Raw genomic sequence first — 72,089 nt, forward strand, 5'->3', positions numbered from 1 at the left:
CCTCTAGCTCTAGGCCTGTAGGCCTGAAAGGGGTGAAATGCTCCTTAGCTCTGTCAGAATACCTACATAAACCATACCAATGTGTCTAATATGTCAAAGCCAATAGGCAATAGACAGGTTAAAGTCAAGAATAAAGGCATATTAAGCAGCTATCCTCTTCTAGGTCTGGAAAAAGGCTTAAAAGGGCCAACACAGGCTAAGAATACCTATACTAGATGCGAGCAAGATTAATGATCTATATCACTGTTAAATAAAGCCAAAAACTCTGCCATAACATTCCACCCTTAGATCCTTATCTTGCGAGCATCAATAAACAACAACAACCATCTAAACAAACATCAACATAATCTATCCAACATAGGCTAAGAATACCTATCCTAGATGTGAGCAAGATTAAGATCTATATCACTGCTAAATAGAGCCCAAAACTCTGCCATCCACCCTTAGATCCTTATCTTGCGAACATCTTATAAACAATAACATCCAGATAAACAAACATCAACACAATCTATCAACAAATCAAAACCTAAAAAAAAACTCCCTAAAAACAATGACAACTCAAGGAAATTCCACCTGAAACTCAATGGTAGGGAATACAAACCTAACAACCAACTGAAAACAAATCAAAGCACCCTTGACTTGAATGCTGAAACATATCTGAGATTGGATCTGATAACAACAGAAACTAACCAAAGCATCCTCAAACTAAATGTGCCTCAACTTCTAATGATAACTGGTGAAATCTAGTGATGTAGGGACTTATGTGTTGAATGAAAACAGCAAGGGGCCTAAATGGGGCCTACTTCGGACAACTTAAGCCTAAATGAGGCCTACCTACTATTGTCAACTTAAGAACTAAATGTGTTTCAACTCCTAATGAGAAAACAAGAAAGGGCCTAAATGAGCCTTACCTACTATAGGCAACTTAAGCTAATGATGACTCATGAAACTATTGGTGTAGGGGCTTGTTTGTGGGATGAAAATAACAATGGGCCAAAATGAGGCCTACCTACTGACATTTGTCAATTTAAAGTGAAATCTGAGAAGTAGACATGACAAACTGTGTCAAGGTTTGGGCAAACATCAATACATAATCATACTAAAAGACACACCACCCAGAACAATTCAAAGTTTAAGGTAACCACCCTTTGATCAATCAAGGTGAAAATGTAAGAACAGTAAAAAAACAACCCCATTTCTACAAGATAGCTGGTGTAACATCAAGCTTAGAACAACAAAACAACCATTTTAAATCACACGGTGGAACACATGTGTGCACCACCATTCAAAAACTGTTTTGAAGAAAACAGAAAAACTATAATAGGTGACATGTTTTTTTGCTTTAAAAGTGGGGCCTGCTTGTCCAAGGGATTATGCAACGAAATACATGTATAATTCTGTCCCAAATAAAACATGTTTGTGTTTTTTTTTTTTTAAAGTGGGGCCTGCTCGTAGTGATGTCAACAAAAAATGCAGGCCAAGGAATTATGTAACTCAGTCCAAATTCTTCAGTGTAGGCCACCACCCTGCATCTTCGGTATCCGGACACTTCCTCCGATGCGGCCATCCATCACCCTTCCGGTCTGGTCTGGTCTGGTTCCATCATCCAAAAATAATAAACTAAAATAAAAACATGAAAGTAAGAAACTAAAACAAGAAAGGAAGTGGGAGGGGGAATCGACCCACACACAACCACAACCACAACCCAGCAATCCTAGGAACAAGAAAACAAGTATCATTAATCTTGCAAAATAAAATTTTCCATTTAAAAAGCACCCCGGGTGCCTTTCATTATTGAAAAGAAAATATCCTAATTAATTAAAAACATTCAAAATTTAACTTTTAATAACATTTTGCAGGGCCTAACATACCCTAATCCTCTCTAAGCCAGCCCCTCCCTTCAGAGCAGGAGCCAGGCTACAGTATGAAAAAATTTGGATTACCGCCAAATGATGAGCTCACAGCATCAGCAGGGCACTGCAAGCCTCCCATTTCCCTGGTCAGAGAAGCCCGCCCAGGCCCACTACGACAAACTAACTCCAAGGGAAGAGCCAGGTCACCCCGCCCTTAAATAAACAAGCCGTTCGCGGAAGAAAATTGGATTGTAGCCAATCATAACGAACAGGGACGTGATCGAAACCTGCAGAATGAAGGAAAAAAAAACTCGTCTGCACAAACCAGCTGGTCTGCCAAGGTCGACAAACAAATTCCTTTGCCTGTTCTCAGGCCTGATTGTGCTAACCAACGAAAGCTAGCATTTTAAAAAAAAACAATTCTGTTACAGTGTACTACTAATTAAAAGCTCCAGTTTCTAAAAAGACTTTTGTCTAACTAATTCAGCTAAAGGCAAGACATTTAAAATATGGGCACTTATTTAGAAAGGGGCAACTAACTTTTGCACACAAGATTATACATTCTGAATTTGAAAAAAAACGAATTAACATGATCCATTGTCAGCTGCTGAATGAGAAATAATTTGTAAAACAACATAAAATGCAGATACATTTCAACATTGTATTTAATTTAACCAGGGGCATTATATCATTTTACATTACAGTGTAATTTAACATGCAAGCCATTCAAGCCAGCCTAATAAAAGGGCCACATTCATACACTAATAAACAACGTATTATTTTCTAACTGAATTGGTTCACTTAATAAAAAAGATTTTGCTGACACATTTATAAAAGCATACATTTTAATTTACATTTGGGAAAATAATAATGTTACATTTTAACATTTTTTTTTCAAAGGCACATGGTTGCCTTACACTAATTAAAAGCACATGTTACCATGCACTGTCGGGCAAGATTGATTATTCTCAACCTGTGATCATTGCAACCAGCACATTCCTATCTAGATGGAAACCCCTCAAAGAAATAATTAATGAAAACAGCCCGTAGCATGCATTCCAACGGGCCATCTTTTTAACATTTCACTCATTTTAAAAGAACACAGCTCTCTCCGTAATCCGACTGGTTGATTTATAACCACATCAGTTCCAAGGCAAACCCACACAAAAATTCGTAGACGCATTTCAAAAAGAATGTGAAATGAACAAAACCCTTTGCAAAGCACAAGATGGTACCTTTCCGTCAAGAAACTGACAAAGCACATAGGCAGACCAAGGAATCAAAAAAAAAGTCAAAATCAAACCATCAAATAATCCTTAAAATAATCCACTGACTTTTATAGTCAGGTCAAATAACCATGCATGTTGACAGCATGTAAAAAATAAAGACTGCCATCTCAACTCAAGATATTAACCCTTTGGCAGCTCAAGCAGAATCATTCCCCAACGTCTGCAGATACATGGGAAAATCATGAGCACATTTCTTCACGTTCACAAATAACACGTACACATATTTTCAAAAACGTTATCCCCAAGCACCCGAGAGAGATCCAGCTCTCTCCTGCCAAACGTAATGATAACATTCCCTGTCCAAGCCATGACCACATGGCGCTATTCACAAGCCATATTTACAAGACAAGCTTTTCACAAACAACATTTCCAAGGCGCAATGCACAAGGAACACAACAGATCAACATGAGAACATGCACCTCACAAGCCACAATAATATGGCGCTATTCACAAGCCATATTTACAAGGAGCTATATTCAAAGAACTTCACAAATCATATTACAATGAACACATTTCACATTGCACAGCATAAGCAAATGCAGCAAGCAATTGAATGGGCAATTTAAAAGCATTTTTTACACACATTTATACAACTGGACCATCACATAGATGTAACTGGCTTCCTCATGTAATGCCATCCTTCAACTCTGACAGTTTAAACACCAAGATGAAAACCATTCCTTCCACCCTGAATAAGCCAAATGCCATGATGTAATACAATCTCCTCACGCTGCAACTGTTCAAGCCCATAGGTCTAACAGGCTACATAAACTGCAACATTACGCCAGATGGAACCAGCCTTCAGGGCACTCCCTCAGAACACATGGGAAACTCTCTAAGCACATGGCCAGATCACACAGGTTTCGTAAACTGTTCGTAGACGCCAGATGTTATGGCCGGATTTTCTGAGTAGGTGGGATAAGCCCCTAGGGGCCCCTATGACCCAGCCAAAACGTACTCACCTTCCCTCCTCAGGACCAACTATCCAGGCACCTGGTACCTACCTGAGGATGGGGAACTCGCAATATACAAGCTCATATTATTAAAAACACCACTAAATCTATAGGGATACTAAGAATACTCACTGATTACTAGGGATATCCATACCCTACACCACACTTATTCACATCAGTTGGTCTCGCGGCCATCCCGACCCAGACCGTTCTACCCTAGGGCAGATATGACACACAATCCGGTGCGTCTACACACGGGCCTGCAGAACCCAATGCTCTCTTCTCCAAATTGTTTGCAATCCTGCAAAACTACACACTAGTTCGACCTCCTAGTGTTCTCATTTACTCAAGCCACAATCCAGTGGGTATACACACTGATCTTCTACTCAGTGCTCTCATTAACGCCGCATATCAACGACGACCACATTCCTATGAACACCTATACATATATATATATTGGGAAGTTTCTTCACTAAGGGTCTGCTACTACAATAATATTATGGGATGGTGTACTAACTTAGTCCCTTGGTTGCAAGTCTCCTCTCTCCCTCACTGTTACTTACCTGATCAGGGGTAGCATCTGTTCAAACAGTAATACCTACCAGGAAAGGTTACCCTCACTGTATGGGGATAAAGATATACACACTATGTGATTGAGTTATTTCTTGATTTAAGCGCTCCTACTCCCTTTTGATCCATCAGTGGCTCAACAGTAACTGGCTTGAAGCCAGGATAACTTTATCATAAAAGAACTCATGCACACTAATTCACTAATTAATGGGGTCATTTATTATTAGTACAATATAAACCTTTACACAGAACTGACAAAGACTATAGGTAGAACACACCGCTGAAAGAGAAGGATTAAACATAACAGGAACACTCCGCTGAAAGGGAAAAGATTAGACATAAAGTGTAAGTGTAACTAATTCAGACTACCTCACCTATTAGAAGGAAGATTTCTTTCTCTGCCTCTGGTGGGATTAGGGCTCTCTCTCTGCCTCTGGTGGGATTAGGGCTCTCTCTGTCTCTCCCTCCTTCACCACATCACCACGCCTCTGGTTCAGTTGCTCCAGCTGACAGCCTTCTTTGATGCTCTCTGCACTGCTTTCTCTCTCCTCATCTTCAGCAATCGTCTGCCTTCTTTCTCCATTCAAGAACTGCACTCTATTCTGCAGCTCCAGCAGACATTCTCTCTCTCTCTGCAAGCTGTTCTGAGCTCCAAGCTGTTCTGAGCTCCCAGCTGTTCTGTGCTCCAAGCTGTTCTGAGCACCACGCTGAACTGCACACCATGCTGAGCTGCACTCCAAACTGAACTGACCACTCCTCCTCTCCTGTAGCTCACTAATATGGATTCCTCTCCCCTCATGGAAATTTCCACCGGAGGGCTGTCTCCTACCGAATTCCTGTGCCAGCTCCCAGGCTTCCACGCAACCGCAGTGGCCATCTGCTTGTTACGTCTGGGCCCAAGAGAAAAACACATTTCTCGGATAAGAAGCAGTCCTAACTGGATTCTCCTCTAGCACACAACAGCCTTAACTATAAACATTGCCTTTACCCTAAAAAGCCTCTCAGCTTCATCAAGATGGAGTCCCTCTAGCTCTAGGCCTGTAGGCCTGAAAGGGGTGAAATGCTCCTTAGCTCTGTCAGAATACCTACATAAACCATACCAATGTGTCTAATATGTCAAAGCCAATAGGCAATAGACAGGTTAAAGTCAAGAATAAAGGCATATTAAGCAGCTATCCTCCTCTAGGTCTGGAAAAAGGCTTAAAAGGGCCAACACAGGCTAAGAATACCTATACTAGATGCGAGCAAGATTAATGATCTATATCACTGCTAAATAAAGCCAAAAACTCTGCCATAACAGGTGGACAGACACCACATGATACGGTGGGCCAAAACATTAGGAGGGTGCCCAACAGCAGCAACTGCTGGTCCTGACACAGCCAACAGCAGGACCAACAACTGTCTTACAGCAGTCAAACAAACGGGCCAGGAGTGCAACACCTGCCGTAGGATCTTTGTCTGAATCCCGGATTCTCAAGGAGTTGTGCAAAATACACAGTAGGATGTATGACAATGAACAGGAGCAGGTCAGCCTCGGTGAGAAAATGTTTACAATGCAGAAGGTCAAGGAGAGGATTTGTGCACAGATTTAAGACTCTCACGCTAGACATTCCCTTTTCCTGTTATTAACATGTTGGTTGATTTTTTTGTTGTTATTAGGCATAGTTGATGTTAGTTCGGGTTTGGAATAATTAAGTGTAAGCTAAACAGTTTGTAGTAGCTAGTAGTTTTTAAGTTTGTTATTTCATGGTAATTTTTTTAAGTGGTGGGGGTTGACGTTTAGTGTTTAAAAACAACTGGAAAAAAACCCTGAAAATGTAACAAAACAAAAATACCCCAAAATATATATTTGTTTTGGACTAAATGTGTAGATAGTAAATGAACAGGATGTTGTTTATGTTTGTATTGTACTTAGCTATGTGTATTAAGGGGGGAGGTTAGATGTTTAACTTGGTGTGTGAATAGTACTTAGAATAGGTTTAGATAAGTTAAGATAGTTAGGCTAGTGTTAAGGTTAGTTGGTGTGGTGTAGGTAGTTTAGATAGTTTAACTTTTTCTACTTTACTGGTTCATCATCTTTTCATATTTAAGAGTTGGTACCATTGAGTACGTTGAGTTGAGTACATGATGTAGCAATTGACCTGTGGTCTTTGAAGGTATATGGTGTTTTAGGAGTATATGAAAAACACACCGTTATACTTAGTGGCACTCGTTATTTATTTAAAGCTGCCCTCACCCACAATTTGTGGCATGCTTTATCATCAGGCTTGCTAATCAACACCCCGCGCAGACCAAAGCCTGGGGTGGACCAAAAAAGACAATACAAACATAACATGTTAGGGATCAAAAAATAGAAAAATTGGTCCTGGACCTAGAGTTTAAAACTGGCTCAGGAATATCTGCCAATATGCTTTATTCCTGGACTTCCTGGTCAGGATTAAAATAAATATAGGATGATGGTGACAGGGATTATTAGTAGCCCTACATCCCTCCTAACTGCATGTATGTTAACATGTTTCAGACGGTTTTATATAGCCCCATGTGGGTCTTTTCGGCTTTCATCAGGACCTACGATCCCTTTTATACCCCTACTTTCCTACCTTTCTTTAGTAGGTTGAGGATAGACCTACACAGTGTACAGGAGAGAAGTACAGGGACAGCTGTCTCACCTTGACGAATATGTGACTACAGGGATCCACCATCACTCTTTGCCTTTTAGAGCTTCAAAAACAGTGAAACTCTGTATTACCACAGCATGTATAAACAACCAGAGACAATATTGAGTCTATCCTCTATCTCTTGAGTGTGAGTAGTGAGGTTATCATATTATGATGAACACGTTGTCATGTTCACTGAGCAACATATATATGTGGATGAGAGAAACAGTGTCTCACATGCCTCACACATCCCATTTATAGGTGGTAAATATTTTTGTAATTAGAAACAGATTATCACTGTGTCATTCAAGTAACTGCAGCTTGATGTTACACTCTGACATTCCATTGGGAAAAAATACATTTCTCATCATACCATTGCTATAGATGTACTTGGTGTAGAGGCAGACCCATAGAGAGCATGCAAAATGTACTTTTGTTCACTCTTCTTGAAGTGCCAAGAAGTGGGCTAGGGCTTTACACTTCCACCATGGGAAATGTAGTCCTTTGAGCAAAAACATACAATACTAATAGTGGTTTGGAAATAATTGGTGTATAAGAGCAATTTTTATTCAAGATTAAAGGTCCCTCACAATACATTTTGGGAGTGCAATCGTTTTTGGCCAACACTAACAGTGATTGAATGCTTAGATGAGCAGACAGAGTCCATTAAGGAGACATGTCATGCAACATGTGAAAGTGAGGAGTTACAAATTGCCATTAGGGAAGGTAGGCTTCTTCAAAAGTCCACAAGTGGATAGGACTAGCAGGTACACAAACAAAAATGGTACAGTACTGGATGACGAAGGAGGTGGCATGAGGATAGACACAGGACCACTAGGAAACTGGCTAAGAGACATAGACAAATTTAACCTGCCAGTTTGCCGACAGAAACTGGGGAACCCTACATTTTCCTCCTCTGATGAATGTTTTGCCTCCCTGGCAATTGGTGGTGTTTGCATGGGAGGCATCTGAGGCACACACACATCAGAGGCAGAAGATGTGGGTCCCCTGTCCCCTCCAACATTTGTCTGTGACAGTAAGGCAGTCCCAAATCCCTGGCAGGGTCTTGTGGCCAACAAGGCAGCAATGTTGCTAATGGGGGCACTCATTATTGTCATGTAGGAGTCAAACTTGCACTGCACGGATTCCATGATGGCCTCCAGCTGCGTGGCAACTTCACTGGTGCATGATGTAGAGGGCTGTTGTTGGCCCCAGTGCATCATGACAGCAGCGATCTCAATTAGGAACTCATAAAGCCCATGGAGACAAGAGTATGTGTCTGTATTAGCCATTGTTATACCCTTATTTGGGACCAGACACCTATGGGTTCCTTCTAGGGTAGCCACTATGGTCTCCATCCCCACACATACCTCATCAACCATTTGCTTCTGGACTCCTTCCACTCACCACTGAAATTAAACTTGCGGGCCTCAGAGTCCTCAGCAGGGACTGTACAGCTAGATGGGACTTGTCCTGTGGGTAACAGTTCCTCTGGAGACCCTGCAGCATTGTCTACAGGGACTCCTGGAAAACTTTAATTCACTTCATGTCTGGCAATCAGGGTTTTTTTTAGGGGAAATTTTCCACAGCGCGACCATGATCTGAAGATATCGGAGCGCTTTATGTGAGAACCAGTTGTGTTACAGAAGGACACATTCATTTTGATAGGCACTGAGAGACTAAATGATTTTCCCAGTATCACAGGATGTTGAGCTTCCCTGCCAAGACTCGAACCCAGTTTCCTAGCTTCGAGGACGACCGCTCTAGCCATTAGGCTAAACACTTTACCGGGTCAGCATTACTTGAAGTCTCGGAAACAATCAAAATTACATTAGATTCTAGTAAAAAAAACAGTGTTTATATTGCTGGATCTCTCACCAGCATTGATTAGAATCTAGCATACCATATCTCCGCAGCTGATCCAGAATATAGGGATTTCACACCAAACCTTAGCCTGGATGAAATCATTTTTGACTAATGGAAGACAAACAGTGGCCCTTGACAATTATTGTCATCAGAAAGAGCAGTTACTATCTTTGTTGATTATAGAGAAGACCGAGGATACGAGCATATCCAAGATAGGATCATTGATGTCAAATGCTTTTTCATCCACCACTGTGCTGCCACAATCGAGGTTGGGTACCCATATCATATTCTTGTCCCAAACAGGACCTCATGTGGAGGACGACCTCCCAGGGAGCTTCTTGGCATGTTAATTAGTGCCCTCTGGACCCTGAATAGGTGATTGACCCAACTACCACTCGGGCCTAATACCCTTGCTGTTAAGGATTGCTTTAAGACACAGATTTTCCTCTCTACAATCAAATTTCCCTCAGGATGATATGGATAGGCATCCACCTCTGAGTCCGAGGCCGCACGTTGCTGTGGCTTGGCAGATTTGTGTGCTTCAAACGTGAGGTAAGGCAGCAATTTATCTGTGCGCCCCATGTTAACAGAGAGCAGGGTTTAGGTGGGTGAGTCTCCCCCACAGTCCAGACCCCAAGGCCCACCAGCCGCGGCCAGCAGATCCGAGAGGCAGCAGCTCCCCATGTCGAGTTGTGCCCATTGACTCACGCCCAGCCCCCTAGGTCTATCAAAGAAGAGGGAGCCGTGGTATACCAGGCTCAAGCAGACATGCAAAGACTGCTGACACCGAGGCTCCACAGCAATGTAGGGTGTCAGTCCCCACCAATGCTGTCAAAATAGCGTTGATATGATATGAATGGGACAGGCCCAAGGAGCCACTGAAATCTGGTCCCGTTGGAACTAGGGAGCCAGCAGATATCATAGTTCTCGCTGGCCGCCTCAGGGGGATTTGTAGCTGGTTGTCACTAGCAGCACAGATGGGTCCTAGAAGTACAAAGGTGGATGGCTGTAACGGGGTTCAGAGGGACTGCACCAGGGTCTTAGTCAGCCTCCTCGCTGGATCACTACCCACTCACAGGGCCTCACACATAGACCGCAGCTCGTGGAGCGTGGCCCAACTCACCGGCCCACACCCGCCACTGCAGCTAAAGGCCAGGAGCCCAGCCACACTCCACTCCCCGCAGCCCAATGTTGGCGCTGTCTATCCTTCTCAGCGTGGGGCCCACAGCTGCTGGATAACATCTTGCACCGGGCCAGTGTCTGCACCGATATGTGCTGTGGAGGTGGGCCGCAACACCGCGGTCCCCGGGAAACTCAAACAAGGGGTCGGCACCACTCCGGCAGACCAGGGCACATTGCACTGTTCAGCCCCAAACTCCAGTGGCTGTATGGGATTGGATGATGAGGCTCCTCATGGTCGACCCTGGCCGATGAAACCAGGGCGATATGAAGGTGACCCCATGCACAGGACGACTCTGGGGATCTGTCGTCGCTCACCTCTCATGGCAGGATCCACTCCAGCAGGTCCGCCTACTATCAAGCATAGTTCCGCACAGGAAGGCGAGGCAGCGGGGACCACATCAGTTAGGACGCGGCGGCCGCCATGTTGCTGCACTTCAGTCTCTGCTAGGGAGGGGATTTTCAGCTCCTGTGATGGCTTTTAGAGCGATATAGCTTACTTCACCCACTGCATGATGTGTTCGCTCTGCAGGTCAGGTAGCAGCGAGCTCCGATGCAATGATTGTGGGTGGATATTGAACGGATTAGATCTCAGCCGGGCGGAGCAGCACTAAAGTGCGGCCATCTTGCCTGGTGCCCTCTAGCGATTGTAATAATCGTGTTTTTAATATTTATTATTCTTTTAATAGTATTTTGTAGCATTGCTATAGTAATAAAATGAAACATTGTCACATATAACTGTGTTCATTATCTTAGTCTGTGCATGGTTGAGGTGTGAATAGGAGAGTGTCTACTGCATAAGGGAATTTAAGTGTCACATGGGGGACACCACTCTGACTTTTTTGTATTTACCCTTTCCCGCACGTCTGTATGGTTATCACTCACATTTTGTGAATAGCAATTTTCAATAACACAGTGGTATTCAAGTTGATCTAAGATCTCCCTGACTTGTTTTTTCGCATCATATTTTATAGGGTGCTGTCTCTGTGGAGTTGGAGACGTTTTTACTGGTATTACATTATGAGGTGACTCAGCATCCCTTCCTACATGATTGCAGTAAAATGTAGGAGCTAGTGCTACCGCCCACTCCTGTGCGTATGAATTTTTTAGTGATACTGGAACGAGGCCGGAGAATGCTTGTAAAATTACTGTTTCTCCCTTTGGGCAGTCCATAACAAACTCAGGCGGCCAACCTTTCTCTGCCATAAGGATGTTATATCCAAAGGACAGGTTCTCCCAAAAGAGACCATTAACTTTCGTGGGTATGTCCCCCTCCATGTGGACTGTTATTTTGTATAACTGGTGTGGTACACTAACCCTAGTATCAACTTTCTCCACCGTGATATGTTTGTTCACCGCTGCCATCACCAGAAATTCCATCAGGTTTTGGTGAGCTATTGTCACTTCTGCTGCACTGTCTAGCATCGTCAGAGCCCATTCTCCATTTAGAAGTTGAGTTCTCAGCAGCCTGGCCATTTCTTCTTTTCAGGCCAGCTACTTTCTTCTTTTTAAATTGAGGTTTTGATTTTGGTTTATCTTCCTTTTTGATATTATACTCTGAAGTGCGATGCATGTCTCTTGGCTTGACTCGCTCTTCTGATCTGTGTTCTGACCTTCCCTCTCTGAGTTTTTTGATGAATCTTAAAAGGAACAAGAACAAGAGGAATTTGTATCAGCATCCTGATACCTGTCAGGTTTTTTAATGTTATCCAGGTTTCTAATGTTATACCTCCTGTTGAAGGGTTCCTGTTGAGGAGACCTACCCCGTGATTGTGATGCATTCGCCTTATTTTTTGTTGTTTATTGTCCCATTTCTTTTTAGAAAAATCTAGTGCTTGCTTAGCATTATCCATTTCAGGATTATCCATTACTTGTGGTTTCATAGGTCTAGCTCCCAAATTATCTCTACCTAATTCAGCGTATGTGTCTTTGATAATTTTTGTTAAATACTGCTCCTGTTGTGCAGGAGTGCATTTCCTCAGGTGTTGGCATTTAGCCACTGCTGCTGCCTCCCCTTTAATGTTTGCTAACATAATTGTAGCGACCTGGGAAAAATTGCCTATTATTTTCATCCCTAAGTTTACAGAAGGTTCTGTTCCATACTCATTCTGTATTTGCCTTAATACTTCTGGTATCACTTCTATTGAAGGGGTGCCATAAGTCCTGGTATAGATGGCAGCGAAGACTGTTCCCCAAGTGTTACAATCATCTATCGGTGTAGCTATCCCCATTGGCAAGGAAATTGTCAGTATTCTTTGTTTTTCTTGTGGGCCTGTGTGTAGAAACAGTGGGCATTCTTCCCATAACTGTGTTCAGAGTTTGTGGGGTAATTTTAGTTGTGGTCCCTTGTAGTTGACCTGTGAGTGTTCTCATAACAAATTGTGTAAGATTTCTGTGAAGTTTTATCATTTGTTTGTGAAGTGGATGTAAGTCTGCTATTGGCAATGTATGAATTTCTGTATGCAGTGTGTAAGCAGCCAGAACCAGCCAAGTTGCTCTATCTGAGCTGAGCGGACCGAGTCTCACTTTTTCTGTGGCATGTGGGAGGGTGCCTTTAAACCAGTTTATATGATCCTGGTACGTTAACCGAACCTCTACGTCCTTGCAGGGTCTGTATTCTTCTGCTATTTCATCTGGAGTGTGAGAATGAAATATATTTGCATCTGCAGGTGGAAATTTGACACACAAATAGAATACCTCTGTACTGTATACCTCGTTTGCTTCAATCACAAAGGTAATAGTCCCCCCAATGCTGAGACTCCAAAGTCTGCTAATTTTAAAGTAAGCGCATTTCGGACATTTTCTGAAATGTTTATTGCACCTTCCTGCTCTCCGTCCCCCACTGCATTTGCATGTAATGCTGCTGTAGCAATAGCTTCGACAGACATTGTTAAAAATAGTTTGCAGGAAAATAAGATAAGGTTTTATGCACAATGTATGGAACGATTATCTTTCAAGCTTGAATATACCCACAGACAATGCAGAGGATATACCTACTCAGCTGTGGCAGATTTTTCTCTTCCCACTTCAGACATCTCTGGGAAAATGTGAGTAGGGGTCTTCTGAGAAAAGCACGATGGAACAACTCAGATTTGACCATTAAATAAGAACCAAACCAACGTTGCTGTCACCATGTTGTGTTGTTCCTATAAATCTATATAGGATCTGCCCATTTAGACAATATATACTAAGGTAATTGGTGTCCAGACTGATTCCAGACACCACTAGAGGATATGTTAGTCTGTAGACCAGCTAGCCCACAGTGCCACTATGAGCCCCTCTTTCCAAGGAGCGAGTAGTTTCTGGCAACTATCAAACATGACAACCCTGACCCTTCAGGGATCATGGAAATAGTACAGTACTTTTCGTTCAGTCACTCATGCTCACTTTTTCTCAGAGAGATACACAGAAAAAACATGGGGACTTTTTCAATAAGTATTTATTGAACCAGCATCACTCTAGTATAAAATATGTGTGCTGCAACAACCATAAGACAGAAACAGATATAAACGATTACATGCACAAATAGAGTATATAAAAGGTAGAATTCTACGATGGTGCTAAAACAGTGAATGTACGCACGGATATGGATACATGGCAGTAATCGTGAATACTCCTACGATGCAAATTCTAACTAGATTTACCTAAGTATACCTAGAATGTATGTAGGTGTATGGCCAAAAATCCCCTTAGGAAAAAGCCAACTCCGATACCTAATGTGAGAAAATGAAGGACCCCATCTTGGTCTCGAGATGGGCACCCCACGGGGGATGTCACACCACAGTATGTTGGAGTGTTTGCGTTCAGGGACCTCAGCGTCTCGTTTCCGCGTGTCAACATGGGAGCTTCCCCTCTGTTTTGCCCAGTGAAGAGATATGCTTATATACCTGGAAAGGTATGCTCAGATGTTCTACCTAGATATGTCCTTGTACTGTGGGCGTGTCGGCCAAGGATGACGATAGGGGTGACCCTTGTACAGAGTTACTATGCAGATGAAGGAAATCCTGCTGTGATACTGAGAATCCTCATGTATTAGGCTAGTTTTCGGAGAAAACCACACAACATTTATTCAGCACCTAACTAGGTAAAAGGTCAGCGCCAGAACCATTATGCAGAGCAAGGTAGGACAAATATGGGTCAAGGGTCGCTCAACTACCTAGTCCTATATTGGGGTTCATAAACTGGGGTTGGAAAAGTGGGTGTATGGTTTAGGGGTGGAGGCTCGTCTTAGGGCTCAGAGTGGGGGTCCGGGGTAGTTTTCAGGACGGGGGCCATGTTTTAGGGCTCAGGGCAGGGGGAAGGGGCAGTTTTCAGGGATAGGACCGTTTTTTTAGGGCTCAAGGCAGGAGTGCTGGGGTTGGGGTCATTTTTTGGGGCTAGGGGGATGGGCTTTAGGGCTCAGGGTAGGGGGTTTGGGTAGTTAATAGGGCTGGGACTTGTAGATTACAATGTAGAAGTGCTGAATTTTAGGGCTCAGGGCAGAGAGGTGGCTGGAGTGGAATCTTTACCACACATAGACGTTTCCCAATCATGCATTTAGAACCAAATGTATTGCAAAAACATGCATGGTAATGCCATGCGTCGTAAAGATGAGATCATTGTAAAGACTATGTGGTTAAGGCACTCATGGTTTAGGCATGCTTGGTTGTGCTATACAACCGGGTATAAACAATAAAAGTTGGCAGCAGTGTTTAACAGGTAGCACCTCTTAGCGCAAATATATCTGGAACAGCTATACGTGCACAAGTTTATTTTATTAGTGCTATTATGGTACTCAGCACCCTACTGCCAGGAGTGCCAACACAAATCAGTCACGTAGTTCCTCTGAGTAAAAATGCAGACAAAGATTCCAAAGCAATCAATTGCAGTCCAAGCAGTCAGTCAATAAAGGAAGGAAGGATTCTTGTAGCTGTATCAACTCTGTGATTTATTAAACACAAATGCCAGGCTACTGTGATCTTTACATGTGTGTTGAAATCATCAAAGAACAGCTGACACTTGTTTATTTACACAGTGACTTCTTCAAGGCTAGAAAAGTAATAATATCCTGCCAAAAAGTTGTGAAGTATTGCGATTCCCGAATATGGGTGCGGATTAAGCACATGTCGACTGTTCTTTGAAGCTTTTAAAGTGCATGTGAAGATTACAGTTACCTGTTTTTTGTCTACAATAAATCATAGAGTTGATACATCCACAAGAATCCTTACTTTATGGACTGAATGTGCTTTAACTTCAATTGAGTGTTTTGGTATCATTGCCTACCTGATCAAGGGTGTACCCACCTGATCAAGATCAATAAAGTCTTTCCTGTACTCCAACCACATTTTTGGGGCAGTTATAGACCCCGGAATGTCATTGTCTGTTCCTTTGTCCTTGATTGTCTCCTCATAGTTTTCAGGATATAAGGTGAATTGGGAGAAATATGAAATGGTCCCAGCTCTACCTTTCTCTCTCTGGTTTAGGGTATAGGTGATCAAGATGGTAATCACCCAGATATACAAATATATGTATTGGGATGCTGACACTTGTAGTGCATAAACAGCTGCTTGCCTGAATTGATTCTGACTTAAGAGGCTGTATCATATAACATGGGCAGTGGTAGCACTAACCGCCCGATTCATGAACCTAAATTGCGCTCGCAAGGGGCCGGATTCTGAGAATCCGGCCCTTTGCGAGAGCGATTTTTGCATTTGGGATTCAGCATCCCAAATGCAAAAATCGCTAATTGCGATGTCGCAAATGTGCGAGGAATTACATTTAAGGAATCTCTATTAGAGATTCCTTAAATGCAAATCAACATCCAATTTAAATTTGCGAATTCGCAATTTCTTGCCGCAATTTTCCGTGAGGTCAGACCTCGCGGTAAATTGCGAAAACTCAGAAAAATGCATTTAAATGCATTTTTCTGAGTTGCATGTTACACACACACATGTCCTTTGGACATGTGTGTGTGCAACACCTGTGTGAAATTACATTTGAGGGGTGCTACAGGGTGTCCTGTGGACACCCCTGGCACCCTTCAAATCGCAATCTTATTTGCGATTAGCTAATTGCTATTCGCAAATAACGAAAACTCCCCATTCATTCCTATGGGCCTTTTGGCCCATAGGAATGAATGGCGAGTTATTCCTTATTTGCGATTAGCAATTTGCTAATCGCAAATAAGGAATCAGTAGGAATCGCATTTTATTATGCGATTCCTACATGATTACCGTTTTGCGAGTCCTTAATAGCGAATCGCTATGATTCGCTATTAGGGGCTCGCAAAACGGCCCGTTGATGAATCAGGCTGTTAGTCTCTAACACAGTTTTGTACTGATTGGTGTCTTAAATCGTTGAGCTGCAGCTGTGCTATCTTATAACCTTAGGCAATGGTAAATGGCTGCTTGTCACTGGAACCTTCAAAACATGCACTGCTTTTGGCTAGAAATATAGCAGCATATGCTAACGTGCCTAAAGTAAGCAACCAAGCATAACACAATACCATACACAAAGCAACATAAGAATGTAATAAAACACAAATTAGCATGACACAAGCAAATAGTTGAAACAGGGTGCAGCACAATCGTAGAACATCACAACAGAAATCGCATTGCAATAACCCTGCATAAAAACACAGCAAAATAAAAAACAAGAGACACATTACCACTATAACAAAATTCCACACAACAAAGAAGCATAAACATTCTAATAACATATTACCATCTTCAGAATCCTAATTTCATAATATTGTGGCAGTGTTTGGAGGAAGCACTGCCTTAACTTACAACCAGGGACATGAAATCGGTCTAGTTAAAAATGTTTTGCGATCTGACCTCAAGTCCTTTGTCTGGGATGATTTGTAATCCAAGTTAAGGCATGCCAATCTATTTTCCCACACATCAAAAGGTGGTGTCTGTCTGCTTCATATAGGGTCTCCCTATCTTTCACATCATCTTCCCCAACTAATTAATCTAGGAACATTGACTTCTGGTCAGCATACCTGGATAGCCATAGAAAGAGATAAACTGAATCGCGAATACAGCTCAGATGCTCTGGACAGGCTTAAAAGATCACCACCAAACACTAACACCTAGTTAAGATACTACTGCCTTGGAAAGTGGTAAACATATTTCTTAGGACTGAGCCATGGTTCCTTTCCTTAGCCACATGGTAGCATAAAGCAGGAGTATAGGATGCTCCTCGCGTTGTAAGAAGCATAGAAATCAGCTGGCATTACTTTGGGGAAATATTTTGAAAGTGGAGCATTAAAAACCCTTTCTTGACCTTCAATCCGAATTTGGCCTCAACCCGTCACAACTCAGGCGACACAATCAGATTAGACATTTCATCTGAGGCTGCTTTGACGCAGGTCCGATATCTGTTCCATTCTCTCCTCTGAGGAAGTACCTCGAGAAACTGGACAGATTCAAATGGTGATGTCAGGTTTATGGGGGTTATCGAGAAACTGGACCGATTCAAAGGGTGATGTCGGGTTTATAGGGGTTTTTGGTTGAGCACATATTCTCTAACCCCCGTAAAATACACTTCTAGGGAATTCTGGCAGGTTACTCTACATCATAATCGATCAAATGATGAGAGCTCGGCCTTGCTCACCCCCCATCAAAGTCTTCTAAGGCAGAGCAATACAAACTTCAGCGCTTCCTTTGATATGCACTGGAAGGAGATTTGAAAGGCGAGGCCGGGATCGGCCACGCTGAAGGTATGGCAGTCGTGCCGGACCCCGTCGACCATACAGGGGGCGGCCTGTCGTGCGCAGGTATGACGAGACAGGCGCCCCGCCACTAATTGGTCATAGTCCTGGGTGTGACACGAAAGTGATTGAAGCGCTTCGGGGTCACGCGTTTTTTGGGCTAATGCCAGGCCAGTTAGAATTAGCCTGGCTGAGCTCTATCTTGGCAATAAAAGGCTGGGGAGCAGCGGAGTCTCCCTCTTTGCTCGCCTCTCCCTTGGCCTGCCATTAGTCACCCCAGCCTTGCTAGGAGGCTGGAATTTAATTTCCCCACCCACCGTCCCCTAAAAGCAGGGTTTATCGAGTATATTTGTTAGGAATTTTATTTTCAAGTAGATATGGTTATGTTTATCATATGTGTGATAATTTTTCTTTCCCATTGTTTTAGGAGGTTTTCCTTGAACATGTTATGCTTATTGTCGTATTTTTAGTGCTATTTCTTGGTCAGGCAGTAAGGTCATGATTGGTGAGCAGTACATTTAATGTCCTTAGAGGACGGCGCCATTCTTGAATGGGGTCGCCCAAGGGGGAGGGGCAAGTGTCTCTCATAGAACTCTAGGGGCAGTTACAGCCGGTTGGCTGGATGGGTGCAAGGGTGTGGGAGTTACGCTTTTCAGTAGGCTGCTTGGCCACCCGGCACGTGCACAATGGCGCAAGTAAGTGGCGCATAACTGCAAGGGCCCCATTATGGTGATAATCTAAAGGGCGTACGGGGGTGACTTGGGGGGGAAGTACCCTCACGGGGAACAGACCCTCTGCGCATGCGCACTCCGGTTGGAGAGCGGGCATAATGAGATAAGGATCTGGCACAACTTATTCACCTTGCCGTATGCTCAAAATAGGGATACGCAGAAAATGAAATGTTATTATTATGATTATTGATTATGGTATGTTTAGATTCGGATAGGAATACCTGTATATTAGAGATATGTTAAGGTTAGCAATCTGACATCTATACCTAACAATGAAGCAATGTAAAGTAATGGTTTTCTGCATATTGTGTCAATATTGTACATTAATTTTGTTTTAAATATGTTATCTAAATAAATACTTTGTTACAAAGAAGGTAACCCGCACTTCAATGTGTTTTACACCATTCTGTTTTGGGTGAACAGATAAACAAAACTTAATATGTTTATCAAGGCGATTATTTGCGCTGTTTTTATTTTTCAAATTTTGTAGAAAAAAGTTTTACGTGTACAGAGAAATCACACTGTCATTAACGTAATAACCAACCAAATTTAAGGTAATTTTAACTACACAAAACATAAATTTACAGACATAAACAATATGAAAGCAGTGAGAAAAAAGTTTTTTGTTTACAACAAAGTGAGCATATGTCATAAACGGGGTGAGGGAAAGATGTCAAATTGTATTTTCAAAAAAAAACAACAAAAAAAAAACAAACATCAACAAACGCAATTAAGCAAACATATTTCTAACCAAAAGCAATTATTGCCCAAGGAGCAGCCTTTAAGTGAATCTGCATGAAAACAAAATAACCTCTCGGAAACAATGTTTGTAAGGCTATAAATTCCCAAGTATTTTTTTGAAACGTATTTCCAAACTTAGGACGTAATCCTGTTCGCCTACGCGTTTCGAGTTTGCCAGGTATCTTCGCAAACTCTCTTCAGGGCCAAATGAATTCTTTCCCCTGTTTCTCAACCTCAGGGGACTTGAGGTAAGTTCGGTTTATCCAGAGTATTAAAAGGGATTTTTCAAGTCTGTGCGTTTTCTGGATGCGTGACTCAGAGGGAATCAAATGGATTCTTTGGTTGGAGCTGTATGCCATTCACTCTAACTGATGGAATGAGGAAGTGGAACACGCTGACACAATAGCAGATACAGACAGGGAATAGTAAAAGGGAACCGGTCCGCTCCAGGACCCTCCTTGAACAAAAATTTGGAAAGCGAACTAACGCCCAACTCCGAACATAAAATTGAAGAATCCATTTGATTCCCTCTGAGTCACGCATCCAGAAAACGCACAGACTTGAAAAATCCCTTTTAATACTCTGGATAAACCGAACTTACCTCAAGTCCCCTGAGGTTGAGAAACAGGGGAAAGAATTCATTTGGCCCTGAAGAGAGTTTGCGAAGATACCTGGCAAACTCGAAACGCGTAGGCGAACAGGATTACGTCCTAAGTTTGGAAATACGTTTCAAAAAAATACTTGGGAATTTATAGCCTTACAAACATTGTTTCCGAGAGGTTATTTTGTTTTCATGCAGATTCACTTAAAGGCTGCTCCTTGGGCAATAATTGCTTTTGGTTAGAAATATGTTTGCTTAATTGCGTTTGTTGATGTTTGTTTTTTTTTTTTTTTTTTTTTTTTTGAAAATACAATTTGACATCTTTCCCTCACCCCGTTTATGACATATGCTCACTTTGTTGTAAACAAAAAACTTTTTTCTCACTGCTTTCATATTGTTTATGTCTGTAAATTTATGTTTTGTGTAGTTAAAATTACCTTAAATTTGGTTGGTTATTACGTTAATGACAGTGTGATTTCTCTGTACACGTAAAACTTTTTTCTACAAAATTTGAAAAATAAAAACGGCGCAAATAATCGCCTTGATAAACATATTAAGTTTTGTTTATCTGTTCACCCAAAACAGAATGGTGTAAAACACATTGAAGTGCGGGTTACCTTCTTTGTAACAAAGTATTTGGGCCCTTACCCCACTTCTGTCCACATGGGCCAAACTCCCTTTTTTTCACATAATCTAAATAAATACGGCCTGGGGTTTACGACCCCCTAATCCAAAATCATCTCATGTTATTATCTCGTTATTGATAAAGGGAGGAGGGAGGTTAGGTGGTACCAGGCCATACTGTGCAAGGCTGTCTTCCCCGGATTTATTCATCTTGGCCCGGTCAGACTGCTTGACTATGCTGGTTCGGATGTATGACGTTACAACGCGTTATTTTACAACGCATACCGTTACATCGCAATTTTTACAACGCAGGAACCATTACAATGCATGCCATTACAACGCATGTCATTACATAGCAGATACTATTACAACGCATGCCATTACAACGTAAGTATAGGTAAGTATATCTTTTTAAAAAAATGTAATTAAGTTAATTTAATTAATTTAATTTAATTAATATAATTTTAATAATTTTAAAAAAGTAATTAATTTAATTTAATTTAATTATTGTAATTTAATTAATATTAAAATTGTAAATAATTTAATTTATTTAATTTAATTAAATATTGGAATTTAATTAATTTATAAATAGTAAATAATATAATTTAATTTATTACAATAAATATAATTTAAATAATTTTAAAATAATAATTAATATAATTTAATTTAATTTAATTAATGTAATTTAATTAATTTATAAATTGTAAATAATATAATTTAATTTTATTAATTTAATTAATTAAAAAATGTAATTAATTTAATTTAATTTAAGTAATGTAATTTAATTAATTTTATAATTGTAAATATTGTAATTAATTTAATTTAATTTAATTTAATTAATTTAATTAATTTTATTTATTTAAAGTCGTGTTTTTTAAAAAAGTGAACCCTAAAAATACCCCTGTACCCCAAAAACCAAACCTAGCCCTAAAACCTAAACATACCCCTGTACCCCAAAAACCAAACCCAGCCCTAAAACCTAAAAATACCCCTGTACCCCAAAAACCAAACCCAGCCCTAAAACCTAAAAATACCCCTGTACCCCAAAAACCAAACCTAGCCCTAACCCCTAAAAATACCCCTGTACCCCAAAAACCAAACCCAGCCCTAAAACCTAAAAATACCCCTGTACCCCAAAAACCAAACCCAGCCCTAAAACCTAAAAATACCCCTGTACCCCAAAAACCAAACCCAGCCCTAAAACCTAAAAATACCCCTGTACCCCAAAAACCAAACCCAGCCCTAAAACCTAAAAATACCCCTGTACCCCATAACCCAAACCTAGCCCTGAACCCTAAAAATACCCAAAAAACCAAAACATATACCTCAGTACCCCAAAACATATACTCCTATACTCATACTTATTTTTTTTAATTACTTAAATTAATATATTTAATTTATTTTATAAAAATACATAAATTAATATTTTTATTTATTTTTAATATTAATTAAATTAATTAAATAATGTTAAATAAAATATAAAAGAAAATTATATACTTACCTATACTTACGTTATAATGGCATGCGTTGTAATAGTATCTGCTATGTAATGACATGCGTTGTAAAGGCATGCATTGTAATGGATCCTGCGTTGTAAAAGTTGCGATGTAATGGTAGTGCGTTGTAAAAGTTGCGTTGTAACGGGTGTTTCCCTGCTGGTTCTATCCAGTCACAGGTGACGTTGGCTTGCAACCTAACTGGTGGTCGCAAAGGAGGGGTCCTACAGCCATGACTCACAAACCGTAGTTGACCGAATTGTCAAGAGTAGCCTCATGTGAGTATGTTCTTTATAAGTCAAAAGACTAAATAGCAATGTCTTAAATGATATGGGAACCCATCCTGAGACCATTGTTCAAAATGCGATGATATGACCATATGAAGTACTACACCCAAATGCATCGCCCCCCCCCCCCCCCTCCACCAGATGTCCTCTGCTTTGACTGGGGAGCACTGTCTTGCATTTATCCTCACTCTGTTCGGTTATATTTTGGATATGTTGTGGCTGCGAGGATATTAGCTGTTATTGAGTCCAGCTTGCCTAGAAGACATTTTGGCTAACTGGACTTGTATAACTGTGTGCTCTGTTCTGCCTCTTCACGGCGTCTCAGACTCTGTCACGTCTATAACTGTTGTATTCATATTATGTTGTTCGAATCTGTTTCAATTAAGAAGTTTGGCCTGAAAATTGCTGTTGCCCGATGTTGTTTGTATCCTTCTGTTTATCCAAAACATCCATACAGAATATTTGGACACAAAAAACTGGAAATTTAGACAAACAAAAAATAAAAAAAATACAAAATATTAATTATTGATAATTTTGAGCAAAAAAAGAGACACAAATTGGTCGGAGCAATGTAAAATAATCTGTCTGGCAACCAAGTGCCCGGTTTTAATTACGGGGTGGGGGGCGTGGGGTAGGTTAGGTAGGCGCACCTCTAGTCGAGAATATAAGGAAAGTAAGTTGATTTTTGACCTAGGGACGCAAAGTAGGTATGGACAAAAAAAATTACAAAATAAAGGGGAGTCGAGAGGAAAGAGGAAGAAGGCTGCATGGGGTCTCCAACCATACCATAAACTTGGAGAAAAATCTAAAAAATATTTACAGCCATGATAATAAATGAAAATGTAAAAATCTATGTATTTTATTTGATAGTCCTAATTGTTGGTGGTGTTAATTGACGTATTGATAGAATCGCCGAAAAAAATAATGTGAAATGAATATTGTGAGCATAATTCTCAAAGACTACGTCATCGTTTTCCTTACTTTGAGGCTTCAGAAAGGAGCGGCAGACGCGAATACAAATAACAGCCTGCGTGTTGATGCTTAAAATGTCTTGGATAAAAACTATCAGATCCGATAAAAACAACAAAACGGCTGAAGCATAATCAGCATCCGCAACACAGTCATTAATCAAGGCGCCTTTGAATCACCAGCATTTATGTTTTTAAACACCACTTCATGTGACTAGATACCTCCGGGGGTTGAGCTTGCAGATGTAAATTTATTTAGTGCATATCTTAATGCGGCAGATGCTATCTAAAATTGTTTCTAGCCTGTTAGCATTTGAAGGTGACCAGAACTCGTGTCCCAAATAGACGCAGCTGAAGGCAGCCCCTCTCAGGAGGACGGTAAAACAAAAGAAGTGCGCGTTTGATGAAGGGCATTCGCTTCTACCCGGAGGCAGCTCTGAGACAGCTGTTAATAGAAACATAATGAAAGCAGGAATCAAGGTTACTTAAGCTGAGGCTGTGGAAGGACTTAAAGATGTTCGTAGGATGTCAGTGATGCATTCTACTACAGTTAATGAAATGTTATCCAATCATAGTCAATGCTGAATAACTTAGATACACAAGAAAAGCAGGGTAGGGCTTAATGCTTTTCTTCTGAGAAATCAGTTGGCGGTGAAAGCTAAGGGGCAGATTTACAAGCCGCTTGCAACACTTTAGCGCTGCTGCTGCGTCACTTTTTGTCATGCAGCGGCGGCTTAAACGATGCGCCACCTCGCTGCCATTTACTACATGATGCATCTAGGGAGATGCGTCACCTTGTAAAGCCTCGCGCCACATTATACCTGCGTCAGGTATAATGTATGCAGGGTGAGAGTTCCAAGCGGGAAAGCCTCGTAGAAGTGACTCAGTGAAATTTACACAATTTCACTGCGCCACTTCTAGGACTTCTCCGCATCAAAACCCTACGTCTGCTTGGAGGAGACGTAAGGAGTGACGCAATGTATTAACAATAGGCCTATGCATGCATTGCTGGCGTTGCGCTGTGCTTGCGACATGACTCCAGCAATGAGCGACTATTGCACAGATAGCTGCGTCCGAATTTCTGACGCATACCTCAATCCTTGCGCCATGGTGTGCAGTATTGAATATACGCAAAAACAACAGTTGATGGACAGAATGCAGAACAATGTCATACATTCACCCCAATACAGAGATCTGGGCCTAAATCTATAGTTTTTTTGCACTCCACCCCAGTTCAGATATGGCCATATGCAAATCAGCATTGACCCTGTGCCTCATGGGATCAGTCCAGCCGCACTGCCAAGCCATGTCTTCCCTGGACCGGAATCAAGCATCCTAGGACCGGTTTCTGGCTATCAGCCGTCATCAGCCAGGATAGCTTGACTGCAGTGGTGTGGAGAACACAGGACTCAAGTCTGAGCATACCCGTCCCACTCGGGGTGAAAAATGCAAAAACAACAATTGATGGACAGAATGCAGAACAATGTCATACATTCACCCCAGTACAAAGATCTGAGCCTACATCCATCGTTTTTTGCACTCCACACCACCCCAGTTCAGACATGACCATATGCAAATCAGCCTTGACCCTGTGCCTCATGGGAACAGTCCAGCCGCACTGCCAAGCCATGTCTTCCCTGGACCGGAATCAAGCATCCTAGGACCGGTTTCTGGCTATCAGCCGTCATCAGCCAGGATAGCTTGACTGCAGTGGTGTGGAGAGCACGAGACTCACGACTGAACATACCCGTCCCACTCGGGGTGACAAATGCAAAAACAACAGTTGATGGACAGAATGCAGAAAAATGTCATACATTCACCCCAGTACAGAGATCTGAGCCTAAATCCATTGTTTTTGTTGCACTCCACACCACCCCATTTCACACATGGCCATATGCAAATGAGCCTGGACCCTGTGCCTCATGGGAAGCAGTCCAGCCCGATCTGCCAAGCTATGTCTTCCCTGGACCGGAATCAAGCATCCTAGGACCGGCTTCTAGCTATCAGCCGTCATCAGCGAGGGTAGCTTGACTCCAGTGGTGTGGAGAGCACAGGACTCACGTCTGAGCATACCCGTCCCACTCCGGTTGACAAATGCAAAAACAACAGTTGATGAACAGAATGCAGAAGAATGTCATACATTCACCCCAGAACAGAGATATGGGCCTAAATCCATCATTTTTTTTTGCACTCCACCCCACCCCAGTATAGACATGGCCATATGCAAATCAGCCTTAACCCTGTGCCTCATGGGAACAGTCCAGCCCGATCTGCCAAGCCATGTCTTCCCTGGCCCGGAATCAAGCATCCTAGACCCGGTTTCTGGCTATCAGTCGTCATCAGCCAGGATAGCTTGAATTCAGTGGTGTGGAGAGCACAGGACTCACGTCTTAGCGATACACGTCCCACTCGGGGTGACAAATAAAAAAACAACAGTTGATGGACAGAATGCAAAACAATGTCATACATTCACCCCAGTGCAGAGATCTAGGCCTAAATCCATCATTTTTTTGCACTCCACACCACCTTAGTTCAGACATGGCCATATGCAAATCATCCTTGACCCTGTGCCTCATGGGAACAGTCCACCCTGAAATGCCAAGCCATTTGTTATGTTATGTTATGTTATGTTATAACGCTCTTGTATAGCGCACGGCTACTCGAAAAGAGTGTCCCGGCGCTTTCCACCTGCAACTCAGAATAAAAATAACACAACACAGCAAAAAGAATAAAAAAAGAACTGAAACTAAAACAGTAAGAACAGCCTAAAGATTAAAAAGCCAGGTCTTCAGGCTCTTCCTGAACTGGAACAAATTGGCAGTGCTACGCAGCGAAAGAGGAAGCGAGTTCCACAGCTGGGGAGCTTTGCAGCTGAAAGAGCGCCCTCCCGTGCGGGCCTTCCTCACCCGAGGGACCACCGCTTTGTAAAGGGATTCCGAACGCAAGGAGCGGACTGGTCGATAAAAGGCCAGTCTCCGCCGCAGGTATCCAGCCCCTGATCCAAACAGGGCTTTGTGCATCAAGGTCAGGGATTTAAACTGGATCCGCTTCCGGATAGGCAGCCAGTGTTTTCCCTGGACCGGAATTAAGCCTCCTCGGACCGGTGTCTGGCTATCAGCCATCATCAACCAGGATAGCTTGACTCCTGTGGTGTGGAGAGCACAGGACTCAAGTCTGAGCATACCCGTCCAACTCGGGGTGAAAAGTGCAAAAACAACAGTTGATGAACAGAATGCAGAAGAATGTCATACATTCACCCCAGTACAGAGATATGGGCCTAAATCCATCGTTTTTTGCACTCCACACCACCCCAGTTCAGATATGACCATATGCAAATCAGCCTTGACCCTGTGCCTCATGGGAACAGTCCAGCCCGAACTGCCAAGCCATGTCTTCCCTGGACCGAAATCAAGCATCCTAGGACCGGTTTCTGGCTATCAGCCGTCATCAGCAAGGATAGCTTGACTCCAGTGGTGTGGAGAGCACAGAACTCACGTCTGAGCATACCCGTCCCACTCAGGGTGACAAATGCAAAAACAATAGTTAATGGACAGAATGCTGAAAAGTGTCATACATTCACCCAGTACAGAGATCTGGGCCTACATCCATCATTATTTTGCACTCCACACCACCCCAGTTCAGACATGGCCATTTGCAAATCAGCCTTAACACTCTGCCTCATGGGAACAGTCCAGCCCGAACTGCCAAGCCATGTCTTCCCTGGACCGGAATCAAGCATCCTATTACCGGTTTCTGGCTATCAGTCGTCATCAGTCAGGATAGCTTGACTCCAGTGGTGTGGAGAGCACAGGACTCACGTCTTAGCGATACTTGTTCCACTCGGGGTGACAAATGCAAAAACAACAGTTGATGGACAGAATGCAGAACAATGTCATACATTCACCCCAGTGCAGAGATCTAGGCCTAAATCCATCATTTTTTTGCACTCCACACCACCCCAGTTCAGACATGGCCATATGCAAAGCAGCCTTGACCCTGTGCCTCATGGGAACAGTCCACCCTGAACTGCCAAGCCATGTCTTCCCTGGACCGGAATCAAGCCTCCAAGGACCAGTGTCTGGCTGTCAGCCGTCATCAACCAGGATAGCTTGACTCCTTTGGTGTGGAGAGCACAGGACTCAAGTCTGAGCATACCCGTCCCACTCGGGGTGAAAAATGCAAACACAACAGTTGATGGACAGAATGCAGAACAATGTCATACATTCACCCAGTACAGAGATCTGGGCCTAAATCCATCGTTTTTTGCACTCCACACCACCCAGTTCAGACATGACCATATGCAAATCAGCCTTGACCCTGTGCCTCATAGGAACAGTCCAGCCGCATTGCCAAGCCATGTCTTCCCTGGACCGGAATCAAGCATCCTAGGACCGGTTTCTAGCTATCAGCCGTCATCAGCCAGGATAGCTTGACTCCAGTGGTGTGGAGAGCACGAGACTCACGTCTGAGCATACCCATCCCACTCCGGGTGACAAATGCGAAACCAACAGGCACTCTGCACCTGCACGCTGACACAGTGGCATCACAGGAGATGTAGTCCTAATATCCTCCAGCATTTCACCACTAACCATTGCACAACACCAATTCAGCTCTCAAAGGTACCCCTGGGGCACCAAAGCAGACCTAACACAGAATTTGACCCCACATAGCATCATCTCCATCACAAGAAGAAATGGGTCTGTTATACAGACAAAGGTAAGATATTATCTTTACTACAAATGAAGGTAAGACAACTCATACAATGTGTAGGCAGTGTGCGAGGTTACATTTAAATCAACATCCAGGCATTTATAATCATCTGCAAAGTATAAAATAAAGAGAAAAGACACCTACCTGATGAGCACCATAATAAAGAGGTAGGGTAACAAACAATGCTCAAGAAGCTGTGGTCTCAAGTAGTTGGTATCATATGACACAAAGGCAATTATTTGAGTGAAGTTCAAGAATGTGACAATGCCTATGTATGGAGATTACCTCCCTGTTACCTTATCAGTGCCCTTATCAGGGCATGGGTGCTTTACAAAAAACAAAAAACAATGCAATTGCACACTGTAACATAAAAAAAACCACTTGATTTCAGTTTTACTTTTTGTAAATCACAGATTCATTTGCCACACCTAAAGAGGAAACTGAGTTTAGGAATGAGTCCTTCCTAATTGCATGGTGATTGAAAGGCATATTGACAAAGTGCCAAGTTTCCTAGGTACATGTATTTCTTGGTTACTTTTAAAGCCTGCTGCTGGCATTGTTATTTTATTTTATGTTATGTTATGTTATGTCATTCTTCAAGCAGTTTCAAGGCACAAGCCTGGTGAAATCCAGTACGCGGCAGTTGGCGTAGTTTTATGTCGAACTCCAAGCTCTAAGTGGAATGTAGAATGGGCAAAACTCTGCAAACTCCACAACAGAGCAGAGTTTACTACCAACTCCTATAGGATGTGCCACTCCACTCTACGACATGCAACTCCACTCTACAGCAGGACAATCTACTCTACAACATGCCACTCTACTCTAAGCTACTCCACTCTATGCTCTCCACTCTAAGACACTGTATGACAGGTCTCTTTATGATACGCCACTACACTCTGCGCCACTACACTCTATGCTATGTCATTCCACCCTATGCAACTCCACTGTACGCCACTCCACTCTACACCAAAACACTCTATGCCACTCCACTCTACACCACTCCATGTTACGCCACTCCAGTATATGCCACTCCAGTGTATGCCACGACACTCCACAACACAACAATATGACACAACACTCTATGCCATTCCACGCTCCTTTCCACTATGATACTCTACTTCAGGCTACGACTTTCTATTCCACTGAACTCTACAACACTGCTCCACTCTATTCCACTCTGTACCATTTTACTCCACTCTATGCCATTCTACTGCACTCTACACCACTCTACAACAGTGAAGTCAAGTTCGTCTTCACCTTTCCTCCCCACTTTATTCCACTATACTCTATGACAAACTACTCCACTCTACTCCACTGTATATCACTCCACTCTATCGGTGACATGCATCAAGCGTTTGCGAATTCGCAAATGATGCGAATCGCAATTTCTGAGCAATTGCGTCCGCAATTGCCAGTGTCGAAATGCATCATCCAAAGTTTTGCGAAATTCGCTAAATAATCGCAAATAACGAGAAATCGCAAAAATAATCTGAGAATACAAGTGCGATTCCTTATCTGCGAATCGCAATTACCGATTCGCAAATAAGGAATCGCAATTGATATGCATAAAAAATCGCTATTTGCGATTTTCTCAAAAATCGCAATTTTGCACTTGCAAATTAAGAAGGGACACTACCAGGTGGTAAAAATTAAATTGTAACCTGAAACACCTGAAAACCAACTGAAAAAGTATAAAACACACCCACACAAGGCCCCAGAGCTCAAAATGGCTGGTCTGTACCTGATGGCGAGGAGGATACGGCTGCTAGGTGCTCTACAGAGAAGGAGGCGAATCAATGAACGCATATTCAGAGTGCGCATAACTGTGCTTGGCCAGCAGGACGATGAAATATACGATAAGTATAGGCTGAATGGACAAATGATTCTTGATCTAATTAATGAATTGGACCCCATTCTTCAACGCCAGACACATAGGACCCAAGCTATCCCAACGCACGTACAAATATTATGTTGCCTACACCTACTGGCATTAGGCAGTTTTCAGGGAGTAATTGCAGTAGCCGGAGGTGTCTCACAAAGTGCATTATCAAGAATTTTGAAAGCGTTCCTTGATGCCATGATCTCCCGGATACATGCACATATCCGTTTTCCAACCTCAGCAAATTAACCTAGCTAAGACTAAGCAGGAATTTTACCAAATAGCTGGCTTCCCACAAGTAATAGGTTGTATAGATTGCACCCATGTAGCAATATGTCCCCCAGCTACACAGGAATATTTGTATAGAAATAGGAAATGCTACCATTCCCTCAACATTCAGGTTGTGTGTAATGCCAAAACCATCACTATAGACATTGTTGCACAATTTCCTGGCAGTGCACATGATTCATTCATCTTCAGGCAAAGTGGCATGCAGACCTGACTTGCAAGGGGAGAGTTTGGAGAGGGACATTTGCTAGGTAAATATGTGCTGCACAGCATTACAAACTTGTCACAAATGCATATCTGAAACATATAGTTGACATATCTTCTTTTCCCACATGTAGGCGACAGCGCATACGCCTTGCGCAATTACCTCATGACACCTTATCTCAATCCTGCAACAGCCGCCCAAAGAAGATACAATGCTGCGCACATCTCAACAAGGAATGTGATAGAGAGAACATTTGGGCTACTAAAGAGCAGATTCAGACGCCTACATAAGACAGGAGGAGCAATGAAGTACAACCCAGAGCAATGCTGCAAAATTGTGGTAGCATGTGCCATTCTGCACAACATAGCGACGAAGGGAGGCCTGGAAATTGACATTTCTGATAGTGACTCTGAGGATGAAAACCAGCCAATCCTTCACCAACGTGCCCAACAAGGATCTGACGCAGCAGAAGGACGCAGACGCAGAATTGAGATCACACAAAATTACTTTTAAGGTGAGTAATGATGACACGAAGACAGTATGGCTTGCAAAGTAATTTTTAATAATAAGAATATGTGACCTGGAAACAAAGGCGCACTTTAATAGTGACTTTGGGCACACTTTTGTTGCCAACAACATTTACTATTACAAAAAAAAAAAAATACTTGTCAGTCAGTGATGAGGTCACAATGTGAGAATGGTTCATTCACCATCTCAACAGGCTTTGTGCATGTGAGCCTAGCATTTCTTGCCCCGAACACCGAGACGCCTCTCGGCAGCAGCATCTTCTTGCCCTAGGCTGGGTGTGGATGTGATGGCAAAGCGTTTGGACCGTGTAGCCTCATTAACACTTGGCATTGGTGTATTGATCATGCCTGAGGCACCCTCACTGACTACATCTGGTGCAGGGATGTTTTCAACACTTGTAGATGCAGTCACCATCTCTACAGCGTTTGTGACTTGCTGTAATCCCGTAGCAACATCACTGTTATCATTGGTCATTTCAGTGTGCATTGTTGACATTCTACGTGACAACATAGCTGTTGCTGTGGCCAGTGTGTTATTGGCCACAGCAACAGCTATTGGCCACAGCAACAGCTATTGGCCACTTGCATTTTCAGTTGCTCCATGAGTTGTTGATGCTGTGCATTGTGTGCTTTTTGTCCCTCCAATATTACTCTTGTCATTTCCTGGAGACTAGTGGCAAGCACAGCTAGGTTACCTGACATTTTGGCAATTTCGCCCTTGATCAATCTTGTTTTTTTGCCTGCAGGCGATGTGACCGAAGCATCTGTCCCTTCAAGCCACCCCAGACCTCATTCAACTGTTCCACCTGCTGTGGCCTTCCTGCTCTGCATCGTCTCCTTGTCGACCTTGCATTGGCTCTCCAGTGGAAGGATGATCTACTTGTTGTGGAAGTACTTTGTGGGTTGGTGACATGAGGTGCTGCATCAGCCTCATCATCCGTGTGATAAGGGACCAAACTTTGGACAGGTGTCCTACGTGATTGTGGGACTCGTGATTGGATGCTTTTCGTAGCTGGTGTGTTTTCTGGTTCAGAGGCGCTGCTCAGCTGGATGTCCTGGACATCATTGTCCCCGGCCTCACCATGTTCTGCATCTGTGAGTTTAAACAGTGCACAACAGCATTAATGTATGCTTATTAGGTTATGTGACTGTTGTAACATAAAAAAACATTTATACTTTGGCACAGTTACTACACTTTTGGAATTGGTGTTAATTACATGTGTGTCTGTGACTGTAACTGCTTAACCAAACTACATCTCCCATGATGCACTTGCTATACCACTGAAAGTGATGTTAATGTTTCACTGCTTGCGTGTGCGCTATGCAGAGCTACCATTCACACTGCTGTGATAGGGACAATGTACACATGCATTCCTCTTACCTTGGGACATGTGTGCTGCTCCGGAGGTATCCAGATTCGTTACACCGACAACAGCTTCTTTCTGGATTGTGCTCTCAATTAGAGTGTTTCCGGTGTGTGGTGGTGTCCCTCCTCCAGTTACTAGTGCAGCCTTCAAGCGGTCTGCGATGCACGCCTTGGCCCTACTGCGCAAATCGTACCACCTTTTTTTCAGTTCGTCGGTGGTACGATGAGTGACCCCAATTGCGTTCACTCTGCTTTGTATCATGAGCCATATTCTCCTTTTCTCCTGCTCAGGCACCCTGAGAGAAGCCTTCCCAAACAGCTTCTCATTGTTGTGTACAACTCCCTCAATCAGGGCTTCAATTTCTGTTTCAGAAAACTTAAGTTTTCTTTTTCTGGCACTTTGAGAGTCCTCAACAGTTTCTGCAGGCTCCATTTTGTGTACCTTACAGGTTTTAATAATCAGACACACTCCTCTCCTGCTCCTAGTACCAGATCCCTCCTCTCTCTGTGCTCCTGGAGTGAAAATGAGGCTCTCAGAGCACACATCCTGTTTCAGAATGAGGCTTGGAGGGCACAGTTCCTGGTTCTGACATCATCAATATGCATCAACGTGCGACCTCGCAATTTGCGATTTCCCAATTTGCGATATCGCAAATTGCGATTTCGCAAATATTTCTGCGATTTTTAGCGATTCCTTAGAAAATCGCTATTTTCTTGTTGCATCCCGTTTTGCGATTCCTTATTTGCGATTCCTTAAAAATCGGTAATAGGGAATCGCAAAACGTTTTGTTGATGCATGTCACCGCAAGCCACTTGACTCTATGACACTCTATGCCACTCCACTCCGCTCCACTCAACAACACTCTACAATACTCCACTCTACGACACTCCACTCCACGACACTGTACTCTATATCTACACACCACTCCACTGTACACCCCCGTGGTAAGACTCTCCACACCATGCCACTCTATAACACACCATGCCACATCACTACACTCTACTCTACGACCCGCTACTCCACCCTACGCAACTCCACTGTGCAGCTCTTTGAACAACAGACATTGTACAACATACCACCCAACTCTATAATAAAATACTCTACTCTACTCCACTGTATATCACTCAACTCTATGCCACTTGACTCTATGACACTCAATGCCACTCCACTCCACTCTACAATACTCCACTCTACAACACTCCACTCCACGACACTGTACTCTATTCCTCGAACCCACTCCACGGTACACCCCCGCTGTAAGACTCTCTACAACATGCCAATCTACGACACACCATGCCACATCACTGCACTCTACTCTACGACTGCTACTCCCCCTATTCAACTCCACTTTACACCTCTTTCCTCCACTCTATGCCCCTCCACTCTTTGCTACTCTGCTCCACTGTGTGACATTTTATGGCATGCCAACCCACGCCACTCCACTCCATGACATGGAACTCAACTGTTGAAATGCCACACCAAGCCACTCTATGGCATGCTACTCCAGTGTATGACATGCCATGCACTGTCAAACATGCCACTACACTCTACATCACTCCACTCTATGCCCCTCCACTTTAAGCCACTCTACAACACCTAAGTCTAAGACAAGCTACTTCACGCTTCTCTGTGACATGCCACTCACAATATACCACCCCACTGTACTATACAACACACCCCACCACTCCACTGTATGACACACAACTCAACTTTACAACGGTCCACTCCACTCTTTGATACTCCATGCCACTCCACTCTACAACGCACCACTCTGTACTTTGACATGCCACTCCACTGTACAACAGGTTACTCTACTATACGTCATACCACTCCACTCTATGCCACTTCAGATTATGCTCCTCTACTCCAGGACATTGTACAGCATGCCACCTGAGTCTACAACATGCCACTCCACTCTACACCATTCTACTTTACAATATCATACTCCACTTTATGTCCCTCCACTGTATGTCACTCTATCCCACTCTATGACACACCACTTCAATCCACTTTATGACATGCCACTCCCCTCTGAGACTCACCACACCACTCCACTCTAAGACACTCCACTCCACTCAACACCATGACACTCCATGCTACAACACAGCACTCCACTCTACTACATGTTACTCCACTCTATGTCGCTTCACTCAACTCCCATCCTTTCTAAGACACTCTACGACATGTCACTCTACAACCTGAGATGCCACTCCAATCTACAACACTCTAGTCCAGTCTTTGCCACTTTATTCCACTCTACAACACACCTCTTTGCTCCCCTCTACAATACATCATACTGTACAGCATGAGTCTCTACAACACAACACTCTGCAATACTTTACTCTATAAAAGTCTACACCACTCTAGGACACTCCAGTCTATAATATGCCACTCTATGACACACCCATCTACAACATCACACTCTAGGACACTCTCCCCACTGTACTCTATGACACACCACTCGACAACACTCTACTCTATGGCAGTCTACTTCACACTATCCATTGTAAACTTGCTAGCCAGACTAAATGTTCTAATTTGCGTCTTCCCCATGCACTGCTTAAACCCTATCATAGTACATCACCCATAGCATGTTAAATCTTGGCCTGTGTTAAATTCCGTTCCGCTCACAGAGTTTTTCCATCTCCGCGTAGCGCGCAGAGTTCTGAAAAACTCCGCTCCATGGAGTTTTTCCTTCACTTGCGCTCACCATAGTTAAGTTTGTCGAATGCAAGCAAGGACAATCTTACTCCAGACCACCTCCTGGTGAGATTTCATAATGCGGGTATTGGAAGCCGGAGTCTCAGTCCTGCACCACTGTCAACAAATACGAGAACCCTGGCTCCTCCCTCCACGTTAGGCAAAGTAAAGAGAACATTTGAGATAGCCCTGCTAACCCCCTTAGTAGCTCGGCACAAGCAGCCAGGCCTATCTCCAAGGCAGAAGTGTACAGTATGTATAACCACACTCACAGCAACCCCCTGGTGACACCACAAATGGACTCCACCTGAGTTTGATAAAACAAGTATGAACTTTATGTAAACATATATACGATCAGACCATACTATACAAAAGCCAACATATAATAAAGGGTAATATTCGTTCCGGCTGGCTGGTAGGTTCAAATTCCAAGCACAGCTTTCAAAATGCTATGCTGGTTGTAATGCTAGAATCACACATGTTGCAATGGACAATCAATAATGCGCTGCATAACGATACAATCCTGTGCTGGACAAAGGAGAAATAATACAATGCGTAATGATACACCCCGGTATCTTGCAATGGGAGAACAAATTCAATGCGTACCGCTACAATCATGTACTGCGCAATGAAGGAATAATGCAATGCGTCCCACCCCATTCACTTACTTTGCAATGAAGAAATAATGCAATGCGCACCGCTACAATCATGTACTTTGCAATAAAGAAAGAATGCAATTCGACCGGCTACAATCCTGTACTTTGTAATGGAGAAATAAGGCAATGCGTAGTGCTACAATTGTGTACTTTGTTATGCAGAAATAATGTGAGGCATCATAAGATAGTCCGGCAGTTCTTTAGTAGCAATGTTGGCAATGTGTATTACGACAGTCAGCCTCTTTGATAACAGTTACACCCACACCTATCAGCGATGACATAAAGTATAGCTTCTCACTCTGGCCCCAGTACTGCCATTCCTTTGGTCAGTACGGGCCCCAATCTGAGCCGAAGCAAAGGCTCACGTCACCAGAAGGACTGAGAGGCCCAGAGAGAGTCCACTTCGAGCCCGCACCCCGCCTAGGCAGTTATCCACGTTACCTGGGGGGAGCGACCCCACTCTCCTCTCCTCCTTTAGCCAAATGGGCCTTCTGTGCTGAACTTTCTCAATTGGCCTCAGTGGCTTGGCCTGGCAGCTCAGCTCCTCTGGGGCTGCCGGTACGGGCTGCGACTGTTAGGAAGGTCTCAGGTGACTGCAGGGCACATGCACCCCATGCCTCTGAGATGACGTTACTCCGGGTGCACGTTCACCACAGCACCCTCCGGGTCTCCTCATGCACGAAGCCACACATTCAATGCTGATGGGACTTCAGGTCGACTCTGAGTGCACGCTTACCAGGCACTCCTTCCTGTGGTCTCAGTTGGCACCAAGACACGCTCAATGTGCTGCAGAGACTCACTTGTATCTGGTGCACATGATGATCCGTCAATCACCTCCACAGTCCCAGGTTACACCAAAGCATGCACACTGCTCCACTGAGACTTATTCCAATTCCAGTGCCCCGATCTCCAGACGCTCTTCACCAACACCTTCGGCCACACCCGACATGCTCATCGTGTCTGAGCCTCACTTCTCCTCCGGTGCACTCGATGACCAGGCGCTCTTCACCAGCAACCTCCGATGCAGCCAAAAACACGCACCCTGCGCGTCTGAGACTCACTCCCCTTTCGGTGCACATGTTGACCAGGCGCTCCTCACTAAAGCCTCCAGTGCACCATGACCCACACCAGGCGTGTCCGAGACTCCCTTCACCTTCAATTCACACACTGACCAGGTGCCCTTCACCAGCGCCTGCGATGCACCACGACACGCACCCAGCGCGTCCGAGACTCACTTCACCTTCGATGCACATGTTGACCAGGCGCTCTTCACCAATGCATGCGGTGCACTACGACATGCACCCAGCACGTCAGAGTTTCACTTCTCCTCCGTGTGTCCAACATCACAGGGCACACCTTCCGAGGATCTCAAGCTGCCACCATACATACCGACTGCGTTGCTTGAAACTTCTCCAGAAACTTTTATGTTCTGTGTTTCAAACAGAAAGCCAGTTCAACTCCGGCCCTTGGGGTAACAAGACACAGCACAAAGCAAAGTCTTCTTTAAGCAGGGGGACCCAATGCACAAAGGACAGTCCCACTCCCAACAGCCTCTTCCTTGGTTACAAAAGCAACCTGCAGACCAGCCCCAGATTACGAAGCAAGGGTTTGTCCTTCCCAGCAGTCTCTTCAGTTGTTCCTTCCTCAGCAGAGGTTCCTCTTGACCACGAAATGGGTTTAAGCCTTTTCAGTCTCAATCCATTTCTAGTCCAACGTTCAGGGGTCTCAACTCTCATAGTTATACACCTAAATGTCATTGAAGTTCGTTGTGCTCAGGGGACCCTGACCCCTGCCTGAATCAGTCTGGGTGTCTCCCTCCCAGTGTCACCTTTCTCCCTTTGATACTGGGGTTCTGGATCCTTAATCACTCAGCAGGAGATGGGTCAATTGTTTTATAGCCGCAACCCAGGCCTCTTCACCTCCCAGGCTTCTCCTCCGCCTACTCTCCAGATGCAGGTGAGCCTGGTGCCATCTCAACCCCTCCGTTGGGTCAAGACCTCCCCCAGCTCCTCTCACCTCTCATTTCCAGACAGTGAATCCACATTCGGCAGAGACACACAGAAATGCCTAAAGCTTTCCTAAAAGAGTGGTTTCTGCACACACCGTGACAAAACCACTTTCATAGAAAGATGTGTTATGATACTGTGAGTTCATACATACGAAACTTCACCTCTCCATTTTAAATTTATGGGAAATTAGGCTAACAAACACAATACCCAGCCTCCCCCATTTTTTCCTATGGGCTGAATGACCTTTCACCAGTGAAAAACGAAATGGAGTGTTTTTCACTGTCAGGACATAGCACACACCTCAGTATATGTCCTGCCTTTTACTTACATTGCACCCTGCCCAGGGGTTATCCGGGACCTACCACAGGGGGGCCCACTGTGTACGCAAAAGGGAAAGTAAGGCCTGGAATGTGCTTACACTTGTCAGGACAACATGCTCACTTAGGAAACTGTGCGCAGGCCCTACACTGCAGGCCTGAGTTCCCTTCTCCGCTTTCCTTTGCATTACTAGCCCTGGCACACACAGTCCACATCACTAGGGACTTTACTAGTAAGGCAAATACACCAATCATGGCCAACCAATTACCATTACTTTTTACACAGAGAACACTTGTACTTTGACACTGATCAGCAGTGGCAAAGTACTCTAAGCATCTAAATTGGCAACTCTTTGTCAGGAAAACAGACTAGGGGGAAAGCAAAAAGTTTATGGAACTTTAGCCAAAAAGGCCAAGTCCTACAGCGGGCATTCACGGAAGGCTGCTACGGCTTGCATTGAGAATCCTTCTGTTCTCGTTGAGGAAGCTGGCCCTTTAGTACAATATCTACTTGAGCAGCAGAAAGAAGATGTGCTCTCTTGCGCTGTGCATGGTGCATTCGCTCTGATATTCCTGAACAGGACACACACATGCGACACTAAAAATCAGTGCAAACGGTGCATACTAATGCACTCCACCACTTGTGAAACTCCGTGAACTCCACCCAGGCCTAGTTAAATAATAGCATTAATATTAATACTTTTCACATCTCAAATTAAATCATTTATTAGAAGAGTATTCATGGTAGAGGGGTAAGTTAGAGTTAGAGATAGTGAATTGACGGAGGTGCGAAAGTTATAGTAAGTTTTGAAAGGGGAGCAAACTAAAACTTCAAGTTATAACTATAATTTTTAAATTTCTAATGTTTGTGTCACTTAACCTCTTCTGTGCTCATGCCGGAATGGTCCCGTCATGAGCACAAGTGCAAGTGTACTCATGACGGAACCATTCCGGCATGAGCACACTTGCAAAAAATACCTCTACTGTAAATAGCAGAGGGATTTCCTATTTTTCTTTTTTGCTTTGGGAGGTACTTGTCCCACACACACAAGTGAGGTACCATTTTTATTGGGAGACCTGGGGGAACACTGGGTGGTAGGAAATTTGTGTCAGCCCGGTGATCCTACAACATTCCCACACAGAAATTTGAGAAACATTTGATTTTTTCAGCTAAATTTGAGGTTTGCAGATGATTCTGGGTAGGAAAACGTTGGGGGTCTAAACAAGCCAAACCTCTTTGAACTCCACGGGTGTTTAATTTTCAAAGATATCTAAACAAAGAGAACGAGTATAAGGCTATGCTCTACAAAGAATCCAGATTCCGGATTTGGAATTGATTATTGCATAGTCAAAGCTTATTGCTGTGTCGCATATAAGTCTTCTTAACAATGACACCAATTGGTGTACAGAAGAACCCTCACCCACTAACCTAGATGCTTCATCATTAGTTCCCACCCGGAAGGCCGAGTGCCTCCCAGGTGTGTATCAACGACTAATTACAGCGGAGCTGTTTTTTGTTTTGTTTTTGTGTGCCAAGTTGGTGCTGTGAAAGTGACAAGTTAAAAATACCTACAGGATACCCTGTCCTTTAATATATGGTTCCTGTGTTAAGGTTAAAAATTGGAGTAGAGGTGGACGTGAGTGAGACACTGGTCTCGCATGTCTCGGCTAATAAAGTGCAAACGTGAATTTTTTAGTTAGGTGGTCTACATGTTTCAGCCATATTTGAAGATTGAGATGGCTTTCTTCAGGACCAATGGCTCAGGGTAAACCCTGAGCTCACGTTGAACTATGCACACGTGCTAAGGTGTGCATAGGAATATCACTTATGGTTATTTACATTGGAAGTTTCTGTACCTGTGGAGAAAGAGGCAAAGGAGACATAACATGAATTAAAAAACAGCATCAGGTCCGTATTGAGATGGACCTGACATTCATCCATGTGTCTTCAATTGGTGCAGAAAAGGCCATGCATGGAGTGGTTTATGCATGTAATATTCATCACTCATACACATATTCATAAAATTATTGATCATGCAATGACTATTGTGTTAGCAAGCTATGCGTAATCGATTCTGAGCGTGACATCGGTCAAGGTAAAAAGCAGGCAGTCAGCATGGCTGTGTTTGCTTTTATAGTTAAACATTGTGTAGCGCATTTGGCATTTTTTTAAAATGCTAAAACACCTACTTAGTACGCAAGAATTTTTCTTGACATAGATCAAGAAATAAGGCAAACTGCCAGTGTGGCTGTGTCGGATTTTATCATGAAACATAGTGTAGCGCGCTTAGCATTTATTCAATTTCTAAAGCTTATGCAAAAGATACATGAACACCTACTAGTACACAGGAATTTGTCGTGACATAGATACTGGAGGGAGACGCCACCTATAATCACACTCAAATAAAATCACAACTAAAACTGGCCCAACTGTCGGGTGGAATCATCAGGCTTATAAACAAAAATAAATCCTCCACTAAGCCGATTAGACCGCCACTAGAGATTTACAGAGTCCAGGCCAGAGGTGGGGTTATGTATGGAGGTGAGCTCTGGGGCCACATGTGTAAGCGAGAACTAGTGGCAACAGAGAATAAATTTATCAGGAATTTACTATCATTACCCTCTAGTACTCCCCTGCTGCCAATGAGGCTTTATTTGGGTCTTAGCCCCCTTGATGAAGACCTGGGTGTAAGGCCATTAACCTTTTGGCGCAGGATGTGGACCACATCTGAGTTAGTCCATTATAGATCTGAGCTCCGGGAGACCCTGAACCTCCCAAATGTGGTGAAAATACCCTGGTTCAATTATATAAGGAATGAACTAGGGTGACTGGGATTAGCCTCCTTATGGTCAGACCCCCTGTCCTCCTGCACCAGGGTATCACGGAAAAAATTGGTTACACTGTACCGCGAAAGTAAACTTAAGGCACATATGCTCAACTTAGACTCAGGTACCCTGACTGAATCATTCCTGAAGGCTAAGGACATGTATAAATTTGAACCAGTCCTAAACATTATATTTCCAAGAGCCACCAGGAAACTGTACCTTCAGTGGAGGTATGGTACCTTGCCTGTTCGAGCCTATACCAGTAAATGGTCTGAGTCTTCCCCGAGTCATTGCCCCGCATGCAAATCAGAGCAAGAAACTGAGCTGCACATATTGTTTTTCTGCCATGCTTATGCTCGAGTTAGGAGGTATTGGATTGTCCCGGTCTGCAAAAACGTGGGATTCTCTCGCTGTTTACAGGCGTATAGGGTTTTTAAAACTAATTTATCTGACATGATTGTTTCGCTGTCTCCAAATTTTTAGAAAGTATATGGCGCAAGAGAAAACATCTATTCATTGGGGACGCTGCACAACTGCCAAGTCTGGCCCATTCATTGATTTTATAAATGCCATTCTGTTGATGTTTGTTTGCTATGATACTTTTTAATATCTATTTGCTGGTTTTAAAATCTTTCGCAGACGCGTGTTCTTAATGTACTATTTACGATTTTACTGTGCTGCTTTGTATCTTTTATGACAACCTTTGTCGAAATAAAGATTGCTATGAATGAATCAGTAAAAGAACCTACAAGCCAAACTGATATGCTAGTCCTATGCTTGGCATGGAAAGCACAGTGCTAGTCCTACGCTTAAATACTTTGCTGTAGAAATGGCAAAAGACTTTGTCCCTTACTATCTTGGCATGGATGGATGCTTGAAGACTTTGACAGAAAAGCAGACATTTGAGCTGAGCAAATTTAGAGTGTCACTGTTGTTGAGGGTGCTCTATACGGGGGCCGCTTTCCATCTAAATTTGAGAACTACCCAGAGTTCTCTTGTGCATAATTTATGCATCACTCTATGCCTGAAAGGGTATTTTTGTGACTTATACTGGGTGCACCCTTGTGTCTGGACAATGGTAAACCTCTCTGAAGAGCTCTAATGAGAGCAAAACACATGTCCGGGGTTGCTTTTATTAATTTCAGGTTGGCTTGGTTGGTAATTTACTGATTCAAAGCTGTAATACTGTGCCTGGAGTGATAAATGGCTTTTGTTATTTATTTATAGCTCAGCAAGGACAGTCCTATGCTTAAATACTTTGCTGTAGAAATTACAAAAGTCTTTGTTACGTTATGTTATGGTATTCAGAACCTATGAAGCGCATGTTCACTAACAAGTTTCTTGGCACTGGTATTTTTCATTGAGGTCACTAATCAGAAGTTCTAGGTCTAGCTATAAGCTTTAGTGAAGCGCCAGGTCTTCACAATCTTCTTGAAGTGAAGGGGGTCTGACTCTAGTCTCAGTAGGGGTGGCAGAGCATTCCAAAGTTTGGGTCCTAGTATTGCGAAGCGTGAACCTCCTGTTTGTTTACGTCTAAAGATTGGAACCATCCTAGATTCATGTGCATGGATCTTAAGGTGCTCTGAGGAGTGTGCCTATGGATTTTTGAGAATTTGTACTTTGTGCCAGTCCCATGTAAGAATCTGAACAGGATAAAGCCTGTTTTAAACATGGAGCGCTGCTCCACTGGGAGCCAATGCAGCTCTTTTAGCAGTGGCTTAATGTGACAGTGTCTTCCTTGTTGGTATATCATTCTAGCTGCCTGGTTTTGTATCAACTGCAGATGATTTGTCCCTTTCTATGTTGGCGTGGATGGCACTGGCTAATCCAATGCTTAAAGACTTTGATAGAAAAGCAGACATTTGAGGTGAGCAAATTTAGAGTGTCGCTGGTGTTGAGGGTGCTCTATACGACCTACCTAGAGTTTTCTGCTTCTTTATATATATATAACTTGAATATTCCGATCTCTGCAAGCGTTGACATTTCAACCTCCCAAACTGATACCCAAATAGGGAGTAGCTTACAACTAGAGATTCAGGACTTATGGGATGATGATTCATCTGGTACATTGTCAGGAAGGAGCGTATTTGACCCTGTAGATAACAGTGAGTTTGCCAACACTGAGAGTATCAACATCAGAGGCCCTCTTACTCCTTTTTGACCTAAATCAACGTTCAATCCCATTATGATGAAGGACGCTATTGACCTTTTTCATGATCAGGTCAGTGACCAAATAAAAAATAAAAACTCTAAATGTTAATATAAACAAAAAGAAAAAAAGATCCAACAAAGAACGGACAAAATACTTTTCTCTTATGTCCAAACTCAAAAAGAACAACAAGATCGTCGTCAGACCATCAGATAAAGGTGGCAACATTGTGCTATTAACTAAGGAGATGTATACTAAGGAGGCTTTCAGCCAACTTAATGACAGAAATTGCTATATGAGGTGCAACTCTACTGATTTGAAAAAATGTACGAAACGTTTAACAAGAAACTCTTACATTGGAAATCTGATGGGCTTATAACAAATCAGGAGTTCAAATTTCTAAAAAAAACTTTCCCTGTGGTGCCTAGCATATACTTTTTACCCAAACTCCATAAGGATCCTAACAACCCACCAGGTAGTCCAATTATTTCAGCCAGGAAGGGTTGCTTGGAACATGTGTTTCAATATGTGGACTTTTTTCTACAGAGACATGTCAAGAACTTACCATCATATATTGGTGACACTAGTGACTTTCTACGGAAACTTAAAGATCTTAAATGGAAACCAGGATATTTGTTAATGGCACTAGATTTCAGTTCCCTATATACTAGCATTATCCACACTGACGGTTTAAAGGCACTTGACTAGTACTTGGAACAATCGATGGGTAACATGCAGAAGCAAACAAATATTCTAATTGAAATGATAGAATTCTGTCTTAACAACAATATATACATGCTCAATAACCTACTGTTTAAACAGCTTAGAGGTGTCCCCATGGGAGCCAGCTTCTCCCCCAGCTACGCGTGTCTTCACATGGGCTGGTGGGAGGAGCTGGTTCTCCGGGTGGAACATAAGGAGGCTATGACCACTCATGTAATAACCTGGTTCAGGTTTATTGATGACTTATTGTTATTTTGAATTGTGACATGCAGACGGCAAATGAATTTGTGGACTGCATTAATATAAATGAATTAAATCTACATTTCACAGTAAATATAAGTCCAACATCAATAACATTTTTAGACACAGAGGTTTACATATAACAAAACAGAATAGAAACCAAATGACACCGGAAAACCACAGAAGGAAACTCAACACTACATGCCACAAGCTCTCATGTACGCCACCTAATTACTAGCATCCCCTATGGGAATGCTATGGAAAAGATGGCCGCCGGAGCAGTAGCTCACTGAGAGCTCCCAGTGCTTGGGATCCCCTTGGTTGGATTTATCCCTGTCAGCACCCATCGCTCCATGGAACCGAACTCTTGAAAAGTAATAGGATTGTAACCAGCATCGTTTTTTCTCTTCCTACCTTGTACGGCGGATGGTTGGAGCCTGCTAGCCACTCGTCTCGGTCCTGGTCACCTGGAGACATCACCACCCTCATCGGACGACTGCTGCAGAGGGTCGGCGCTCTGAAGCTCCCCCCCCCCCTCACTGCACCGGATTGTGGCTCCTGACGAGTTTTGCGCCTACGGTGGGTCAGTGAGCGATCAGAAGCTCACCCCACCCCCCCTGCACCGGAGTTGCGAGCTGAAGCACACCCCACCCGGCGTGGCCGTGGCTGCAGGGGCTGTCTGCTGTGACCGCCGATCACTGGCGGGCATAGGATCGGTCATCTCATCCGCTCCGGTTCCCCCTGCTGACGGTTTGAGGACAATCGGGACCGTCTGCCGGGACGCCAGCCACTGACGGGCATTGTGGAGGTGCTGTAGGCGAGGCGGGCAGACTGTGTTGGTTGAGGTGGTGCCCCAGCACAGTGGTGCGGAGCGGGACGACGGGGCCGATCCTCCTGCTGAGAGAGACTGCGTGGAAGACGACGAGCATGACGGAGGCACTGGAGGATCGGTCTCCGCACTAGAGCCCCGGTCTGCGCGGCTCATGACGGAGGTGTGTCTGGCCTCTCTCGACTGCACCCCGGGAGCTGTGGAGGTATGGGGCAGCTGGCGGGAGAGTTGGACGGTGGGTCGGCTGAACGTCACGAAGCCTGCATACAGAGAAGACGCCTAATAGCCCAACCACCCCCCCAGGAAAGGCGCTGAACAATTGGAAAGATCTGTTAGCACTAACATCGGCTACTTCTATGCAACCCTCATCTGCACAAATATACCTTCGGCATTCTGAGTTGAACAGCTTCAGTGCAGCTCGTCTCACTCATTATGCCGAGATGTAAACGCTGAAGATTGTATTTGTCCCTGAGGCTGGGTCTGCAGATCGCATGCCGAAGTGAAGGCTGATAAAGGTATTTACTGTGCCCCACGCGTTTTTTTCCTAGATAAGTTTCATAATTTTGCCCCATTCGTTTTCGTTTTTGCTAAGAATAAGAAAAACATCCTCTTTTGTTCAAAATGGCCAGGGCCATAAACTGAGCTTTTAATCCCCTCCTGTACTGCCTGAACCCACGAGGCCCCTCAGCAGCTCCACTTTAGATAACAAAACGGAGATAAGACTCCCCATGGAATGCAAGACCCCGAGCCAGCCGGAATAGAATCTGAAACTGCTCTTCTCTCCTATGAAAACAGCAACAACAAAAAGAGGACTAATGATTCTATCTTCCCTATGTGGCGGCCATTTTAGACTACTCTTTCTCTCATTGGCGGCCATCATGGGCTAGTCCTTCTGGCTATCATTTACTATCGGTACCACAGACCTTACATAGATCTGTATTTAAATCTTTGTTTGCTTAAGTGTCTGCCTTTTATTGCAGTGTTATATTAGATGTGGTATATTACAGTGGTAATATATTTTATATTCCTAATTGTATCTTGCACGTCCCACTTTATCGTCACCGGTAATGCACCGTTTGCTACCTCATATATTTTTCTTTTGCGCTCACTAATGCCACTTGTTGTTGCTTCATATAATTTGTGTGTGCAATTGTATTCTGTCACTGACTCCTGTACCTTACATATTTTTGACTACTCACTATTGTCACCTTCGACTTAGATATTTTTATGGTCTGCACAGTTATTTTATTCCAGTATTTTGTCAGTATTATATTTCTATTTGTTCTGCGCTTGTTTATATCCTACGTCAAATTCACTCCTATTCCTAAAATGCACTGACGAATATCTCACATAGACTTGTCACTGATGTAACCTGCACTCATTTCATTGTTCCTTCCCGTATACACTGATTACTACCTCATATTTGCTAGCTGCTCATTGGTGTCACCCCTGCTCCTTGTAACTTACAGTCCACATCAGTATTCTGCCCCCTTATATCTTTATTGTGCACCCTACACTTGTGCAACTCGCACCCATCTCAAGTGTTAGTCTTGTACGCACCGATTGCTACCTCAAATACCTTGGCAGCTCACTAGTGTCACTTCCCATTATCTCACTATTATTGTCTGCATCCGTACTCTGCGTATAGCATTATTGTGCACTCACTGCTGTCACTTTTGGCCCACGCAACTGTTTATGACAGTGCACCCTCCCTACTACACCTACCTAGTCTGTCCTCCCATCATGGAACCCGTCGGCAAGCACACATATAGAATCAACTACCCACCCTCACTCACTAAAAATGCCGCTAAACGCTTTAAACACAACTTCCTGAGGTCCCACCCTGAAACTCCCATTGCAGACACCTACTTCTCACCAGTCAATGGTTCACTGAACATTGATATCATCTTCCACACCACACGCAGAGCCCAATGGAGAAATGCGTTCCTCACCTTACTCACCGTCTCCACCTCCAGGAATTTCGCGCATGCCCTAAAACTCTCCATCACACCATCCCAACTCTTCCCGGGCAGAACCACCATCACTATATACAATAACGGGATTATCCTAATTCAATCCACAGACAAGAACCTGCAACTACTAGACAACCTGTTCCCCACGTTCAAACAACACCTCGCCAATCATCGGACCCCCACTCATAGCACCCTCAGGCCTACCACCCGTGAATTCACAGCCCCCAAACACATCCCTTCTAACCTAGCTCAACCCAAAAACGACATGCACCTTTCCTCCACCCCCGGCACCTTAGACATTCACCCACCCAATGTAGCTACCTCGCACTCCTCATTTACAGACATAGATCCATCACCCACACATTCCAGCGGCACCCCCTCCACCCCCACCAACTTCACCTTGTCCTCCTCTCATACCACACCCACTCCTGTCACCCCTGACACCACAGCCTCAAACCACATTCATTCTAGCCTAGCCCAGCCCCAAAACGACATGCACCTCTCCTTTACTCCCGACACCCTAGTCATTCAACCACCTACCGTAGCCACCCCACTCCCCTCAAGCACAGACATAGATCACTCCCCCTCTTACACCAACCACCTCACCCCTTCCCCCTACACACCAGCCCTCATCCCCGTTCCTCTCTCCCCTGATACCACAGCTCCCACCCGCAACCCGCCTAATCTAGATCAGCATCGGACCGACACACACAAAGGCAAACCCCACCCTTTATCCCCTCCCATTCTCAGCCCCCACTTCCACCATTAACTAATCACACAGAACACACCACCTCCATCAACTCAACTCCACCCCCTCAAAAAAGAACCATCTACAATCCCACTTCCCCCCCCCACTACCCAACCTCCACCCCCTTCACCACTAATAAGCGCCCATCCTCCACCCTGCACTCTCGGCCTACCACCAATATTCTCATCCCCACCACCAACCTCTCCCCTTTGTCATCCACGCCCGACCCTCCCATCCCCACCTCCAACACATTTCCCACACTGGACTACATTACGGCCTCCCTCCTCCAGCTCAAAGAAGACATGCACATCATCAAACAACAACTACTCTGTCTATCACACTCCAGTCACCCCTCACCCAACACCCTCCACCAGATCAAACAAGACATTCACATCATCAAACAATTTCTCAGCACACACCCCAGACACCCCTCAGGCGCCTCCACCTTCACCTCCCCTCCCAGCTGGTCCTCCACCCGGGCGGCGAACTCTCGCACTCGACTCCCACCGCACTGGACCTCAATCCCTGTTCACAACCGCAAAAACCGCCCCCATCGCTCCTGCAACCCTCTCTCGGACCTCGACACAATCACCCTCCTCCACTCCTACGACTCAGCTCCCCATAGCAACACACCCGACACTCTCACTGCCATTCCTACGATTCACTCCAATCCCCTCAGACCGCCCACACTGAACAACAGAATCGCTATCTATAGTAACCTGAGTAAAGTCCCCCTCGCCCTAGAACCCCCTTCCATCCTCGACACACCCGTCTCAAATGCACTCTCCTCAACTGCAGATCAGCCGCTAGACACTCCTTCGCTATCACCGATCTCATCCTAAAATTGGATCTTGACTTAATCATCATGACTGAAACATGGCTAACAGAATCTTCTACACCTATAATGGACATTCTGGTTCCCCCCAACTACCACATCACTAGACTTGACAGGTCTGGCAATAAAAAAGGTGGCAGAATCGCATGTATATACAGGAGCAACCTCTCTGTCTCGAAAGTAACTTCCCCTTCCCTACCCTCCCCAACCTCCTGTGAATACATCTGCCTCGATATTATCAGTGAGGGCAAACAGATCTGCACTCTTCACGGCGTTTACCACCCACCCGGCGACAACCTTACCTTCTCCCAACAAATCATGGATATGATCTCAACCAACTCCGGGCGACAACTCACACAAATATACCTTGGTGACTTCTACCTCCACTGGAACGATCATAGTGATGCGGTGGTAAAAGGTCTGAAGAATTTCCTTAACGCCCTTGACCTCACTCAAATTTGCAACAGTCCAACACACGAGAAAGGCTCTATCCTCGACCTTATCATCTCCAAAGAGGCCTCTATCCAACTCGAATCTATCCAACCCTGTGACTGGTCAGACATCATATTATCACATTCTTCATCAATGAAAAAGTTAAATTTACCCCTGTTCAATCCGCCAGGCCCAAAGTCTGGAAAAGAGACATGAAAAAACTAAACTCAAACTCTCTGCCCCCCAACAGCTGTAACTTACTGCTTCCTCCTATTGGCGTTAAGGACGTCCAATCCTTGTCTGATCACTATCTTAAAACTATGACCGCGATAATCAATGAAGTCGCACCCTTGCAGCTAAAAAAAGCCTCCGCAAAAATTTCCAATCCCTGGTACGACGGGAGTCTCAATGACGATAGACGCGCCATGCGAATGGCAGAGCGCACCTGGAGATCAGCTCCCTCTGCACTGAACCTAAAAACCCTGAAGAAAAAGAGAAATGCCTACGCTCTAAATCAGACTTCTTCAGCCGTCAGCTCGACCAAGCCAAAAATCGTCCGAGAAAGCTGTTTGAGCTTATCCGAACACAATCCAAAGAACAACCCCAACCTCTCAACACTATGTGCGAAGCTCCCTCCTGCGAAGACTTCGCCTCTTTCTTTAACCAAAAAACTGACAACATAAAGAATGATCTCCTCATGGACGCAAGCCTCTATCCCAAACCCCACTGCAAAGCACCCGCTAAACCAAAAAACAATGCCACTTGGTCAACCTTTGTCACCTACACAGAAGAAGAAATTGGCAGACTGCTCAGCACTCTGAAACCATCTAATCACCTCACGGACCCCCTTCCTGCTAACGCTGTCAAAGTCCTTACCCCGTCGCTCCTTCCACTCTGGACTAAAATCATTAACAGCTCACTTCAGCAAGGGACCATTCCCGACTCCCTCAAAGTTAGTCAAGTCACACCTTTGCTAAAGAAACCTACAGCCGACCCCTCTGACCTAAACAACTACCGTCCCATTACCAACATTCCGACTCTTGCCAAACTGTTGGAAAAATGCGCACAAATACAATTGACTAAACACATTACTCAGTTTGATCTCCTCAACTCTCATCAATCAGGCTTCCGAGCAAATCACAGTACTGAAACTGCTATGACTCACATAATTGACGACGCCCTTCAAAACCTAGATCATAACGATACCTGCCTCCTCATCCTCCTTGATCTCTCCTCCGCATTTGACACCGTCAAACATGAGAATTTACTCGAACTATTAAACACAAGAATGGGCCTATCTGGAACTGTGCTCAAATGGTTCACGTCCTTTCTGCATAACAGGTGTAATGTAATGTAAGGTAATGTAAGTATACTTGTAAAGCGCACTGTTACCTCGTTACGTGGTGTCCTGGCGCTATATACCGCTGGGGAACCCGTCCTGGCTTTCCCTGTGAGAGGGCACCTCCAAGGTGAAGCCAGGCATCCCCGGCGCTGCTGGGGCCGTTGTGGAGATTAAGCAAGCTATTGCCCAGAGTTGCAGAGTGGGACTCATGGTTAGCGTAGGCACCTAGGCGAGAATTATCGAGTCCGCGGACATTGACCCAAGACCCTGCCGCGTCGGGAATTGAACCCTGGTCCCGGGCCGACTTCTGCTTCAGGGTCTGCCGCTTCTAACCAGTGAGCCACACTTCTCCACAGGTCGCAGAAATTCAAGAGCAACAACTTGATGTCCACGCCAAGACCTGTATCGCTAGGCGTACCTCAAGGATCCTGCCTATCCCCAACTTTGTTCAACCTAGTTATGGAACCTCTCACCACCTTGCTACAAGAATCCAATGTACACTTCCACATGTATGCTGATGACACCCAACTTTATCTCAAACTACAATCACCCAAAGACATCACGCTATTGAACTCAACGATCAGAAGCACCCAATCCTGGCTGGCCGCTAATCATCTCAAACTCAATGCCCTTAAAACAGAGTTCCTTCTGATCTCACCTCCCGCGAAGATCACTACCGCACAAATGTGGCTTAAACACCTAACGACACTCAATGTTCAACCCACCATCGTGGACTCAGCAAAATCTTTGGGCATAACACTTGACACCAATCTCAGCATGCAGGAACACATCAACAAAGCAACTAAGGGAGCGAACTACCAAATCAACACCCTTAGGAAACTTAAACCCTTCCTTCCAGCCAAAGACTTCCAATCTGCGGTACAATCACTAGTCATACCTCGAATAGAATACGGCAGCACCGCCCTCTGCGGTCTACCCCTAGCTACTACGGCACCCTTAAGAGCCTCCTTAAACGCCGCAGCGAGACTCATAACTGGATCAAAAAAGCACTCACACATTTCCCCTGACTTCAAATCCCTGAACTGGCTGCCTTTTGAAGCCAGAATACACCTGAAAATCGCTTGTTTGACGCACAAGGCTGTCCACCTGAGCTCACCTAGATACCTCGCTCAGAAGCTGACGATTTCTGGAGGCTCCAGAATCACTAGAGGCACAAACAATCTTTTGCTAAAGCCTAAAAGATTCCGCAAGGAAAAAACCTACAAACGCTCTTTCTCAGGAATGGCTCCCAGGATTTGGAACTCACTCCCCCCTGAAACCAGGCTCATCCCCTCTATCACACTTTTCAAGAAAGAAGTAAAAGCGATCCTCATGGCTAAATACACCTGAACCACTACTGGGGATCAACTTCAAAGACTCGATACTGATCTGTACTACTTGTTTGAACCCTTTGCATTTTTGTATGACTTTGAAATTGAATTACTTGATTGTTTATGATATCACTACACTGTACTTTTAACACTATTGATGTATCTGTGTATATATGCTCCCCTCCTCTGTAAAGCGCTCTGATATCTGCGAAGATCTTGTTCGCGCTATATAAAACTTTCAAAATAAATAAATAAATTGAGGCGGATACATAGTAAAGATGAGGATTTACTGAAAGCACAACTAGAGAGCAAAACTAGATTTTTAGAACGAGGCTACAGTGATACACTCATTGATATTTCCATCAAGAAGTCCATGATAAAAGAGCGTTCCACCCTGCTCCTAATAGGCAGCAACAATCAGGGCAACTTGGAAACATCTAACAGTAATGAAAATACTGTGAGCATGGTATCTAAAAAGGATAATTCCTTCAGACTAGTGATCCAGTACAGTCAACAACATAGGAAGATTGAATCTATAATAAAAAAACATTGGCCACTGGTATTGAGTGACCCAGTAATAGGCTCTAATCTACTGAAGACACCGTCGATCACCTATAGTAGAGGCCGCTCAATGAGAGACGAGTTGATAAAAACTAGCCCTGAGGTAATTGAATCCACAGACTGGTTAAAAACTCATAGTGGATTCTACAATTGCAATGTATGCAAAGCCTGTAAACAAGGTGTGAACACTAAAACATATATTTCACCCTTCGACCTAAAGCTGTTAACTTGTAAGACTGAATTCACTGTTTATGTGTTGTCCTGTCCCTGTAATCTTCTTTACGTTGGAAGTACAAAACTTTAGGTACATAATCGTATATTACAACATTCAAGAGCAATTTCTAATCAGGACAATACATACCCAGTAGCCAGGCATTTTAAATCCACACACAAATCCAATAGCCGGGATCTCAGATTCTATGTAATTGACTCATTACTAGCTAGCAGAAGGAGAGGCAACCGAGAATAAAAGCTACGTCAATTAGAAACTAGATATATCTTGGAGCTTAATACCAAACAACCAGCCGGCTTGAGCATGACAGAAGATTTGTCAACATGCCTTTAGTCCTCCCCATTAAAGATCCTCAGGTTACACTGTGTTTTATTTGACTGTTCCTAACAACTAAATTAAATGCACACCTCATACAGTGACAGTTCCAGAAAACAGATATATTTTAACATGTACTTTTATCTATGTGGTAATGATCCCAACTGGTACTTATGACATATTTATGGTTATTTATATAATATGTATGCAATTTTATCCTATTTATTTTTATTTATACTTATATTTATATCTATATATAATATACTATTGTTTTGAATATATACATATATTTCTATTGATACACTTTTATATACAACATTCAATATTTATGATGTTTGCAAATAACCACATATACTTATGTAAGTCGGATCTGCCACTATAGGATAATATTACAGATAAAACAACTGATCTGGTTGAGTCACTAGGGCCACTATACTTAAAATTTAATGACGTATGGTGCCCTAACCTCCGGATAAGAGTCATCTATTATAGCCTACCATTCCTCATTTACCATAGAATGTTAATTGTATTGTCAACAGTGATGTCACTGACCATGTCATGAATGATGTAATATGTGACATCATCAGCAGTGGATTGCGGGTGCGCGATATATAGTTATTGCAACTAACTATATATGCGAATTTCTATGGTTTTGTGCGAGTAAATTAAGGTTTTGTAAATGCTAATTCCTAACTATATATGGTCTATAACCTATGGTTTTTTCAGTGAATTTCAATGGTTTTTTAATAGCAAATATGAAAAGCTGTAAAATGTCAAGTACGTGGTAGGTAAAAACATTTTCGTATTTATGCACGCTGATGTGCTTTGAACGCTGCCCCCCCCTCCTCTTTTCTTTTAGGAGTATTCTCTCTTTGCAGATAGTGAAGGGTAGGTAACGTAAGCCTTTGCCCCCGTTGTAACCCGTCGTGCCTGCTTCCCTCTACATTTGATTGATTGTTATCCAAGCATTTACTGTTTTAGAATTGGGTGCTCTCATGCTGACACCAGCTTCAATCTGAAACATCCAGAAACACTGTAGACTACCAATTCAATCAGTTCCGGTGGAGCCCCAACGTGACCCGGTAGAGAAGAACTTGCCCGCCCCTCTTTGACTGATTGTTCTTGTTGCCTGTCCCTTCTCTTGTCATTTAACAGAACTTTTTGGACTGCTGAAAGGGGTTGTATTCCGACCGCTGGTTGGTGGAGACATTTTGACTATATTCTGGGCCTGCGTTGTCGCGTAATGCGTCATATGACGCGCCGCGTTAGCGCACCCGGAAGTGCTCCGGTGCGCAAGGCGCAGCTTCCCGGAAACGATCCAGAGCGTGGCGCGCAGCGCGTAACGTAAGCATAACAGGTCATGTGACTTGTTAATAAAACTTTTCATTGGTTCATTTTACTTTTGTTATTCTAATGATGAAAGGCTTGGTTATATGACCTAAAAATAACGTTTTTCATTGCTTTCGAACGTTTTTTTCCCAAATGAAAGCCCCACCTTTTTTTCTGACTTTTAAAGCAAAGGACCCAGATGCATTTACAGTTTATCACTAACAATGTTCCAGGCTAATGTATTTTCCCGGGAAATTTACAACTGTCCTGCAAGTAAAATATTCCTTTTTCGAGAAAAAGGGCGTTTCTTCGTCCCATGAGGGAGCCGTTGAGCAAAAGAGGCTCGGCCTGCTGTCTTAATCGCTGATAGGCATGAATATCAGATTCTTATCGATCACTTTATGTTGCAGGAGTAGAAAACACAACAGCCCTTGACCATTTTTCTTTACTGCGTTCCTGCGTATTATACCTTTTAACAGTCTTGTAATTGGACTGCTTTATTTCACTTGCCTTTTACTGATTCGAAAACAGTGGCTATTATTCAAAACTTTACCAATGTAGGTACTACTACCATGTTTTTAAAAAAAAACCTTTATTGTGAAAATGTCAGTATACAAGAAAGACTGTCACCCACGCACTGGTTACGAGTCGACTAGACTACGGAAACACCCTCTACACCGGAATTACAGCCAAATTACAGAAAAAACTCCAACGCATCCAAAACGCATTAGCGAGACTCATCTTGGACATCCCTCGCCAAGATCACATTACCAGCCACCTGAAAGACCTCCACTGGCTTCCCGTCAACAAGAGAATAACATTCCGTCTCCTCACCCACGCACACAATGCCCTTTACAAACTAGGGCCTGAATGCCTCAAAACTCGACTATCCTTCTACACACCCACCCACCAACTAAGATCCGCCAATCAAGGCCTCGCCGCAGTTCCGCGTATCCAAAGATCCACCATGGGAGGTAGATCCTTCTCCGACTTGGCGGCCAAGACCTGGAACTCACTCCCCACTCACCTCCGCCTTACACAGAACCACATCTCCTTCAGAAAAGAACTTAAAACCTGGCTATTAGATAAATAATGAACCCCCTCCCCAAGCGCCTTGAGACCCTCTGGGTGAGTAGTGCGCTATATAAATTCCCAAACTTGAACTTGAACTTGAACACACACAGTCTCTTCAGTAGCAGGCCCTAGACATGTTTAAATAGCTACTTGTCTGTATGGGTGACTTGGTAGTGCCAGTTCATTAGTTCATATCTGAATAAGTGTATTAGACCCTGTGTGGGTGTGTCAGCGAATATGTAAGTCATAACTGCCTTTCTTAGTAACTCAATGGGTCTGTATATGTATGTATAAGTGGCTGTATGGATTACTTACTGGCTGTTTTGGTGAGTGTTGGGGTATGTAACTCTGTGTGCAACTAGCTTAAGTACCACTGGATACATAAGTACTGTGTGGCATGTGAGTGAATGTGTAAGTACCTCTGTTGAAGTCTGACTAAGTGTGTTAGTGGCTCTATGTTTCTGTACATAGGTATGTGATTTTCAGTATGGCTGGGAGACTGGACGTAGAATTGGGTGTATGGGTCTCTAGGTGGGCATGTAACTCACTGAAACTTCTAAGTACATGTCTTACCTTTTAAGCACATAGCAGTCTGGCCTATGGCCTGCCTACGGCCTAACTTAGGGGTGACATATTTGTTAGATGGGAGTTTAGGGCAGAGGGTCTTAAATGCCAAGTTGGCCTGGCAGTAAAACTGCACACACAAGCTATGTAGTAGCAGGCCCTAGACATGTTTATATGGCTTCTTGTATTGATGGGTGACTCTGTAGTGCCAGTTGTTCAGTACATATCTGAATATATGTATTAGTCCCTGTGTGGGTGTGTCATTGGATAATTAAATCACTATGTCAGCATGACTGGCTTTCCTAGTAACTCTATGGGTCTGTACTTGTGAATCACTGACAAAATATCTACCTAGAAAATATGGACCTACAGAAATATAGATGCTGAAATATCAAAGGCAAGAATATCGACATCCTATCTACAACATGGTAAGTACAAAATATCGAAATAAAAATATAGATGTTAAAAATATCGATGTTTACAATATTGTTTTCTTTTCGTAAAAATATAAATGTAAAATAAAGTAAATAACACTAATAAATAAAATAAACATAGTTAAAAATATCTAATAATATTTAACATTAATAAATAATACATATATAATAATAATACATTATTAAACATACACAGAAAATATATACAGCCAGATGCATCAAACCAAAAAGTGATCGCAAAATTAGCGAATAGCTCATTTTGACCGCTTTTCAGCAATTCGCAATGCAAGAACTCCAAATAGCAAAATCGCAAAATAACGAATCGCAAAAATATGGAAAAGAGAAATAGTGATTCCATATTAGCGAGTAATCGAAATGCAGAAAAAATCGCAAATAGCGATTTTACTAAAAATCGCTATTTAGTAAGTGCAGATTAAGGGGAATCACAATCAGGCGGTAAAAAAAAAAAAATCAGCTGCAAATCATCTGAAGGCGATTTAAACAGACCCATGAGCCCATAGTGGCCTTTCACAATGGCAGCACTCTTCGTGTTTGCGAGGAGGAGGAGGATCATTGCAGCAGGCCAGGCAAGAAGGAGAATTTAGAAGAGAATCTTCTGCCTGCGCATCACTTTGTTGGGACGAACTCCTGAGCGTAGGGCAGCACAGCCACAAGACTGGCGGCGCTGCCCGGCGCCAATACTTCTTAAATGAGGCCCTTGGTTTTTAGCCACACCTTTGATCACACCCCCACACTTACTGCCATTTGGTTTGTTAAACACTGTTTAATGTTATTTTTCCCCTGTAAAAAATATTTGCTATGGGAATTTGGGGAGGTTTATTGTTGTCAATAAATGTCAATGATGAGGAGTACCAAGTTCTAGAATTTTTTTGTCAGGAGTGGGTCCTTACTTCAAGAAAGTTTTGACAGGGGGTCTCGGCATCAAAAAGTTTGAAGACCTCTGCTATAGAGGAATCCGACACTGAGGGCAACCAGCCCCCAGAACACCCACGACGGGCCCTTTTGGTCAGTTCAGCAGAGGGGCAAAGGAAACGTACAGACATCACCCAGCATTATTTCTGAGGTATGTAATGATGAGACACAACACTTAGGGGCCCATTACAATTTCGGGCGGATTGCCTCCGCCAGGCTGGCGGCAGCCACCGCAGGCCTGGCGGAGGCAATCCGCCCGACATCCATTCCCGAATTCCCCCCCGCCATATTAGTATGGCGGGGGAGGGGACTGCGGCGGACGGAAAGACCGTCCGCCGCTTTTCTGCCCCGGTCGCATTGCGGCCAGGGCAGAAAATGTTTATTATGCTGGCGGTGTCTCATAGACACCGCCAGATATATTAGTATGGCCTGTCAGTCATGCCTTTCCGTGGCAGCAATGCTGCCACGTAAAGGCATGAGGTCTTCACTCTGGGGGCCCCCTGCAGCCTCCCAGAGTGAAGGTGGGGTGGGGGCTGCACACAGCGGGTACCTGTGGTACCTCCCCACATTTGTATAAACAAAGTGGCAGGCACCGCGCGGTGCCTGCCGCTTTGTTTATGCAAATGCTGAAATGCATTTCTAGCATTGTGGTGGGTGATGCTGTGAGCACCGCCCGCCACAATGCTAGAAATGCAGGATCTTCCCGCCACTGTGGCGGGCATATCCTAATGCCCCCTACGGGACCCCCGCCCTTATGGCGGGCGGTCCCAATTCCTACTAGGATAACGGGCCGACAAAGTCCGCCCGTCATCCTAATGGACCCCTTAATTTCACGAAATTAAATGTATTTATTAGCATGTGAAGTGGTAGGGGTGTTTATTTAAACATAGCTGGTGGCCATTAGCGCATTGACTGCATGCACTAAAGGACAAATGAAACACACAAAGGACTTGACACTCAGTCACAAAGAATGTCTTGGACATGGTTACGTCGCCATGGTATATTCCAGTAATAAAATTCTGTTCAGCGTTTCCTCCCTCTGACACCCAAACGTCTTTCACCTGCATCTGCTCCATCACTCCTGGAAGCAGCGGGAGGTGTTGGTCTACGGGTACTGCTCCTCCTGCCAGTACTGACTTGCGCAGAGATGCTGCTAAGGCTGGATGCCTCACTACCCTCGTCCCCTGTAACATTGCCGTGCTCACCAGTACTAGACTGCATTATTTAAACGGCAGTGGTCATTTGGCCAAGTGCTTTGGACACATCCCCACAACAATGGCCTATATCTATTTGCATTTGCACCGATCTAAGTGACAGCAGTGCAATGCTGTTGCATATCTTGTTGTTAGACCTGGTATAGCCAGCCATGCACTTCACAAACTGGTGATGCCTCCTCCTCTGTGTGGTGTGTCCCTCCTGCATCACACGAGCCACCTACTGCAGTGTGTTGTTTGACTGTCTGTTTGCTTCCACAACTGCTGTAGTCAGTTCCCTCACACTCTTGGCCATCATTGATATGTTCTTATTCATTTTTGTCATCTGCAGATTAATGGCTCCCATATGCCTCGCTTGCAGGTGCTGCACCTGCAACATCTGTGACTCCACGCCACCCCACACATTGGGAGATCCAGGCTCCTGTTCCCTGATGCGGGGCCTCGGTCTGCGTCTTCTACTCATCCGGACATGTGCCTGAGGTGTAGCTGTGTGGCTCACACTTGGACGGCTTGTCTCAGGAGCAGTTTCATGTTCCTGATCTGTCTCCATTGGCTGCAGTGGTGTGACTGTGGCCCTGCGTTTTGGAGCTGCCTTGGGTTTGGGTGGTGGTGGTGTCACAGGTTTTGACACGGCAACCTCTTCAATGACCTGTGTGCTGTCTCCACATTCACTGTCATCAGTGTCTACTTCTGCTGCTTCTGTGATGTGAAACAGTGCAAAATGATTTAGTGTTGCTGCTAATGTTGTGCAACATTAAATTAATTTACATTTCAACTCTCACTGTCTCTCATCACTGACTGTGCAGAATTTTAGTCGCATTTAGGCTTGCAAAGTTGTATCATTACTAGCAATTTTGTTCTGCAGCCTATAGGTCCCACAATGCGTTTGGGTCCCTATGTTAAATGTGTCCTGGACTGTTTTTACTGTGATTTCGGTGGTTAATTACAGATTGGGCGCTATTAATGTGTACACTGATATGTTGATTTTCATGCATATTACCTTGTGTGCTACTGGCCCCCCAGATGTATCCAGCTGCATTACTCCCACCACTGCTTCAGGTTGGAAAGTGCCCTCAACCAGCCCCCCCAGGGCTGTGTTGTCTGGAACTGTTGAGCTTCCTCCTCCAGGCCCCTTAACCTCCTTCAGCCTTTGAGCTATCCACTCCTTGGCACTGCTGCGCAGGTCGTACCATCTTTTCTTTGAATCATGTATACTGCAATGTGTCACCCCCACAGCATTTACTTTGTTCTTGATCCTTTTCCATATCCTACTTTTTTCAGCTTCAGGTACTTTCAGTGAGAGCTTCCCAAAAAGCTTGTCATGGCTGTTTGTCACCTCCTCAATGAGGTTCTCCAGTTCTCTCTCACTGAACTTTATCTTTCTCTTCCTGGCCACTGCACCCTCTTCTGTTGGTGTTTGGGACATTTTGGCTGTCTTCTCCTCCTGTCAGCAAAAAAAAAAAATAGTTTTCTGCTCTCTCCCCCAGCACTCTGCTCCTGCCTCTCAGTCAGTTCCTCTGTGCACAGAAAGCAGAATGGGCTGATTGACTTCCTGGTTGTGAGGTCATCAGCCTGCTCCCAATGCAACTCTGTAGTTTTTCCGGTATCGCAATTTGCGATCTCGCAAATTGCGAGAATACAGGTTTTTCACATTTGTGAGTCTTTAACATGGAATCGCTAATGTATTTAACGATTTTTAGTGATTATTTATTTTCTTGCATTTGGCATCATGCATAGGTAATAGCGAGTCCTTATTTGCGATTCCTTAAAAATCGCAAATAACGATTCTCTATTTCTTTGCGTTATGCATCTGGCTGATAATATATACTTACTTAACAATAAGTTTTAATAATTATTTTAATGATTTATAAATTAATAATAAAGTAAATAATCATGTGTAATACATTAAAAAAATGAAATATACTTTTAATATTTAAAATTAATTATATACTACATTATCTAAAATTATACAAAAAATATTAAATAGCTAAATAAATAAAAATACTATTCAAAATCCATAAGCAAAAAAAATACAGTAATAAAAACGTTGGATAGCATAGAACTTAAAATTACCATTCCCACTCCAGAGAGCGCAACAGTAGAGAAATCATTAAGTAGTGTAGGGGTAAAAATTACTATTCCAACTCCAGAGAGTGCAACAGTAGGGAAAGCGTTGGATAGCGTAGGCAAAAAAATTACCATTCTAACTCCAGGGAGTGCAACAGTAGGGAAAGCATTAGATAGCGTAGAGGTAAAAATTACTATTCAAACTCCAAAAAGTGCAACAGTAGGGAAAGCGTTGGATAGCGTAAGGGTAAAAATTACTATTCCAACTCCAGAGAGTGCAACAGTAGGGAAAGCATTGGATAGCATAGGGGTAAAAATTACTATTCCAACTCCATAGAGTGTAAAAGTAGGGAAAGCGTTGAATAGTGTACGGGTAGAAATTACTATTCCCACTCCAGAGAGTGCAACAGTAGGGAAAGCATCGGATAGCGTAGGGGTAAAAATTACTATTCCAACTCCAGGGAGTGCAACAGTAAGGAAAGCGTTGGATAGCCTAGGGGTAAAAATTACTATTCTAATTCCAGAGAGTGCAACAGTAGGGATAGCGTTGGATAGCGTAGGGGTAAAAATTAGTATTCCAACTCCAGAGAGTGCAACAGTAGGGAAAGCTTTGGATAACGTATGGGTAAAAATTACTATTCCAGCTCCAGAGAGTGCAACAGAAGGGAAAGCGTTGGATAGCGTAGGGGTAAAAATTACTATTCTAACTCCAGAGAGTGCAACAGTAGGGAAAGCATTGGATAGCGTAGAAGTTAAATATAACATACTTATAAATGATTGTTGTAAATAAAATAATTAATAATTTAATTTTTAAATAATCCCATATCATTTGCAAATACCCATTAATAACTATTAAAAACATAATTACAATTGAATAATTAATTAGTAATAAATAATCAATAAATACCAATAAATATTAATTAATAAATATGAGTTATCTAATAATAAAATTGAATACTAAAATATTTTTCAAAACAAAAACATATTATTAATTAAAAATTGATTAACAATTAAAAAATGGTAAATAATAAATTTGTTTTTAAATCAAATTTATTTTTTAATGAAACAATAATTAGCAATTCATAAAAATAATTTCCAAATAATAAGTAATTAACAATTAAAAATATGAATTACCAATAAAAAAGTAATTACAATAAAATAAATTGCCAATAATAAAATGCAATTACCAATTACAAACATTAATTACCAATTAAAAAAATTAATTACCAATTAAAATATTTAATTACCAACTATTAATTAATTAAAAATAAAATAAATATCAATACCAATTAAAAAAACATTACTTAATTACAATTAAATTACTTCCCACCCTATTCCCCTATAAACCCACATCCCGCTACAGAACATAAACAGAAAAATGAATTAAAATGAATTTACAATCACTAAAAATTTATAATTAATGTACTATAATTAAATTACTTCCCATCCTATTCCCCTATAAACCTTCAACCCGCTCCAGTACTAAAACATAAAATTAACTTAAAAATAACATTATTAATATATAAAAAATAGTACACATATATTTTAAAACAAATAAAATACTTAACAAAAAACATATAACACATATATATAAAATACATATTAAAATACATAACAATAACCATATATCGATATTAGTAACATCGAAATTAGTAGCATCGATATATTTGATATTGATATTACTAGCTTTGATATTACTTACATCGATATAAAAAAAATCGATATTACTTACCTTAGGTTCGATATTCTGTCCAACGATATTCTTGACCTCGCTATTCTTCACCTTCGATATTTCCAACTCAATATTACTGTTGGTAGATATTTCGGAATCGATATTTAGACTGTGCACCTGTAAATGTATGTGTTCGTGGCTGTATGGATCACTTACTGGCTGTTTTGGGGTATGTAAGTCTGTGTGCAACTAGCTTAGTTACAGCTGGATACATGAGTGCTATGAGAGTGAGTGAATGTGTAAGGCTTCTGTCGCTGTCTGGTTGTTTTAGTGGCTCTATGCTTTTGTACATAGGTATGTGAGTTGTAGTATGAGTGGGACATTGGATGTATAATTGGGCGTATAGGTATCTAAGTGCACCTGCAACTCACTGAAATTTAAAATGACATATCTTACCTTTTAAGTACTATGGGGCAGATTTATGAGTTCTGGCGCATCTCTGCAAATCAGCAGGTATTCGCCAGAACTGATGCGTCACGCAATTCCCTCCTTGCTGCACCATGGTGCAAAGAAGGGCAGATGCGTGAGGCATCTTGTGGTGTACGGGCGACGCATTGCTGGAGTAGCGTCGCAAGTGCGACGCAACTCCTGCAATGTACAGAGGCCACCCATACATAATGTGGTGCATCACTCCTTACGCCTGCTTCAAGCAGGCGTAAGGATTTGACCCAGCAGCGTCGTAAAACTGACTCCGTGAAATCTTGTAGATTTCACTGCGTCAGTTTTACGGGGCTTTCCTACAAGGGAACGCCCACCCTGCGACAGAACGCCCACATGAAACCTGACACAGGTTTCATGTGGCGCAGGGCTTTACAACGTGACGCATCTGCCTAGATGCGTCACGTTGTAAATAGGTCACAGGGATGTGCCACGTTTCCGCGCCGTTGCGTGACGCAATGTCTGTAAAAGCCTCTGCTGGTTGGAACTCTCTCCCACGCTCCCTCAGACTGGAGTCCAACCACCTGACGTTCAGGAAAAAACTTAAAACCCTTCTGTTTCCTAAATAAACCCTCCACCCCTTCCCCTCAGTAGGACTCAAGCTTAACAGCGCGGGGATGCCCTCGGGTCACCAGGCGCTATACAAGTTGCTAAATAAATAAATAAATAAATAAAATGGCGGCGTAAACGTGGCGCAAGTCCGACATAAATCTGCCCCACAGTGCCCTGCCCTATGGCATGTTAGTACTACTTAGGTTATGTTATGTTGGGGGATATGTAAAGCACATTGCTGCCCCAGCAACAGGGCATCCCAGCGCTAGCGGACCAGTAGTGAAGGAGGTGAAGCTAGATGGAAGAAAACAGCCAAGTTTTAGTCCGTTTCCTGAAGGCCAAGTGATCCAGGGTGCAACTGGCGGCCAGTGGGATGGAGTTCCATAGTGCTGGGGCCTGATATTTAAAAGAGCGACCCCCAGCTCTGCCTTGGCGAACCTGTGGGATGCACAACAGATGTTAATCAGTGGAGCGTAAAGTGCGCGGAGGGGTATAAGGAGTGCAGAGGCCCTGCAGGATCTGGGTGCCCAGGCCATGTACGATCTTGTGCGTGGTACAGAGAGCTTTAAATGGAAATCTTTGTTGTATTGGTAAGTGTGGGCGAATTTTATGGATCTGCGGTCCACAAATTCAAACCAGAAAGCGCAAAGAAATCTGCGATTGTTTTGTGATTTGCACCATACTTAACTGGAGTACTTGCTAGTGGCTAATCAGTAAGTGCTACCTCGTTGGGTAAATGTATAGTGCTTTTCCTACACTGCAGCTGCATAAAGGGCCAGAAGATTTGTCTCCAGTCACCATGTGTGCCTGTAACTATGCCACCACGCCAAAAGGCGCCGAGGTCCCTTGAGTGAGCTGCCCATCATAGTTGGGAAAGTGTGGGAAGACATTTGATACCGCTAGTGTGTGGTGGCGGGGCATCTATGCGTGTTCACATGCCTCCTATGTATAAAGGGTTAGAGAGCGAGCAGGGCAGCAGATAAGGAGAATGCAGCCTTCTGGTCAGAGGAACTACATGGGGATTGTGCTCGAGAAACTCATGGATGCAAAGTCCTCCCTCAAGTATTACAGCAATTTTTTCACGGCAGATATGGGGTTAAAGCACAGTTGCCAGGCCTCGACCGTGCTCACTAATGTTTTGGGCTGATTAAAACGCTACTGAATTTGACCTTCACCTCGGGCACCTGTTTTATATCTGTAAGTGCTTCCTGTTGCAGGAGCCTCGTGCCATAATTGTAACTATTCTCTGACCCTGCTTCGAGGGTCAGAGCAGGGTCAGAGAATAGTTGCAAGTAGGCAAGGAGGTGCCGCTCAGGAAGCTCTTACTGGGTTACAGCAGGTGGCCAAGTTGAAGTTAATTTCTTTGTAACAATTTTGTAAATGGTTACAAAGAAATTAGCTTCAACTTGGGCACCTGCTGTAACCCTGGAAGTGCTTCCTGAACAAAATTTGTCCCGCTTGCGGATTTTGCCACAATTTCGCAGGATTCCTGGATCGCGAAATTGCGGAAAATCCGCAAATTCCGCGAGCGGAACGAATTTTCGGCCCATACTTATTAATTGGCAACCATTGTTAACGACGAAGGAAGTTTGAAGTATGGCATTTTCTAGGGAGGGCAAACAAACTATGTGCAGCTGCGTTCTGTACCCATTGGAGTCTTGCAGTGACTGTTTTGTTTATGCCAATCAGAATACCGTTCCAATAGTCCAGGCATGGCTGGACAACTGATTGGAATATCAGTTGGCGGGTGGCAGCGTCAAAGAATCCTAGAATGTACTTTAAGCCCCGTAGAAGACCAAAACAGGTGCCAGCCACTTTTTTTGTGTGGGGCTCAAAAGAGAGGGCAGAATCGATTAGGATCCCTAGATCTTTAACTGCGTTTTTCGGCGTATGAGGGATGCCCAGGGTCGCAGGCCACTATTGGTAGTCCTATTTGTAGGCGTCTTGACCGACCAAGAGTAACTCAGTTTTTGCTGAGTTAAGCTGTTGATAGTTGTTTGCCATCCAGTCTGTGATGGCAAGAACATCGGCACAAAATGTCACTTGATCCAGAGCAGGGTTGCTCGTGAAGGTAAATACTAGCCGGGTATCGTCCGCGTAGGATACCATTTTAATGTCTCGCTACTTAGCCAGGAGGGCCACGGGCGGACAAATACGTTAAACAACGTGGGGCTCAAGGCAGAGCCTTGCGGGACACCACAGCTGAGAGGGTAATTCCTAGACTGGTAGGGGGGAGCGTGAACCTGGAAGGAACGATCTGATAAAAAGGAGGCAAACCAGGCCAAAGCTGTGTCCTTGACCTCGATCTCCTTGAGACGTTGGAGAAGAATTTTGTGGGAGACCGTGTTGAAGGCTGCGCTAAGGTCAAGTAAAAATAATACTGAGGTGTTGCCCTCATCAAGCGATGCTCACAACTGCTCCATGACTGCCAGAAGGGCTGATTCTGTGCTGTGCCTGGGACAAATCCGTTCTGGGATTTATTTAAGATCATGCTGGCCTCCAGGTATTTAGTCATTGTGATATTGACATGTGACTCCAATATTGTAGCTAGGTAGAGAAGCAGAAAGATGGGCCGGAAGTTCTCTGGCAGAGCAGCGTCCAGTATAGTTTTTTTTAACAAAGGGACAACTTTGGCATGCTTCCATGATTTCGGAATTACTGCAGACAGAAGTGTGCAATTGATGAGTTCACGGCCCTTCATCATTTGTCTGGATGAGTGAGTTCTTCAGTACATATCTAAATGAATGTCTCAGTCCCTCTGTGGGTGTGTCATTGGTTATGTAAGTGACTATGGCAGCATATGACTGGCTTTCCTAGTAATTTAATGGGTCTGTAAAAGTGCATGTAAGTGGCTGTATGGATTGCTTACTGGCTGTGTTAGTGAGTATCGGGGTATGTAATTGTGTGCCTCTGCCGACTGGGGGTTTAAGTAACTCTCTGGCATTGGAAATAGGTATATGAGTGGCTGTGTGAAAGGACAACTGCATATATAACTGGGTGTATGGCTTTCTACATCTCTCTCTAACTGAGTGAATGCTTGGTAAATGTAAAGCTTTATATGTATCTGAGATGATATGACAGTGCCTGTATGCTAGTGAGAATAAGTATGTAAGTAGACGTGTAGGTGAATACATTTTTATGTCAATGATTTTAACAATGTTCCCCCTCAGTGTGTCGGTGTCTTTCTAGCTATATCAGTGGTGTGTGCATAGGTACCTTCTTGGCACTGTAATCAAGTGTATGGGTGCCTACCTTACTGTGTGTGTGGGTACAAATGATATACTAACAAATGATATAGTGTAATAAATTACCCACATCTATTTCCAAACAAATTCATTCATTAGAACTTGATAAAATAACAATATTTTCTCTGCAGACATTCGTATTCCTCCTATGCTTCTCACTTTGGTTTTCGTTTGTATCATCATCTACACTCGCTTTTATCTGCCCTTTTACTGTTGTGTATAACCTAAATATTTTATTGCACCCTATATTCACTCACATGATTTATATGCATCTTCTTTTTAAAAGTACACCCCAATATGAAATACCTGTGAAATGTCTTTGCAGTTCTCTAATTGTATATCCAGTGTCAGTTAAATTATTTTGTCAGTGAAAATCTAAATTCAGAAGTATTCGATTGGTATACCACTCTCTGTACAAAGGAACCATTAATGGCAACACTTTCCACTTTGCTTTCAGTGATACTGATGTTGTAATCAAATCACAACCTTCCTTTCCTATTTTACTTTAGTTTTTTGTGGAGTTTTATATAGCGTAAACTAGACCCGGATGTATCAGAGCGCTTCACATGAGCGCCAATTACATTACAGACAGACACATTTTTGTTAGGAGATTTAGGGCCCGATGTAGTTGTCAAAATACCGGTCGGAAACGGCAGAAAATACTTATTTTCGGCCATTTCCGACCAGTATTTTGACATTGGTATGTAGGGCATTGAAAATCCAACAGATTCGGTAATTTTACCGAATCGGTAATTTTACCGAATCGGTAAAATTACAGATTCTGTAAAATAACAGAATCTGTAAATTTTACCGATAGTGTAAATTTACTGATCAGTAAAATTACCGAATCTGTATTTTCCTATGTAGGTAGCACTTCTAACAGTGCTACAGGACCTTTAGAATTCGTTATTTACCAGGTAATACAATTGCATGGTAAATAATGAATTCTTGTGTACATGCACATCTGTGCACGTACACCTGTGCCATGTGACACACATGCATGCCCTTAGGGCATGTATGTGTGCCACATGGCACACAAGCCAGAAACAGGGTTGTAACAGGGTGTCAAAGTGACACCCTGTCCCCCTTGGCAATTCGGTATTTTTACCGATTCGGTAAATACCGAATCGGTATTTGCTATTGAATCCTATGGGCTTCATGGCCCATAGGATTCAATAGCAAATACCGATTCGGTATTTACCGAATCGGTAAAAACCGAATCTTAACGATGCGGTAAAAAATACCGAATTATTACCTACATCAGATTTACCGATTCTAAAATACTGAATCGGTAAAATTCGGTATTTTAGAATCAGTAAATCTAATTTACCTACATCTAGCCCTAATTGATTTGCCCAGAATCACAGAATGTTGAGCATCCGTGCCCAGATTCGAACCTGGTTCCCCAGCTCTGAGGTCGACCACCCTAGCTGTTAGGCCCCATTCTCTACCCTTGTTATACCACTTCTAAATGGGCACCGTTTTAACACTTTGTAAGACATCTTTTAGGAAGCCCAATTTGGTAATATATTTGAGCAGATTTGCGAATCTGCTGCGGCGTTCAGTGCGTCCCCCCCATCACTACAGTGCGTAAAACCACATGGGAGCCCGGAAACCCACTTGAACATCTGATGTTAAAGCATGGCATTTATACTTTACTTTATAAAAAGAACCAAATTACAACTCAAATGCTCCCTAATGAGCAATATTTCCATACCACTCTGCTTCTCATATTTACAATCTACTCGTTTTTGTTCCCTTCCCCCAGCACTTTTAGCTCTGTTTGTATGGTAACCATATTTGAAACACTGACTGCTAGCACTAGGTCAAACGTTCATAACCCTTTCTGTGAGCACCATCCCACCTTCAAATTGAACTGTAGCAGGTGTGGTTGACTGTTTGCAATATTAAGCATAACTTTTTTATTTTTCCAGAGCCAATCACATAAGTAATTATTTTTGGCACACACTCACTACCTACTTTTATCTATCTGCATATTAACAGAATCCAATCAAATATGTTCTTATTTTAATTTAGGTGCTGTCCTCCATTTTAGATGCCTTTCATTTTGATAGCTGTGCCATTTAGCTATCGTTTTGTCCTGTGTGCTACTTCAGTTTGCATCAAAAATGTGGATTGTGGGCCCTGGTTTTGTGTTTTGGGCCAGAGACAGTGCTAGAAAGAGTGGCATTGACAGGGACTTGGGTATACCTAATGTAGACATTACTTGGCTTGGCCACAGAGGATCAAAGTGGCATCAATTGCTGCCTTTGGTTGAAAGCACTGTGGAATGCCAACGTGATTGTGCACTGTGGTGGCAATGACATAGGCACACTTATTAGGGTTAGACTGGGAATCCTAATGAAGAATACATTTGGTAAATTAATGGTCCTTTTCCCACACACTGCCTTGGTGTTCTCCAACATTTGCTAAAGGCAGAAGTGGAAGCAGTCAAACAAATTCTGTCCACAGGGAGACAAAACCAGGAAACATGTCAATAAAACAGTTTCTGCATTCCTCAGAGACCACAACATGGGCTCAATTTACAAAAACAAATGTAACTTTGTTATTGATGGTAAATATAGAAATGATGGAGTTCATTTCACAGAGAAAGGCAACAGGGTGTTCCTCAACAACTTAAAAGACTGCATTCCATTTTATGTGTAGTTATTATCTATACACCATAAGAACAACAGTTCTTTTTAGAGCCACTCTTTTTTCCAAACACTGGTTCTTGTTCTTCTTAAATCCTTTATTTGAATGTTTTCTTGAATCTGTGGATACATCACAGATCCAAATATGAAAGCACACATTCAGTACAAAGCAGCACATTTAGTATTCACTTGTATGGGTTTGTGTATGGCTTTATGACTATGTATGTGTCTGTAAGTGGGTGCGCGAGTGCCAGTGTTGGTCTATGAGTGGGTGTGTGGCTGCCTATATGGGTCTGTGAGTGCCTGCTTTGGTGTATGAGTGGGTGTGCAAATGTCTTTTAAAGTCTATAAGTGGGTTTGTAAGTGGATGCATGGGTCTGTGAGTTGGTGTGTGAGTGCCAGCATAGGTTTGTGATTGGGTGTGTTAGTACCTATGTGGAAACATGAGTGGGTCTCTGAGTGCCTGTGTGGGTCTGTGAGTAGATTTGTGAGTGCCTGCATGGATATGTGAGTATATGTGTGAGTGCCTGAGTGACTTCTCAAAGGGTCGGTGACTGCCTGTATGATTCTGTGAGTGGGTGTGCGAGTGCATATGTGGGTCTATGAGTGGGCCTATGAGGGAGTCTCTGAGTGGGCGTGTGGGTGTCTGCGTGGAAACAGTGAGTGGTTGTGTGAGTGTCTGCGTGGGTCTGTGAGTGGGTGCATGAGTGAGTCTCTGAATGGGTCTGTGAGTGGTTGTGTCAGTGTATGTCTGGGTGTTAACTAGACATAATATCGAATTCAAAATATAGAATAGCCATAATATCGAAGTTAAAATATAGAATGGCCAAAATATCGAATGGACACAATATAGTGGTGAAAAATAGCGAATTTAAGGTAAGTAATATAATATCGATTTTCAAAATATAGAAAGTCAAAATATCGAAGTATATAATATAGGTATTAAAATATATTGAATTTTTTATAATATCGAATTTTTTAAAGTGTTTTGTTGGCTACTATATGTGTGAAATGTGTATATTATTTTCGTAATTTATTTTAAGTAATGAATTTTATGTTATTTAATTTTTGTGTAATTTAATTCTTTAGTGGGTTGTGGGTTTAGAGGGGAATAGGGTGGGAAGTAATTTAATTATATTAAATGAAATAATAATTTTTAAAAATTACTAATTCATTTTCATTTAATTTTGCGTTTTAGTTCTGTAGCGGGTTGTGGGTTTATAGGGGAATAGGGTGGGAAGTAATTTTTTTGTAATTAATGATTTTTTAAATTTATTTATTGCTATTCATTTTGAATTTATTGTTAATTAATTTTTTATTGGTAATTACTTTTTAATAATTGATTAATTGATAATTATGTTAATTTTATTAATTTATTTTCTGTAGCGGGTTGTGGGATTATAGGGGAATAGGGTGGGAAGTAATTTAATTGTAAATAAGCAAATAATTTTTATTTATTGGTATTGATTTTTAAATGATTGTTTATTAATTTTTAACAGGTAATTAATTGTTATTAATTGGTATTTAATTTGAAATAATTGAGTAATTGATAATTAAGATAATTGAATTAATTTATTTTCTGTAGCCGGTTGTGGGTTTATAGGGGAATAGGGTGGGAAGTAATTTAATTGTAATTAATTACATATTAAAAATACTTTTTGTGTATTGATAATTTACTGGTAATTAATTATTAATTGGTATTAATTTTTATTATTAATACGTTTTTGCTATTGAAAATTGATTAGTTGTTAATTAATTATGAATAGGTAATTATTTTTTAATAACTAATATTTATTTGTATGTTTAAAAAGTTAATTATTACATAATATTACATTGGTAATTAATTTTAATTAATGTTTTATTGGTATTGATATCTAATTTATTTTTATTAATATATTCAATCATTACTTTCCCTACTGTTAAACTCACTGGAGTAGGAAAAGTAATGTTTATCCCTATGCTATCCAACGCTTTCCCTACTTTTGCACTCTCTGGAGTGGGAATATTAATTTTTACCCTCTCGCTATCCAACGCTTTCCCTACTGTTGCACTCTCTGGAGTGGGAATAGTATTTTTTACCCCTAAGCTATCCAACGTTTTCCCTACTGTTGCACTCTCTGGAGTGGGAATAGTCATTTTTAACCCTACGCTATCCAACGCTCTCCCTACTGTTGCACTCTCTGGAGTGGGAATTGTAAATTTTACCCATACGCTATCCAATGCTTTCCCTACTGTTACACTCATTGGAGTGGGAAGAGTTCTTTTTATCCCTACGCTATCCAACGCTTTCCCTACTGTTGCACTCATTGGACTGGTAATAGTAAATGTTACCCTCCCGCTATCCTACAGTAAAAATATTGTATATTTTTTTATTAATATTATATTAATATAAATATATATATATGTATTGAAAACATTGTATGTTTTTTTAACTTAAATTAATTATTTACTAATTTTAAGGTTATTTAAGTATTTTTAAGTATGTTTTAGTTAATTACATTTAATATTTCATTAATTTTAAATTTATTTTAAGACATTTAAAGAAAATTCGATATTTTAACTATATTTCTGATTCTATAATTTTGTACTTACCTGTTTGTAGATAGGACTTCGATATTTTTGCATTCTGTATTTTGTCATCGATATTTTGGTAATTCTATTTTTTTGTATTCGATATTACGTCAGTGATCCTGTCTGGGTGTGTGAATGGCTGTATGAGTGGTTTTATGAGTGTAAGAGTGCGTACATGAGTGTCAGTGTGCCTCTGTACACTATCTGTTATAGGTCTGTGAATGGGTGTGTAAGTCCCTATGTGGTCCTGTAAGTGGGTAGGTAAGTGGAGGCATGGGTCTGTGATTAGGTGTGTGTGTACCTGCATGGGTATATAAGTGTCTCTATGAGTTCCTGCATAGGTCTATGAGTAGGCATGTAAGAGGGTCTATTAATACCTGTGTGCATTTGAGAGTGGGTATCTGAGTGGCTGTGTGGGACTCTGAGTGGATTTGAATGTGCCAGCATAGAACTGTGAGTAGATGTATGAGTGCTTGTGTGGGTCTGTGAGTGTGTGTGAGTGTGCCTCTGTGGGTCTGTAAGTAGATGTATAAATGAATGCATGGGTCTATGAGGGGTTGTGTGAGTACCTGCAGAGGCC

This window comes from Lissotriton vulgaris, chromosome 3_1 (genome assembly GCF_964263255.1).
Source record: "Lissotriton vulgaris chromosome 3_1, aLisVul1.2, whole genome shotgun sequence".
In the NCBI taxonomy this organism is placed as follows: domain Eukaryota; kingdom Metazoa; phylum Chordata; class Amphibia; order Caudata; family Salamandridae; genus Lissotriton; species Lissotriton vulgaris.